We start from the raw sequence: 55,775 nt of genomic DNA, 5'->3' as shown, positions 1-55,775 counted from the left end.
ATAATGCAAAAATATAATGAAGTTACCTATCAATATTTTGTTCGGATGTTCAACAAGTAGGCTACCGGTTTAGGCCATCAAGTGTCTCTTTAAAATTCAATTCTATTTCCTCCTTTTTATTTCAACTATAGTCAGGCCGTGTTATTTTTGGCATTTCAGGAGCCAGATGCCAAAACTGCCAAAAATAAAAATTTGAAAATGCCAAAAATAAGCAATTTTTGGCATATGCCAAAAATAACACGGCCTGCCAAATAGTGTATTTCGTTCATGGTGTTGTGTTAACAGGACCGCGTTACAAGCGAGAAGAGCGTTTGTGAAAGGCAGGTTTCTTAATCTGGGTTCAGCCCACCCATTAGGGGTGAAAGCATGGTGTCCTAAATGGTATGGACACAGCGAGATTGAACGGCTGACTGCATTTGGTTTACGCCATACTTTCCATTTGTCCAAAGGCAATTTTACGACCATTTTTGACCGGCTTGTCGAGCGCTAAATTTGATAAAACCGGTATCAATGAGAAGCTGCCGCAGTACTGATTATTAAAATATAAATTATATTCTGCTCATGGAACTGGAACCCCCAAAATCAACCACGATTTTTGCATTGTGATTGAGTTGAACATTGTGACCCAACAAACTGTCTGGCTCTTTCTGAGCTGCATAGTCTCGTTTTGCCAGACAGTCTTGTTGCGTCAATGTCCTTGAACAAGCTAACTTTCCCAGGACTCTTCCATGCGAGTTGGTAATATTAAAGCCACCTGAAGTGACAAAAGTCCTCCGAAAATATATCGGTAGACTGAAGGAGAAATGATAGTCGGGCTGCTAAATGGAATGTGTTGAGAGACAACACAGGAAACCCCTGGAAAAGGATCGGGAAGAAAATTCTTTCCGCGATGAGATCGATGGCACTGGCGAAGTGATCTCTTTTCATGATGCATGGAAGCCGGTTCAGCCCTCCAAAGATTATGAAGCTCTGAAAACCTTTTGTGGATGACTGGCAACATTCTTTCCATCAACGGCTACTGTTGAAGCCGATATTTCCCAGATTCGCTGGGCGAGAAATGAATTTAGGAGAAACGTAGCTGGCCTGAGTTTGGAAGCACTGTTACAGTGCAAGCGATTTAAGTCTATTCAACAGCTGCAACAATCAGCTGTTGACCGTGTTTGTTAGGCCTTTCTTTCTTTTGTTTTGCTTATTGGCACCGATTACGATGGATACTGCACATTTTGTGGTTTCGCTTGATATTATTAACCTATGAAATCGTTAGATTTTTCTTCTTCTTATTGTTTGTTGGCACTGATTATACGTGAATGTTGCACATTATGTGGTGTCTTTTGACAAACTAGCCCAAATAAAGCGTTTTTGTGACTAATTCGAGGCTGAAACTATCTATTTAGAGGACGATGCCAAAACTGCCAAAAATAAAAATCGAAAAATGCCAAAAATAAGTTATTTTTAGCAGTTTTGGCATATGCCAAAAATAACACGGCCTGACTATAGTGCACTAAAATCCTTTTCGATCAAATAAGCTGTTGGGTTGTGTACAAGAACTTCTAGCGTTGGAGGGCCAGGTCTTTACAAGAACCATATTCGACACTCCTATCCAAAATACACCGTATTTTTCGCGAGTGGTGAATGCTTTCTGACAGATACAAAGATTGTAGCGGCATATCGCGACCCCCAAGCCTCACACAGCAAAGAGAATGCATTTTTAACATTAGTATGCGGCGATTTTACGGGCATGTACGACATAGAGAACGCGCAGACAACAATTGTACGCAACACAGCTGAAAGAAGAATGTTTGACGCACGCGATTTCCAATCGGTAGAATTATCTTCCTCTGAGCGTCGCATTTGTACTACAACTACTGTCTACGCAGATTGCGAGGATGGGACTATTCGATGACGACTGCCGACCATTTCAATGACCGAGCATATCAATATAGAAAATCTTGGCCAATCAGCGACGGTCATTGTTGGCCACGGTTTTGTCGCCAACCATCTTTTGACACCGCACTTTCCCAGCGGTATGCTGGCCAAAGCTTTACATCTTCACGCGTCCCGACGCAGAACGGGTTAGTCTCGAAATGAATGTGTCTTATAGGCCCGCCCCCGCATCAGTCAGTTTGTTGCACACCTCTGATGAACTAAAACATACCAACGGTCTTCGACGGTGATTTCCTGGGAAACTAGCCGGACAAATCTTGTCGTGAATTCAAACCAATTTGTGTTATACGAAGGTCGGCTTATTTACATGATCAAGCCATATTTTCTGCGTATCTCGCTCATCTTATTGGTTATAGTAGGCCTACCCAACATCGTGACTTTGGATGGGTAAACCCATTCCCCTGAAAATCGCGCGAATAATTTCTTTTAGAAAAAATTCAACAAATATTACATACGTATTAACTGTTCGCTCCGGTGACATGGCGACCTAAAATTCTACCCTTGTGACTCATACTTTAGACGGGAGCCTAACGCCGTCGGAGACCGTTGTTTTGCTTTAGTCTACGGGCGTACAACGAGCGGGTGCAGGACTATCAGACACAGGTATTTCGCGTCCGTTCATTTCCGGACCGAGACATATGAGCACATGGCTTTTTGATAATAATCGAAATGTTATTACAAACATATGTTGATTGTTCAGCGAAAGAAAGCAGAAAGTCAATTTGATGTAATTTTTCCAGCGTGTCGCAGGCTCAGCCGTGCTGATGCACTGTGTATAGGCCTAGCCTACCGGTCACAAGAACCGCTTTCGAACCAGACTTTTGATTACGTAATAATTATAGTGCGCGAATATTATTTCACTACGGCTGGTTCGTGACGATTCGTGGGGCGGCGTAAGTCAAACAAATTTTTTCAATTGCGTCGAGGCTGCAAAAGTTAGGGAGTCATTGCACTTGAATTTCCTATTAGGTTTACTTGAAATTTTCCAAGTCAAAAATTTAACAATTATTATTTACGAATTCCGCACTCATCCGGATTCTCATTCGCCTCATTCGCACCACGTTCGTCATTCGCACTGCAATTTCTTTCATTCGCACAAGTGCGTATCATCCCACACGTTGCAAAGCACCAGATTAGTGGTTCGTCAAACCAGATTTACAAATGCTTCGCAACGACAAAAGTTAGGGAGCCGCTGTACCTAAATTTCCTTTTAAGTTTATTTGAATTATTCCCCGTCATTACGTTCGTCATCCGCACTGCGTACTATCCCTCATGTTGAGAAGCACTAATATAGGCTATATATTAATACGTGGGTATCAAACAGTTGGTGCTTGATTGGATGCTTCACCAATCACCATGGTCTTCCTATTGTACTTCGCAACCTTGATGTTTCAGTGTTATAAAATTGAATAAACAAATGAGTGAAGGAAAGAAGTCGTGAATGATGGATCTCCTCATCGGTAGACTGTCGTCCAATCGATCGTACTATTTCAATATTTGAAAACCTGCATCCAGTAGCATAATTGTCAAATGATCGATATTGATTAAACTCCATCAACCGAGTGTAACTGAAGTTTCATCACGTGGGATGCACCTACATTGAGTAATATAATACCACATCCATAAAAATACGCAGAGGCGGGACCTGCGTAATATTTACTGCACGTGTACGTACGTACGTATAATGTAGGCTCTGGCAGGGGTTATCGGATTTGTTCACCGCATAGCAGTGATGAGCATCGGAGCGGAGTCGGATATTACTACAGATATTTTTTCGGAGTGTTGTAACTTTTGCCTCGGATATCTTTGGATAGCTCTCTGTGATTTGTATTGCTGTTCTAATAATGCCTATGGTTTATCATTGTTGTTCTAATACTCTTTTTTTTGTCATTTGCCTTCGGTCTTAGATGCAATACCTTCCAAGGGTTGGAGATGAACTTCATTTGCACTGCTTCAAGTTAACGGTAGGGTTACCATATTTTGGAAATCCGAAAAGAGGACTCTACTTTTCCAGAATTTTCAGACTTGCAAAGCCGGAGGAGAATTGTCAATAAATGGTAAATTTTTCCCACTGCGTGATCGGTTGACTAAAAAAAGGTCAACTTTCCACTCAGCTCCCGAAATACCCGCCGGAGCGTCACTTCGGTGCTGATTTACGGCATCTCGGACGAATTTTGCTATAAATATGATCAAAATTCTCAAAAGGGCATCCTCCGAGGACACTTTCAAAAAAGTAAAAAAAGAGGACAAATCCTCTTAAAAGACGACGTATGGTAACCCTAGTTAACGGTGTTCTCTCTGTATGCTACCCTTGCTAGTTCCTTCCTATGCTTGTCAGTGGAATTCTTGATTCATTTTTCTTTCGTTCTGTTTCAGACATACAACTAGTGATATTCCAGTGCAGAACTATTCTCAGCGGAGCTTTACATTTGGGATTCTTTGACAATGTTATTGAATATAGCCGACCGCTACCGATATGGATCTTTCGGATACTTGTCGAGATTCTTCGGATTATCTCGGATTCTGGGATTGAGCTTTTAGGAGTCGGAGGGAGATTTCCTCAGAGACTAAAGTTGTCGGAGGAATTCGGATTCTTGAAAAGCACTATCCGCTCATCACTGCCGCATAGGTCATTTTACACTATGCGTACTCATATGGGGAGTTTTGCATTCAAACAAAAAAATAAGATGACCCCTTGCTTTTTTTGCTAGAGAAACTATATTTGTAGCGCTCTCTAGCGGTGCATCGTTACACAAACGTTATTGTTGAGTTGACTGTACTGTACACACACACCGCAACCGTCTCAGATGGTACTATGGTTGCATATCCTATGCAATTCATGCGTGAAAGTAGAATGCAGCTGCCTAGGAAGTTTTTCCAACATTCCTTACATATTTTGTGATATAGCTCTGATACTAATGTCGTTTTTCCCGATAATACTTTGGCTAAGCTTCCGTCGATGAAATATTCTAATAAAAACGGTTCTTATTCAGTTCAAGCCTCGGTGCCAAACCAACGTGTATGCAGCTCAGTCATGCAGTGAGTCAGTTTAAGTCATTTATTGGAGTCTTGGTCAATTCAAGACATCACAGGATTGCGATACAATGAAAATATGGGAGGGTGTTGAAATTACTTGGGATAGTCTTCTAATCAGAACCCTACCCTTACATAGAGCATAGAGCAGTGGTTCTTAACCGTTTTCCTGCAGCGCCCCTATTCGAAAATAGCCTAGGTCTGGCGCCCCCATATTTTAGGACGGTAGTAAAAACAAGGGGTAAGAGTTCGAAGTCTGGTCGGTCTTTTCGGGTTGGGACTTATTCAGCATTGGAAATAGGGTTGCATTTAAAACAAAAATCAATTTAAAACAAACATGTTTAAAACAAAAGGCCCTTGTTTAAAACATTTTTTATTGTTTTTATTCTTAGCCATGACGTCACGAATTCGACATTGACAATTGAAAATATAGGATAAATATGGATCTTTCGACGAAAAGGGCTTCCTACCACTGTCATAAACAGACCAAAAATATATTTAACCAGGACTATGCAGCATTTTTACAATCGGCGGCAATCATCATCAGAACACCCATTCCGTACCAATGATCAATATTTACTACATGCTAAAACTGTTGAACCGACGACGATTTCGAGGGTTCCAGCCAACCCCCTCCACATCGTATACGTCGACTATTATGGGTGCAAATCGTCCGTAGGCTTACACTACATATGTTTTTTCGGACGTATCCACACAATTACGGCATAATAAGACGAGGACCATTCGACTAATTAACGCTATAATAATTGTATGTGCTATATTCGGGATCAAATCAAGGTTGTTATAACAATCATCGGGTACGGGCTCATACCATGTGGTTCGAACTCGGTGTGCGCATCCCGAATTCACCACTGCAACTGGCAATACGGGGACGTTATTTGTATTGGTTGTTGTTTTTTCGCTATCTGTGACTAGTAAATCAACTGAGATAGTGGTAGAGATCTTTGCTCACATTGAATTTAGTACTAACTTTAACATGAATGTGTTCCACACAAAAGAATAAGCCATAGGGGGAGATGTGGTACCGATGGATCACTGGGACTGAAAATACTTTAAAAATTCTCTATGATAGCTCCATGATTACACTCCATGAACATGTCTACAATTGCATGCTGGCAAAATCTTTCCTCACGTACAAAAAATTTCGACGTGCGCGAGCTATGGGGTCTCTGACAGATGTTTTCTGTTTTTGGGGGTGTAAACTTAATCTCGATCGACGCATACATTTTTCCTTGTAACCTTCAACACGAACAAACCAGCAATCATTTTTAATGTGAAGAGTAGGGCTTGTATCAGGCTATATAATGGCACCTATTATTTTATTCAATACCTTCCTTGAGTGGAATCTTTTTCGATTCATGTATAAAATTCATAGGGTGGGGACCGATGATACAATAGCCAAATCAAGCAAAATAATCAAGCATACTAATCACGCAACAACTGAAACATGCCTACGTACAGAAACTCTTTATGTAATAATTGCATATGATGTTTTATCGCTATAACGAGGTATTCGGAAGTCACAATGTCGATTTTCGGGCAACAGGTGTGTACACTCAAATTTATAAGTTCGAGCCTAAATTGAAACGTGATTTTATGGCAACATTCGAGTTATCATTTATTCTATTTTTTGACGGTTGCGACCAAACATTCTTCTTTGGCTTGCTGTAGCTTCGATTATAATACTGAGCAACAAAATTTGTCACATCTGATTTTTTGAGAGTATGTCTCATAGGTCCCTGGGTCGTGTGCCATTGGACCCACTGGGTGGGGACCGATGATACGTTCGAGCAACAAATTTTGAACGTCAATAAATATTTTTTTGAAAAGACGGACATTCATGTATGTATATGTGCGCGATAGGAAGAGCTTGTATCAAAGTGTTGAGCCAGCAAAATATCTGCTGTTTTCGGCTGAACATTTTGCGGCCCGCGATCATTTTCCAATTTTTGATCCATCGGTACCACATCTCCCCTATTATAACGCTCATGTGAGGTTGCGAGTCTCACGTCACGGAACAGTATCATCCTACATGGTAAGATGAAGAAATATTCTGAAGATATAATTTTGTAGCTCTAAAATACCGATATATTTTGTTAATCATTTTGACCAAAATGCTTCAAAGTATCATTCTCAAAAGTGGTGCAGTCTCTTTTTTCGATATCAACACGGTGTGCGCTGCGGGATGAGATACTATTATTGTTCGAAAATGTTCGTGGAAAATAATCCGAGCTAGCGTGACAGGAGTATTTTAATGGAGAATTGGCGGTCTAAAATTACGCGCAATTCATTTCACATGAATTATAATAGACCACTGCATTCATGGTAGCACGGAGCGGATCGACAAATTATCCGGTCCTACTCAGATCCTGATTTTTAAAGCTCTGGTCCGACTCCGGTCCGACTCCTAGGCCGGATTCTAGATACGACTGTGATCAGGTCCGAAAAGCTCCGATAATAATTATCTACTCACAGGATGGTATTGCGAATATTAATTGAAACAATGCAAACAGGAAATTAAAAACTCAAAGATCAAGCCCAACCCTTATCTGAAGTAATTATGCCAACTTGAACTTAGCATGTGGTTTATTTCTATGAACGTTTCACTTTAACTATTGATTCGAGGGTGGAAGAGGGTATAAGGCTGTCCTCTACTTAGTAAAAAGTAGCCTACTGATCCGGCTCCGATCCGACTCCGGCCTAATCAGAAAAAGCACTGATCCTGTTCCGAACCGGCTCCGGTCCAAAATGATAAAATCCGGCCGGATAACGACTCCGGCTCCGGTCCATGCTCCGCCCTAATTCATGGAAACATGTTGCAACCATTGTCGGCATATATTTCGCTAACAGCGCGGCGAAAAATTTCAAGATTTGACAGATTTTGTCGAATGCTAATGAGAACTCAGGGATATACAGAACTATTGTGCTACTATGTAATCATATGACCCTACTGCACGCCGTATTCTTCAGCGCACCCCATACCACCCTCTGAGCCCAGCTCCTATCCATATCGTCCCTGAGCGTTTCCGCCCCTTCGAAATCCAAATCTCCACTTGGGGGCGCTGGCGACCAGGTTAAAAAGCAATGGTTCCCTAACTTAATTCGTCACGAACCCCTTGAGACAAATTTATAATTATGAGGAACCCTGCCTAAAATTAGCCTGAACTGAAACTCAATTAACATAGGCTACTATTAACTATTGCAATGCTACTCAACTACTGTAATGTGTCAAATTGTGTTTGTTGTTGAAGAAAGAAAAACAACAGAACACACGAACGAAAGAACAAAAGTTGAATACATCATTGGCATAAAATTGAATGAACATGACATAATACTAAAGTAAAGAAACTAGAAAGAAATGAAGGAAATATATAAATAAAGACGGTATAGGCTGACGAGCAACCCGCTCGCTTACATGATCTTGTGCATTTAAAGAGATACTTGAAAATTAGAAGATTGTTTCTTTTTTTCCTCAAAAAATTCATCAAGGTAACCACGCGACTCTAAATGCTTTCTCACGGACCCCGGGTTGGGAGCCACTGATCTAAATTAAGAGGCATATAGGCCTATACATTGCACACTGAATGAAAAGTAGTTGAAGATAACATGAAAGGACAAACGATGAAAATAAATGTGACATGTGTCGGTAGACGAAGTCATAAATTATGTTAGATCAGCGGCGGGCAACATACGACCCGCCGCGACGGGATTTTGTCCTGCCCGCGGACAGTTTCCCGTCTTACATTATAATGTGGCCCGGGGCTCCAGTCTACCGAGATTCCCTACTACTTGCTTAAACGTCAAATTTTAGTGACATGCATGTTTATTACATACGTGTGTGCGCAGCGTGAGAGAGTATAGAGCTTACGCGTAAGTTCGACGAAGCGAGAAGGCTTGCATTATCGGCATCAGGGCCGTAACAGCACTTCGTCAGCCCCCCCCCCAAAAAAAAACGTTGGTCTTGCCCCCCCCCCCTATGGTGATAAAACGAACTGATATGGTGATAAACCAAGACCTCCATCAGGCTGTACGCTGTTTACCGCTGCTTATCTGCTACATTGGCTGTCCGTTTAGTGAGACAGCTTTTCTCGCCTAAACGCGCGAGAACTCTTTATAATTCATGACTGAATCGGTCAATATGATCGGGAATTGCTTATATATTGCTATCAATTTTTATCCTCTCTCTGCTCACGTAATCTGATTTACCGTGTGTTTGTGTGTGAAAAGGTAGGATCCCTCAATAATAATTAACCATCTCCGGGTGTATACCAGTTGGCAGGAACGAAACAGCACTTCGTCAGCCCCCCCAAACAACTTGAGTCTTGGGCTCCTATAGGGTGATAAACTGACCCCCCATCACAGGGGTGGGCAATTATTTTCCTCCGCCCTCAAAATGAGAAGTAGAAAATACGTTGGCGGGACGAGTGAAAAATTTTAGCTATATTCTCCAGCGTATTTTAAATTTATTTCGAAATTACATTGTTTATAAATGCTGCTCAGTGAATGTGTTGATGTCACTTTCTCATTACCTAGGAAAATATATATTTGCCGTCATGATCCGAAACAATGGTAAACAATACACAATTTTACCTCTCTTTAAACCCCTATCCAAGTTCTTCTATTAAGACTCGAAAACGGTGGTTCTCACTTTTTAGGTACTCCTCACTTTATGATAGTGAAAAATTTCCCGCCCCCCCCCCCCCCCCCATATCATGATATCACAAAATATTAAAAAGTGCAACCAGAATGCTAACAATCCCAACGGATAGTTTGGTGGTACGGAAGGTTATGACTGTTGATGAGAGAGTTCTGAAATATGAAAGTCAGGCAATACATGAGGCAATAACTAAGCCGGGGGTTAATCGCGCAGAGCGAGAAAAATAATTTCAAGAAACTTCGGCTTCGCACCTGCCTTCTCGCTTTCATGCCCCCCAGTTCGAGAAACACTGCACTGAAATGTATATATGCAATGGTACAAAGCTTTTGCCTTCCGAGCAGCCAGCAGCCTAAATAGCATTGGTGTTGAGCGAAGCTTTCAATTTTTCTGAACTTCGCCCTCCCTTGACCGAGTGTTTCGTGTTTTTGTCATAAGACCAGTGATTCCCAACCGCGGCTCCCAGAGCCGCATGCGACTCCAAGGTAACCTTCTTGCGGCTCTGATTGACCTCAAAATATGCCACAAAATATAATATACGACAGTTATTGTTTTTTCTATGAATATTTATAGTCAATTTTGAATACGAATGCTAAAATGATGGATATTAGTTACGTTTACAGCCGTCCAAGATCGCTTCTGAAAACCGGGAAAGAGAAGTCATGAAGACTAGCATCAAACGCATGGATGAATAGTGAATACCCGTCAGACAAGGATATATCTGAGTTCTTTTGGTCAAGGAGCTTTATATATCGTCTCCGTAAAGAATAAAGTTCGACGCAATTTTTCTAACAACATCAAAATAACGGCTCATAATAAAAATTGCAATAAGTCAAATATTACTCAGCGTATAATCCCCCGCACACTTGTGTATTAAGTGCTGGAATATATGAAGAGTTATCACATAAATCCAGAGGTGGTCAAAGTAGTCACCGTCGCTACTCATGTAGAAGTAGAAGTAACGCCGGAATTTCTACTCAAGTAGAAGCAGGAGTGTTGGTTCACAAGTAAGTAAGTAGGCATTCTACGCTTATTTTTGCCTACAAAACTGAAAACTGTCAAGTAGAAGTAGAAATAGTCTAAAATTATAACTACTCAAAAAGTAGTGTGAGTAGGCAAAATCTACTTCAAGTACTTCAAAAATTAGAAGTACTTCGTTACTGACCACCTCTGCATATATCACATAACGACATGGCGAGATAGCGTAGTGGTATAATCCACAGATACAACACCAATGGGTTGTGGGTTCGAGTCCGACCGAGATCGACTTCAGAATTTCTACACAAGTGTTGGAGGTTTATCTGGGCTCCTCGCCATATCATCCGCGTAAGCGGTGTCTTACTAAAAGCCTAGAAGTGGGCCGTGCTTCAAGTCGGCAGATATGGAGTCGAAAATAAGAAATATCGGCCTGATGTAAATGACCATGGTAGTCGACAAACATCATGAATACAACCAACAACAACATAACGACTTAATAGTGTGTTATAATAATGATATGCATTTCGGTTTCTTTCGATGTATATCACTCGCCAATCTTGTCTATCAATCCTAAAAAAAAAACGATATATGTGTGCAAGCTTTTGCATTAGGTGGATGGTGAGATCCAGGGGTAGGCTATCTATCTTTCAATTTTTGTTATAAGGCTCCTACTCGAGTGTTTTTATGCGGCTCCATACGTACTCTGAAGTTTGAAATGCGGCTCCGACATCCAAAAAGGTTGGGAACCACTGCATAAGACCGACTTTAATTACAATCCTTAATATGTGCGTGATAGCCTACTCGAAAAAAAAGGACGGGTTCACCCCTGACTCCATCAGTATTAAAAATATTTAGTGCTCTTAAGACTAAACCTTCTTTGAATTTCAGTTTTCGGCTTTCTATTTTTGGCATGCCCGTTAATCCTTTATGGGTGATGGATATGATGAGTCATATAATAATCGCGAGTACTGATTGACTTGTTTTCCGAATTTGGGATTTAGAAATGTATCACGTAGCAATCTGAAACACATAGGGCCTACCATATAATGAGAAATGTGAAATGGCAAAAAAAGAAGGTTTAAAACTATGCCATGGAAAGAGTGACTTCTTGTGACTTTAATTTCTACTCATACTTTGCCACATTGCCTTGATTTTTGTTTTGGATTATGCATGCGAGGTACGTGGGCAGCGTAATCGTGGCATATTAATGAACAGGCTTCAAAGTAAACAAATTTCCTGTCCAGTTGATATAGCCTATGGCAGTGATTCCCAACCGGGGAGGAATTCCCCCCTTGGGGGGAATTTTGCAATTTTTAGGGAGGAATTCCACTTTAGAATTGTAACGGATTTGCCAAATTGTTCATGTCCGAACTGTCATGTAGTCAACCAGTTATATCCGAATGTATGCTCCTCATGGCTGTTTTTTGTTTGCTGAAAGTATGTTCAAATGCTATTTGAAATCTCTTTTTCACATACAAATTCCCCCCCTTTTTTCTAACTAGTTCAGATGTGCTGCAGTTCGCAAGACAATTTTGTAGGCCAGCGACGGCCTCTCAATCAAATATATCCTAAGCGAGCAAATGTTGTGCCGAATCTATCATAACAAGGCCTCTAGTGAAAGTATTTATCTTATATTTTCAAGTCAACATTTTCAGACAGTGACAAAATATTCCAACGTCATCGATTCAAGTCAAAAAACAGCCACCCGATCGAAAAGAGACATATTAAACTTGGTGCAATGTTGCGGAAACGTAATGGATGTCCTAAACTTCAATGAGCTCCAGCAGGGAATCTGATCACGTGTATGTTATATATCAGGGCTCTAACTAAATCACGAGGCTCCGAGTCACAAGTCAATCTCACTTTCATAGTTTTGACTCGAGTCAAGTCTAGTCATTTTCAATTCACCATTGAGTCAAGTCTGAGTCCAAGTCACCGAGCTGAGCGTTGAGTCCAAGTCACACCCCAGTCAACACTGTTTGGTGATATTGAATTATTTGGATTTATGATATACTAATTTTCCTCACTTGGAGCAGTTTCTTGTCGCATTGTCAATTACCAGGATCAATAGACGAAATTCCAATAGGGTGGTCGCTTTACTGTTCTTCGAAATTACAATGAAATGTCGGTCTTGGCCGTCTTATAGTCTCGAGTCATATGGCTTGGTTCGAGTCATGCACAATGACTCGAGTCCAAGTCGAGTCAATACCCAGATTGTCTCGAGTCGTTTCCGTAATTTGAGAAAATGACTCGAGTCTAGTCAGCCCTCCTATACATGAAAGTGCCAATATTATTGGCCAAATGAATACGCAAACTTGAAAAAAAAATCGCAAGACCACCAAATTTATGCCTACTGACTTTTCACAAGTTATATTAGCGATTGGTGCATGGTAAGCCGAAAACAAAAATGGAAGTGTGGGGGTTTGTTGAGTCAAGCGTTCCAAAATTTGTTTGATTGGGACCAAGACCATTGTTTTTGGAGGTCTACAAAGTGTTATTATAGCACTGCTAGAAACAAACACTCGGTACCGTCCGTCTTATTCTCTCAACAGGTGTTAGCGCGGTAAAAATGACCTTTTTTAATCATCGGGCATATTTATCCTAAGGGGGGAATTTCGGCTTAAATTTCGGCCAAGGGAGGCACGAGATGAAAAAGGTTGGGAACCACTGGCCTATGGTTTTAGTCATTCACAAAGCAAGTTTTATGTTTTGAATTCCAAACAACCTTTCGCGGGCGGCACAGAATAGCTTCGCGGGCCGCACTTTGCCCAGGTATGCCCATCACGTTGTTCGCTTTTGCCACGAAATTATAGCTGTACTGTTTAGTGAGCCTTGCGCAAAGCGCGAAAATTTTCGATAATTCATGATAAAATTGGTCAACAAGATCGGGAATTCCATATATATTGCTATCAATTTCTTGTCCTCTCTGCTCACGTAATCAGATTTACCGGTAGAGCTGCGTGAGGTGTCTTTGAAACTGTAGATCCCGTAAATAATAATTGAACATCTTCGGGCGGGCGTTGGTATGACTTCGGTACATGTTATTTCGTGACCTCCTGTCTGCCCATATCAAAAAATATAGAATCGCCCGAACGTACTAAACTGAAAGATCACACGATTTCGGATGGGTATTTCTTCACTGGCATATAATTTTTTCCTGCGAGATGGTATATTTGTCTTGTGAGGTTCAGATTGCCAAGACAGGAACATTCGGCGCCAGTCATTTATACGCCTATATGGACAATTAAACCCACATGTATTTTGTATCTATAACGAAGTTTTCGTTCAGCATAAGGGCAGTCCTTCACGGCCAAGATTTTCTCGCTGCCGTTCGTTCTGGCACACTTCTTGGAGTCGCATGTTACATGGCCTAAAACTTTATATGTCTCGGTGCGTCGTGACGCGGTAATGGCCAACGTCGATATGCCCATTTCTCTAAATCTTGCCTATGTTTTCTTGGGGGAGGAGTAGGCCTATCCCATAATGAAGATATCTGGCGACTTGAAATCGCGCGTAGCGCGAAAAATTTATGAAAAAGTTGCATCAATTTTGAAAAAGTACCCTATAATTTATGCTAATTCACGAAATACTTTTGGGCCCCCTTCGAGCTCGCCCCCCCCCCAATTGGGGGGGTTTGGGGTGCGGCAGCTACGACCCTGATCGGCATTTATCATGTAGGCTACTCAACCCTAATGAATTGATATAATGGTAAATTTTGGGTACCGGACTTATCGAACCCGCTGGAAATCTTAATTATGGATTGCACCGTGTGTTAATTGATCAGAGAGAAGCAAACATGGCGGAGGCTGAATGATGATGCTATTCTCAAATCCACATTGTTTTCGTCATCATCGGCGAAGATTGGCTTTGAAACGACATTGCTGTCGTTGAAATACTTTCATTAAATGCGATTTATTCCTTGTATATGTGGATATAAACGGGCGAATAATGTAATGATTCAGCAATCCGGCCCGCCAAGTAGGCTACCTAATTTTCCTATATCCGGCCCACCGACTGGATAAGTTGCCCGCCCTTGTGTTAGTGGTCCTGTAGGCTACTCACGATTCTCGGCAGTAATAGCCTACGTTGTTCCGAAGCGTAGGGGGTGTATCTGGATCCCTTCCGGGTTGTAACTAAGTCACGAGCCAATCTCACTTATATAGTTTTGACTCGAGTCAAGTCGAGTCATTCGCAATTCACCACCGAGTCAAGTCCGAGACCAAGTCAGTGAGTAGCCAATGATGAATAGGGTCGAGTCCGAGTCATAGCGTTGTGACTTGATTCCGAGTCCAAGTCATTGTGTTCACTGTTCACTATATGTACAATGTACTCATGGTATGCATATACACAGTAGCACAGATCGTGTGTATGCATATCATGAGTCGGTGTATATGCCGCAAAACACCAAGGACAAAAATATACAACCCCCTGGATATCCGGATACAGATATGCTCCCCGGTTTCGACAGCCAACTGCGGTGCATTTGTGACTTTTCCAAAACCATCTACTTATTTGAGTACAATTCGAAGACTGGGAGAAATTCTTCTTCTACTTGAAGTAGTTTTGAGCAGGTACGAAAGGGACTATGTCCACTTCAACTTTCGTAATTTTATTGACGACTTTGGGGTTTGGGGTGCGGCAGCTACGGTTCTGGATTGAATGACAGTAAGGACGTTCCAACATCACCATACGCCTATCTGTTCATTACATCGCATTTGGTCTTGCGTGCCGTATTGCACATTGTGCGTTTTGAGCAGATGAAAATATTATTGCATATGATGATTATTACGTTTCTCATCAAATATATACGCAAATACATATACCATACGATCAGAAAGCTCACACACGATATTTGACAAGTTTACAAACGGCTAACACACTAATGATGTAATAAGCAGAAAGTTGAACTGAATTTCGATCTATAGCCCCTTACCCATCTTGCACTTTCCCTTGATTTTCTGGCACTTCGGAGTACGGTGGATTCCAGTGTTGGGATGACTCGAGTCATGACTTGACTCGAGTCAGACTCGAATCACCTTTTTCGTATGACTTGACTTGACTCGAGTCACTTTGCTAAAATGACTCGACTTGACTTGACTCGGCGTATCAGAAATGTGGATTGACTCGTGACTCGGAGCAAAATTCACGAGTCAATTTCAAGTCATCAAGTAATCGTAAAAATCACTGTATCTAGCATATGGTCGGATTGTTCGCGAAACGCTGGTGTTAAACGCCGTGAGAGCGACCAATCATTCAATGATCGTGCATTTTACTGAGCCTCCCTTGTTCTCACAAATAAATTTTCCGCAAACGAAGTGATCGAATGCTTACAGCTTACGTTGCCGTAAACTATAGTACCTTAACCAAACCTCTTGTTTTATTGAAATTGAATTCGAATATATAGTTTTTATATTCCTCAACCATTGGCACAGGCTCGAATTGTATAATATCAATTTGTAAATGGGTAACGTATTGCATCTTATCAATTCGATTTTCTATTATCTATTCGCCATCTTGACTGGTAACTATAAACTGGGGCTATGCCACGTATATGTGAGCGATACAGGGCCTTCTTGCGTGTATATTTAACTCTGTATTCGTTCATCGGTTCAGAATTAATGACCACTCAATCTATATTACAGCCAGCTAGCAAAATGCAACGACGTAATCATGCCTCATACTTCGAAAAGGCAACTTGACTTGAATTATGACTTGACTCGTGACTTGACTTGACTTGACTCGACTTGACTCGAGTCACCTCCAAAAATCGGGTGACTTGACTTGACTCGAGTCACTTTCGAAAATCGATTGACTTGACTTGACTCGAGTCAAAATGTGCAATGACTCGAAATGACTCGTGACTCGAAGGTAGTGACTTGATCCCAACACTGGTGGATTCTATGATCGAACTTGTGATGAATTACGGCTGAGTGATTTTGCTTGTGACTTGATAAGCTTGAAACATAGCTGACAGAGATGAGCATGGATTAGGATTAGGTTTTGAAAAAACAGGATTTGTGAAATTTTTTCGGATTTGGATTGGATTTGGATTAGACATTTTTTTCGGAACGGATTAGGATTTGGATTGGATTTACCTATTTTCTGGGAGATTGAAATGTCGTGTGGCGAATGGCGACAAACTTTATCCAGATCAGTTATTAATGTACTTTTGGTTACTAAGTTATCTTGAATCAAGTGAATCGTTGGTTGTGAAAGAAAATTTTCGAATTCCTCCATTGCATAAATAAGTATTTTTTTCTGAATTTCCAGTTGGAATCGGATTAGGATTGGACATGGACTTGAATATGAAAAAGTTATGGATTAGGATTTGGATTTGGATTTGAAGGTTCGGATTTGGATTGGATTAGGACATAGAAATTTCAAATCCGCTCATCTCTGATAGCTGATGGCGCGAGGAGGGTTGGTTCGATTATGTTCACAATAAGAGCAATTCTGTTCACAATAAGAGCAGTCTCATGTTCACAATAAGAGCAGTCATGTTCACAATAAGAGCAGTCTCATGTTCACAATAAGAGCAGTCGTTGTATTATTCACAATAACATCAGTCGCAGCACCACCATATCCCCCGGACACGATGTCCGAGTGGCAACATAGTCCGAACACAACCCAGACATGATGTCCGAACACCCCCAGACACGATGTCCGAGTCTCAACGCAGTTCGAACACACTCCTGACATGATGCCCGAACACCCCCAGACACGATGTCCGAGTGTCAACGCCGTCCGAACACACCCCAGACACGATGTCCGAACGCCCCCGCCCCCCCAGACACACCCCAGACATGATGTCCGAACACCCCCCAGACATCCTCATCCATACACGATGTCCGAACTCACCACGCCCCAGACATGATGTCCGAGTGTCAACGCAGTCCGATCACACCCCAGACACGATGTCCGAACCCCCCAGACACGACTTAACTTGACTCTGTGTCTCAAAATGTAAATTGACTCGTGACTCAAAGCTAATTTTTTTGAGTCAGCTTCGAGTCATCAATCTATCGGTCTCGACTGGGTCGCTGTACCTGTACGCACGTACTTTACGTACGTACATCGTGTTTGGGGGTGTTCGGGCATCGTGTCAGGAGTGTGTTCGGACTGCGTTGACACTTGGACATCGTGTCTGGGGGTGTTCGGACTATGTTGCCACTCGGACATCGTGTCCGGGGGATATGGTGGTGCTGCGACTGATATTATTGTGAATACAACGACTGCTCTTATTGTGAACATGACTGCTCTTATTGTGAACATGAGACTGTTCTTATTGTGAACATGACTGCTCTTATTGTGAACATGAGACTGCTCTTATTGTGAACATGACTGTTCTTATTGTGAACATGACTGCTCTTATTGTGAACATAGGACTGTTCTTATTGTGAACATGACTGCTCTTATTGTGAACATGAGACTGCTCTTATTGTGAACATGGCTGATCTTATTGTATTATCATGTCTGGGGTATCTTCGGACTGCATTGACACTCTGGACATCATGTCTGGGGGTGTTTGGATATCATGACTGAGGTGTGTCCACACTGCGTTGCCAATCGGAAATCATGTTCGGACATCATGTCCCAGCCTGTGTTCAAATATCAAGTCTAGGGTGTGTTCATAAAATCATGTTTGGGGTGTCTTCGGACTGCGTTGACACTCGGACATCATGTCTGGGGCGTGGCGAGTTCGGACATCGTGTCTGGACGATGTCTGGGGGGTATTCGGTCATCATGTCTGGGGTGTGTCTGGGGAAGGGGCGTTAGGACATCGTGTCTGGGGTGTGTTCGGACTGCGTGTACACTCGGACATCGTGTCTGGGGTGTGTTCGGACTGCGTTGACACTCAGACATCATGTCTGGGGCGTGGTGAGTTCGGACATCGTGTATGGAGGATGTCTCGGGGGTGTTCGGACCTCATGTCTGGGGTGTGTCGGGGGGGGGGGGGGGGGGGGGGGGGCGCTCGGACATCGTGTCTGGGATGTGTTCGGACTGCGTTGACATTCGGACATCGTGTCTAGGGGTGTTCGGGCATCATGTCAGGAGTGTGTTCGAACTGCGTTGACACTAGGACATCGTGTCTGGGGGTGTTCGGACATCATGTCTGGGTTGTGTTCGGACTATGTTGCCATTCGGACATCGTGTCAGGGGGATATGGTGGTGCTGCAACTGATGTAATTGTGAATAATACAACGACTGCTCTTATTGTGAACATGAGACTGCTCTTATTGTGAACATGACTGCTCTTATTGTGAACATGAGACTGCTCTTATTGTGAACAGAATTGCTCTTATTGTGAACATAATCGAACCAACCCTGTAGGATGGCGCGGCTGCGGTTGTCAATTTCCATGTATAGCGCGATAGCGGGGCACATTTTAATAATAACAGATGTGGCAGGCCTAGAACTTTATAACCATGTATTTCTACTATTTAATTATCTGTATTTCAATGCGTGAGCAAGTATAAAATTGACTGTTTTCGTAATGGAGTCCAACAGTCCGTTGTGACGCTCACGTTCATGATCCAGCTTGTTGCACAGTTGCTGTCGAATGCATTCATTGATATGAGAAGAATTCGATAGCATTTCGGCATCTTGCTGAGCAAGTCAATCAATCCTTTCTCTGTTTTTTACCGTCAGTCCATCAGTAGGAGGCAGTGGTATACGGTAGTCACAGAACCAGCTTTTTCAAATTTATGTTTCTGTCTGTTTCACTGTCATCAGTGTCATGGTCCTCGAAAATAAGGCTCATTCTTAGAGAACAAATGTTGTCTCCCCGCGGCCAGACTGGAATCACTGGTTGTTTTCGGCAATAAGTTGCGTGTGACAGAAGGGTTTCTTCCATAGAATAATTGAGGATTTGAATGGAAAGTTGCGCGTGACATTTGCCACCAATTCCACTCTGACCCCGCGGTTTCCCTGTCAGCGGTGCTGTGCAGTGACTGTGGAGTCTGTGGATTCGGTCAATGCTAGGCTAAACTACCCGACGCTTACAACATGTTTCAACAGCTGCATGCGATCGAAACCAGGTGGATATATATTTTTGAACGCCGTGTGCAGCTGTTCGGCATGTCATTTTGAATTTTCTCACTTCATCATCACAACTGTTCTTTCATAAATCAGACAAACCGTGTTCTCAGCGAAAGCAAATTCATTGTTCCACAAAGAGTTGAAAACCCTTATTCATAGTTTACTTTCCTTTACTTTGTAGCTATCTGTTCAAGCCAATCACGGTGTTCATAAGATTACCAGTGAACTCGGCACTTGGTGAATTCAGCCGCACAAACTCGGCACTTGGTGAACTCGGCACTTGGTGAATTCGGCCGTGGTAGATCTCGTAGCGGTACCGGTCACTATATGATTGGTTACTGGAATGTTTGCCGGTGAACTTGGCACTTTGAGTGGTTGGCAACGTTGTACGGAGGTCAGGGCATGCGTAGATCACACAGTCACGGGGTGATTAGATTGCGTAACCGCGGGAAATAACGCGACGCTCATCACTTGTTGAACTTGGCCTTTGGAGGAATTGGCACTAGAACATCTTCGCATTAGAAATGCATTTAATATGAATGAACATTTTCAAAAAGGAAATATAAACGTGTCATGGCTCGCGGTAGATCTCGTAATCTTGGGAGCCTTCAACCCTGTTATCGGGACACCCTAGCCCCCCCCCCCAAACCTAATATCCTCACTCACATCCAACTTGAATAGACCCTCTCCAAACTCTAATCTTTGGATACCCTAACCCCATCTTTGACCCTAACCCACCTCCAATCCTGATATCCCCCACCCCAAATCTAATATCCCCCATATCCAACCCTATTATCCCCCTCCCTTAGCCCTTATACCTCTTCCCCTCTTAAGATACCCCAACCCATCTCCATCCCTAATACCCCCTCTCCAACCCTAATACCCCCTCCCGTAATCCTAATATGCCCCCTCCCGAACCTTGATATCCGTCTCTCCAAAGGCAAAAAATAATTTATTTTGACGTGATACTGCGAAACATTTGTTGATGAGGAACACAGGCTTGTCGTGATCATTAAACGAAGAAGCGCCGCTTGATCTTCCACAGCTCCGATCTCACATACAACGCCAAGATCCATCTTCTCAAAACTTACACACACACGCCCGTCACTCACGCCATCAAATCATCAATACCAAGCAGACCACGCGTTGTCGGTATATGAGCGCTGCGTTATTTCCCGCGGCTACGCAATACGTGATCTAATCACGCCGTGACTGCGTGATCTGTGGATGCCCTGACCTCCTTACAAGATTGACGAATCACTTGATAATACTATTATTAGTTTGATAATTCATATTAATAGCTGTTGATACACGTTATTACAAAATTTCCCGAGGGCCGAGTTCACCAAGTGCCGAGTTTGTGCGGCCGAGTTCACCAAGTGCCGAGTTCACCGGCAACCGTTCATAACACCCTTTGAAAGCGCCCTTTTCAGAAGGCAGAGAGTGATATAGTTCTGAGATATACTGATCAACCTTCGGCTTGCGATCCGGCTCCATTCTTGATAACATCAGTTCCTTTTATACGGCACCCCACAAGAATAATGATACAATGAGGCCTGTTCAACAGCTAGCGACTAATCCTTGCTTTCCGGCTGTGAGTCTCTGGTAAGTCCAAACGAATACCGACTGATTCTCAGAACAGACAGTTTCAAGAACCGGAACATGCCAAAGAATGAGTTGTCAACAAAACACAATTGATACGAAAATCGTCAACAAAACACAATTGATACGAAAATCAACATTTTCAATAGAGTGATGCAATGAGCAGAAAAGTAGTTGAATTAATATTTACCAATAATGTACAGACTGTACCCATATAATAATTGCGTTGAAATAAAAAATGTCGCAGACCAGAAAATATGTGGCAGTGGGCCGCATGTTGAGAAGCCCTGGCTTACAGTTTGTACGATATGCTGTCCATATATTCGTATTTCCGAGCCCGGGGAAGGTGATATTCTGTGCTTCCCTATCTCATTTGAAATTACTGTTTTTTACCTTTAACTCCCGCAACGTGAACCTACACAGCGATGCCAATTAATAAATGAACTGTAATCATGAATTTCTGTAATATAGTAGCCTACTACGATTTATTTTTATATTGAATTGTCATTTCAAAATTGAACAGGCTTCAAAACATAGACATTACATTACGGCATTACAGACAAGCATACAATCATTATTAAATTCATCTTTATACAGCAACAACAGGAATAGATAATCTATATGAAATATGAGCGAAATAATTGGTCCAGCTTTGCCGCCACACATGGTGAAGAAAAATTCTGAAACCGAAGGCGACGTTGGAAAAGGCCCTTCTTTGCCAAATGTTACGCCAAAGGATCATTCGAGTAAGGGTGAAAATCAGCAAAATACTTCTGAAGTGCGAACGAACAGAGATATCGGAATCGGTCCTGCATTACCTCCCTGGATGGTTGAGAAGAAAGCGATATGTGACGAAATTGAATCATTCGGGCCATCATTGCCTCCGAAATGCACCCCTGTTGACTATACGGCTTCAAACAGCGTCGATGAGGATATAATCGGCCCACTACCGCCTAAAGATGGCGACAGCGTGACAACACTAGCAGAAGACATTGAGAAACGTTCGAAAAAAATGAAAAACCGCCTTCTCGGTTTGGAAGAGCCTAAAAAGCTCGAGCGAGAGGAATGGATGCTAGAGTTACCTCCCGTGCTCCAAGGCTTCAGCACGGGTCCCCGCAAATTCAGAGCGCACGAAAGAGTTATCGGGGATCGGTCCGTGTGGACCGACACACCCGCCGACAAAGCACGAAAGGCATGTGCCGACAAGCCCCAGGACTCTATGACAGACGAAGACCGAATAGCTGCGGAAGCTCAAGCAAAAAGAGATGTAGAGATTGCCGAAATGTTGGCTTCGAGCAGTAGTCGAAACGATTCTCTTATGTCGATGCATGAGAAGGAGAGAAAGAGAAAAGCGGATGAGGCGGAAGCGGCCGGGGAAGAAAAATTGAGAAGGCCGTTCGACCGCGACATCGACCTACGTGCTAATCAGTTTGACGATGCTGCTAAGAAGCGGTTGTTGAAGCAAAGTCAAGGCCTATCGTCACGTTTCTCGTCTGGAGCAAAGACCGCAAAGTTCTTGTGAATTCGCAAAAAGGTTTCCGGTAAAAATCATGTCGGTGGCCAAGGATATATGTGGTTTTAATGACCGCCAATTGAGCATCAGCCGTCACAGAGCCTCTGAACTCGCACGGCAGTCGCTTGCAATGGTGTATTTCTCAGAGATCGGTGCTTGAATTCTATGACGGGTGCAGAGAACAGTGTTCTGAAAATGTTATGGCTATTTGTTCAATTAGCCGATGGTTCATATGAGCGGATCAAAGTTCCGAATTGTGGTTTGGCTGCAGTTTTACGTTAGAAATCCTTTCCAAAGCAATAACACCCATTTTCCGGGTCCTGGGACCAGCACTGGAATGGATTTTTGCTCATCAGTGGCTGGGGCTTAAGTTGACAGGCGCCGATACCACTCAACCCTGGGCCTGCGAGACCAGTGCTCTGGCCACTCAGCTACTGCAGCTTTCTACGAATTGGCCATTAGCAATCGTTCAGGAAAATGAAATATTGTTCAATATGCCTACATATTGTCTATAAATATATAATAGTTGAATCTGATGATCAGATTCGTCATGGTGGATGCGCTGATTTTATCATATGATTAGGAGTAGACTTCGACTTCGATGGTATATTATGTGTACTTTGTATTTGGCTCGCTTTAATAGGGATGGTAATCATTGCGTTTATGAGCCAAAACTGAAGATTTGTGACCGCCAAGGTAGCCAATAAATTATTTTGAATAATAGTACCGAAACTCATTTAACGCAATTAAACCCTTCGACACAACAAAAATATCAGTTATCACTTGTTAAAGGGGCACTGCACTTTTAAAATGATGTGGTCTCAAATTGAAGATCGAAACAAAAAAAAAATTTGCCGCAGCGATTTTCTTCAGAACGCCATCGTAATGGAGCTGCAATGTGTTGAAATTTCTACAGGACCTTCACGCTCCAGCTGCCGCGGCTGCGCGTTATTTCTTAACCCGTTGACAAAATTTATGGCGCGATATCTTTACCGTCGTTCTTGCTCGACGCAATTAGGCAATCACTTAGCGAACGAATTTTAGATAGTTGTCAGCCGATATTATGAAGGAGTTATGTTTTACACTACAACTATCTAAGGTTCGTTCTCTGCGTGACTGCCTAATCGCGTCAAGTAAGTGCGACGGTGAAGACATCGTGCCATGTAACGGGTTGAGAAATGACGCACAGCCGCGACAGCTGGAGCGTGAAGATCCTGTGGAAATTTCAATAAATCGCAGCTCCATTACGGTGGCGTTCTGAAGAAAATGGCTGCGGCCAAATTTTTTTTTTCGTTTTGCCCTTCAATTTGAGACCACATCATTTTTAGAGTGCCGGGCCCCTTTAAATATCAGTATTAACATCCATTTATTGTCATTTTTATGACATTGAAAAATCGTTTTATATTTGTTGTATAATTGCGATAAGTTGACCAAAATGTTTTTACAGCAAAGCAGATATGGTGCATCCCGAAATCTATTTTTAATCCAATATTTGTAGCACCAATATTATCGACCATCATGGTTTACTTGGATAGCGACGCGCAGCTCGGACATTTGGAGAAGGAGAAAGGAAATATCCATTACAAGAAGAAAGAATTCCAACAAGCTTTAGATTGTTACAACAAAGCGATACAACACGACCCGCGAAACATGGCGTTCTACAGCAACAAGGCCGCTGTGTATTTCGAGCAAGGCGAGTATGAAAAGTGTCGCGACGAATGCGCAAAGGCCGTGGAAACGGGCAGGTGTAATGCCGCCCGGCCGGAGATGATATCGAAGGCGTTTGCTAGAATCGGGAATTCGTATTTGAAGGAGCGGAGTTTCCAAGACGCCAAGCGATACTTTTTGAAAGCTCTTGACGAAAACCACACGTCGGCGATCAACGAGAAATTGAAAATATGCGATCACGAGATTGAGGAGGAAATGCGTCTCGCGTACGTGAATCCCGAACTGTCAATTCACGAAAAAAAATTAGCCGATGATTTTCTCGAAAACGGAGACTTTGAATCTTCGTTGCAACATTACACAGAGGCATCGAAGCGAAACCCCAGCGACGCCAGACTGTACTTGAGCAGGGTCGTTCCTCTTGCTAAACTTGGCCGACAAGAGGAGGCGTTAGTCGATTGCGATAAGTGCCTCGTTGTCGACCCTAATTTACTGGATGGATATCTGTGCAAAGGAGCAACTTTGGAATCTTTACAGCGATTCGACCGTGCGATGGACTCATATAGCAAGGCCCTTGAACATGACCCAAACCATCCTCTCGCGCTGAAAGCGTACTATCGCTGTCTAGAAAGAGACTATAAATACAGGAACTCTCCTGAATATGTCGCAAAGCGAACTTTTCAAGACCCTCAATTTTCTAACATGGCGTCGAGCTTCGACTCCGACGTCTTGCAAGATGAGAATTTGTTCCGGCGGAAGGTTTTGGAATATGCGAGAGGAAATCCTGCTGATAGGAAAAAGCTTTTGGAATACGGATTGCTGCAAATAGACAACTGATGTTCATTGGGTCTCCATATTGGTGTGTAATGAAAGATATTTGTGCTTATAAATGACCTGTTCACTGCTCCCTTCATTAGTTCTTGTAATTAGCAAGGGATAGAATAGGCAACAGCTATTTTCACCAATTCGTAATCAGGATAGTTGTAAAGTAGCAATACTAATTACATAAATTTCGGATTGAGTGACGCTATTTGACCTGGCATAAATAGCATTATATTCTTGTAGTGGAATGTTCATACTGGTTCTAAAACTAGGTTTGGCAACCGCCTGCTTGCAAGTCATATTTGATACACCAGCTGTTGTGATCCAGCATATGAGGGGAGACACAAAGCCGCATGAAAGAGCTGTTTCTTAAACTAGGAATGAGTCAATTTGTGCCGAAATTTCAACAATGGCAATAATCCTAATTATATTTCGGTTTTCAATGTCGTAATTGCGTCATACTATCCATCCACACACTGTTGCTAGATTTTGAATGATACCAATGATATACAGAAGATATCCCCGAATTCAGTGTAAATGGTGAATGCTTATAGCCAATTGGTTTTTGATTTATATAGCTTATGGTCATATATGTTAGAGCTAAGCTCAAGTGGGATATTAGATCGGATTAGGCACCAAAATCGCTAAAATACATGATTGATTATGTTAATAAAACATTCATTTGTAGAATTTTACATGGTCCTGCCCGATTTAAGTACATTTCATAATTATTGCTTTGTATATAGTCCGAATTCCATATTTGAGAAGTGTCTCATTACCCATAATACCGTCCATGCCACGAAACAATGCATTGGGATTGCAACCATTCTAGTTGATATTTTCAATATTTTTTGACATGACAATAACGCCATATGGGGGCGCGAAATTTTTCATTATGATCAAGAAGAGCGTTCCGAATAAAGTTGGAGAGCCACTGCTCTAGATGGAATGATTTACCGTGTTGGTGGAGACGGTGCAAAGCCATTAACATCCCATATCTACAACCCAAAAACAAAAGCACTGAGGAATGTAATGACTATGAATGGCATATCGAAATCTGTTCTAGCTTCACTGAGTAAAATTCAGTACCGGTATTGAAAATGCTAACCCTCAATTTAAGACATGCGATTGAAAAGTGTCTCTGCACTTGAACACTTGTGGGGGATGTTTGGAAAGGTTTTAAATTTCATTTCATGAAACCTTGATGTATAGCCTAGTCACGCTAGCTACTGGTCCGTCTCAAGTCACATTATCACTCTAAAATCCAGCCACTGACAGCAAAAAGCATCCTAGTGCCGGTCCTAGGCCTGGTAAAATAGGCTGCTGATACTGGTAGTTGACTCAAGTTTCGTTCTAGACTCTATCACACGAACCAGTCATCCGCTGTGTCGACCCTTACACGGGAAAAGCCGAATGATAAAGATTCGATGTATTATTTATCCTAGTTAAAAATATTTATGACTGTTGCCAAAAATATGTTAAATACTGCAAGCTTTTCGGTCAAGTCTCATAGTGAACCAGCAGCAGTGTTTCCGACCAACCCAACATTGAAATACTGGAAAAATTGTGTCGCGGTGACCAGCAAATGGGCCTGTGAAAGGACCGCAAATTCAATCATGAAATACGGTAATTAAAAACCAACCCAACAGTACTGTACCACAATGATATGTGCTCAAAGTCCTGTCATACCAACAAATCAAGCAGCTTGTACTGGATAAATAGTAGCGTGTGTGTTGATGTTAGCAGACCGATTTTTGATGAATCGTCATCGCCTGTACCCCGTGCTGGAACACCCCTCTTCATCGCCTGCCTGTATTTTAATAAATCTGTAGACTATTTCTTATTGGGTGTCTGTGCCTAGCTGCCTCTTAACACTTCAATTGTGTTACTATATTTGCAGGCCAATGGGGAAGTTCTATTGATTGACTTCACCTCTTTTCGACTCTTTCTTTTCATTGTATTGCAATACTTGTAGCGTGGTATCTCAAATTGACAGAAATGTTTGCAAAATGATCCTGTTGAATACCGCGGTATATTCATATTGAAATGAACCCGGATATTTTCTGCTGACACTCGTCGGTGGTAATCGTCAGCAACTCGTAGATAATTGGAAAGAACATTGTATATCAACAATCGTATCACAAAATATGACATCATCAGCATGAAATCTCGAATGCGAGAGCGTTCAATGTACTATCTTTAGGCGGTACACGAATTCCTTTTGTTGACAGAGTTTTGGTTGGTGCACACTTCCGTTTGTGCGCCTTAGAGTAGACTTTTATCAAAATACACCAACCCAAATTCTGTCAACAAAAGGAGTTCGTGTACCACCGAAAGATAGTACATTGAACGCTCTCGCACTCGAGATTTCATGCTGGTGACGTCATGTTTTGTGATACGATTGTTGATATACAATGTTCTTTCCAATTCTCTACCAGTTGCTGACGATTACCCCTGACGAGTGTCAGCCGAAAATATTCGGGTTCATTTCAATATGAATATACGATACAATTGTATACTGAAGTTCTGTACCTCCAAGAAGCTCTTCAAAATGATCTGGTAAACCCTTTTATATCGAGTATTGGTTTTAAAACGATTTACGATTACCAGATCCATTAGTGAAACGCTGATGGCATTAAGTCATATTATTTTCCAGATTTATCTAATACATTGCACTTGCAAAACTTAAAATGGCTGCGAGAGGAAAACTACTGGCCGTTATAGGCGACGAAGATACGTGCACCGGATTCCTTCTCGGCGGAATCGGCGAGCTGAGCAAGACGAGACAACCCAACTTCATGGTCGTCGACAAAGACACGCCGAGTTCCGACATCGAGGAGCAGCTGAAAAGCTTTTTGAGCCGGCGAGACATTGCGATCGTGCTCATCAGCCAGTCTATCGCGGAAGTCGTGCGTTACGTTATCGACGCGCACACCGAGACCGTTCCGACTATACTGGAAATTCCCTCCAAGGACTCGCCCTACGATCCTTCTAAGGATTCGATTTTACGTAGGGCGAGAGGAATGTTCAGCGCCGAGGACTTCCGTTGAATGTACCTTTTCACAACTGTACCAAAATCTTTTCATTGTAGGTCATCTCCACTTGTCGTGTCGGCGCCATAACGGTGCTTTGTATATGAGTACGCAGACTGTATTATTGTACACGTGCGTGTGATGTTGTTACTTGTATCTGTATGTGCAATAAATTTTGTGCCAAGAATTACGACGGTACATCACTTATAGTAGCGCTGCTTTGTGGAGTGGAAACTGGTATCTCATTAATATTCATAATTACCAGCGGTTCTATTATTTTCGTCAGATCAAGAAACAATATAGGCCTACAATGCGATGCACAAGAAAGTGATGCAGTGCCTTGAACAGATGAGTGGATTTCAAAGGGACCGAGTATTGTCTAACAATCTAGCAGTCATCTCAGCCTACTGTTTTTACTAGTAATGAAGGATGATGTAGCAGTGTTTGATCTTGAACTTCTGGCTGTCTTTTTTTGTGACGATTGCCTCGCTTTTTTCGTTCTCTCCCTATTATACGTTCTTCACATATTGAGGTTGTACTTGAGTATGGTCGTTCCTTGATCGTAAAACTGTCGACTGTGATATATGCCCCGAAATCGACCCAAATTTAATGGATATCTATCTGTGCAATGGAGGTATGTTGAAAGTTTGTGGCAGTTTGATTGTCAGGAGCGTAACCCCAACCAATCTCGCATGCTGAAAGAGCACTCATGCTGTTAGCAAAGAAACTATTAATGCAATAACTTTCAACATTTCAAGACCCTCGAATATTTAACATGGCACCGCGCTTTGATTGTGATGATGTCTAGGGAGATGTGAATTTATTACGGTAGAAGATCTATGCTATGCTATACTTGTGGCAAAATCCTGCTAGTTGGAAAATCTTTTGGAATACAGGTGAATTTCAATGGGCCTCCATAACTGGTGTGGACAGAAACTGATCCACGCTACCATTCTTGGGGCTTAGCAAGTGATAGAATATTGAGAATGATTTTACTGTCATTTTCTCGAATTGATAATTGGCTATATAAAAGACTGTTTGAATATTTGACCTGTCGCAATATATTCTTGTAGTGCAGTGCTTTTCAGCCTGGGCGATGGTACGCACTTGTGCGGATGAAAAAAATTGCAGTGCGGCTAACAAACATGGTGCGGATGAAAATCGTAAATAATTGTAACTTTTTGTGATGTTGAATAATTCAAAAAACCTAACATGAAATTCAAGTACAGTGGCTCCCTAACTTTCACAATCGTAAAAACTTGTTTGCCTTACGACGTACCACTAATCATAGGCTTTACAATAACTTTGTCTTGCACCGGCAGCAGTGAATCAACATTTGCGCACTATAGTTATTACGTAATCAAAAGTCTGGTTCAAAAACGGGTGCAGTGGCCAGCATACAGTTCATCAGCACATCTGAGCCTTCGACAAGCAAGAACAATGACGTAAAATTGACTTCCTGCTTTCTTTCTGTGAACAATCATTGTGTTTTTTTAATAAAGGTTCGGTAAGCATGAGCCACGAAGATATTTACTCAAGTTAATGCAATGCAAATTCTCCCCCTTCCAGAGTTCCTAAAGTGTGGTTCGGAAAGGGTATAATTTTTGGTCGCCACGGCACCATAGCGATCTGGTAACATGTATGTAATATTGGTTGAATTTTTTGCAATTATATTTCTTCGTGTTTCGTGATTTCCTCTGGATAGTTGTTAAATATCCGTGGCCACTGTTGGAAACTATAGCCAATAAGCCAGACACACTTCAAGTATGGCTTAAAACATGTGAATGTACTGAACTTTGTATTACACAAATTGATGAGATTTTTCTGACTGTTTTCTTAGGAAAACAACGTCGAAGACCGTTAGGGAGTTATAGTGTAGGGGTGTCAAACGAGCGGGTACAGAGACACATTCATTTCGAGGCCAACCACCTCTGTGTCCAGAGGACATGTTTTGGCAAGCAAACTGCTGGGAAAGTGTGGTGCCAAAAAGATTATAGGCGACAAAACCTTGACTAAAAATTATCGTCGCTGGTTGGCCAAAACTTTTCGATGTGGATATGCTAGGTCATAGAAATGGTTGGCAGTCGTCACCGAATAGTCCTGTTCTTGCTATATGAGTAGACACTAGACAGTAGTACAAATGCAAAGCGCAACAGAAAATAAGTCAGCCCTACTTGAATTCGCGTGCGTCAGAAGTGCTTTGTAGAGCTGTGTTGCGTTTAATTGTAGTCCGTGTGTTGTCTCTATCATATATGCCCGTAAAATCTTAGCATACCATTATAATATTAAAAATGCTTTTTTTTATGAGGCTTTGGTCGCGAGATGCCACTTGAATTCAGGTCGGATTTTGGTCGCGGTTTAAAAAGTTTGAAGAGAGCACTGCTTTAATGTTGAAAAATTATTACCTCATGTTGGCTGGAACATTCTAGTTCACAAAATAAAAACATGCTTCAACAAAGTCATTATAAATATTAACAAACTTCACACTTCACGCGACAGGAAAAAAACACTGATTTTCATACCACTGGTTGTTGCTTACTGAGCCGATGGAAACAAAGTCATGCGTTTGCCATTAGCTATTTCGGCTCGTCCGTGAATCGTGTAATACTATTTGTGAATTGGATGTATAAAGGGTAGTGATGAAATTGCCTGTATGGGAAAAAAGGATTCAACCCTCAGAGATTAGATTGATCGCCCTATGAGGGCCAAAACCAACGTTATTGTGGGTTGAATGTGAATTTAAACCGGTTGGATGGGATTCACGATATTAGGGTCCCGTTTTCAACAACGCAACCATAGCCAAGCTGGTCGCAAATATCAGCCACAACTGTCAAATTGACACCATAAAATCAAACGTGTTGCTTTGTGTTGGTTTCGTATGGGACCCAGAGTCATTTAGAAAAGTGCCAAGGGACCGTTTCCTGAATTTTTTGAAAAGTTTGAGAACCACTGCTCTACAAGTTCTTGTACAAAACTCAACAACTTATTTGGCTCAAAAGGATTTTAGTGCACTATAGTTGTCTTTTTAATCAGACCTGATGGCCCAAACCGGTACCGGTAGCCTACATGTTACATATATGAAGAAAGTATCTTCATTTTATTTTGTGTAACAATTTTCAGTTGGTTTGTGCGCATTAATTATTTTTTTGCAAAAAAGTGCGGATTGTACTAAAAAATGTTGAAAAGCGTTGGCGTAGTGGAATGTAATCAACATCGGTAGAGATCCCTAATCGCAATAATCCTCACTGGTAACATGTATAGAAAGTGTGATACATTAACGCCTGCCTCTACCCCTGTTATGGTCGTTGGTGTGCATGGAAATAGATATCGGCATAATCACTTGACAACGATTTGCTATACTGGTTCTGAAACTAGGTTCGGTAACCTCCAGCCTGCAAGTCAGATGAGGTAGGGTTACCATACATGCTCTTTTAAGAGGATTTGTCCTCTTTTTTGAATTTTTTGAAAGTGTCCTCGTAGGACGCCCAAATGTCCTCTTTTTAGAGAATTTGTACTCTTTTTTGACAATGTTGGATAAATGTATTTGGAAATTCAACAGTGATATAGGAAATCAGTACTCAAGTAACGGTCCGCCGGGTCTTTCGGGAGTTGAGCCAGAAACACGACCATTTTTATAGTCAACATAGGTAGAAAATTTTTCAGATTCACCAGTTTTCTAAGACGGAATCACAGCATTCAGAATTTTCCGAGAAATGTCCTCTTTCAGATCTCAAAATATGGTGACCCTAGATTAGGCCAACCAGCCTTTTCCGTGCAAATATTTGATCGTTTGTGTTATGAAGATCTGCACATTGTCATAAAATTGTTAAGAACTGTGAATGAATAATATTGACGCGAATAGACATTTTTCCAGGGTTGTATCCAAGTCGCAAGGTTCCGAGTGACAAGTCAATCTCACTTTTATAGTTTGACTCGAGTCCAGTCAAGTCATTTTCAATTCACCACCAAGTCCAAGTGAGCTAGTAGAGAGTCGAGTCTGAGTCTATATGTTCAGTTTTCAATTCAATCCAGCTTAACCCACTTTTTCAACCATGCTTGTGTGATATAGAATGACTCTCATTCATAATATAGTAATTTTCCTCAGTTTTAACAATTTCTGGCCATATTTTTCAAGTATCAGAACTACACTATTTTTCGGAATTGCAATGAAACGTCTGTCTTGGCCGTCCTAGTCTCGAGTCATATGACTTGATTCTAGTCATGCACAAGTGGAGTCAATACAAAATTTACCGAGTCGAGTCATTTCACGCATTTGAAAAATGACTCAAGTCACCAAAAAATCGCGATTCGAGTCATTACAACCCTGCCTTTTCGGTGATTTCTTCAGAAGGCCAAAATGCTCCTTCAAGTATCCGACAAACAAATTGCTTATTGAATCTGGTGAATGGACTAATTAATAACATTCTAAATTCTATACTGGCCTGGTCAGTGAACGTTTACTTCACATTTCACACTTCACATCTGTATTTGTGTTAGGCATACTAGTTGGAGCAGTGTTGGGATGACTCGAGTCACCTTTTTCATATGACTTGACTTGACTCGAGTCACTTTGCAAAAATGACTTGACTTGACTCGAACTCCAGAAATGTGGATTGACTCGTGACTCGGAGCAAAATTCACGAGTCAATTTCAAGTCATTAGGTGAACGGTGTCGATTAAATCACCCTATCTTATGTATGTTCGGTTCGTCCGCGATACGTCGGGGTAACTTGTGAAAGCAATCAGTCATTCACTGATTGTACGTTTCACCGATCCTCCATTGTTACATCACAAATTAAATTGACCGCTAACGAAACGATCACTGCTTAGTACTTACTTTGTAGTAGCAGTAGTATCGATGTTTTTTAGACAGCTCAGTGCATACATTGCGCAGTGCTCACCTTTACCAACACTCATATGATTTATATCGAACGAATATAGTTTGCGCCCTTATATTCTGACGGATGTGTAGATGGGTAGTGCCTATTGTATCACATCAATTTGTTCAACTTATCCAGGCTTCATATTCGATCCTCTATATTGGCTAATATAATCAGACTGTAGCATGTAGATATTCAGTTACTCATATATTTTATTAGCAGTTCTACGTGTGTGTGAGCGACGCAGCACCTTCTTGCATGCATATTTAACTTTATATTCGTTATTTGATTCAAGATAAATGGCCAATAAATTGGTCCATCACCCAGTTAGCAAAATGTAATGACTTTGCATCATCACTCATACTTCGAAAACTCAATTTGACTTTAATTGTGACTTGACTCGTGACTTGACTCGACTTGACTCGAGTCACCTCCAAAAATCGATTGAATTGACTTGACTCGAGTCAAAATGTGCAATGACTCGTGACTCGAAGGTAGTGACTTGATCCCAACCCTGGTAATTGGCTGTATAAAATTTGGTTGCAGTTGTCTACAGCCTGATCAAAAGAATATCTATTGCAATGGAACGGGAAGTGGATATCAGTAGGAATCATTATGTCAAAAACATCATGTTGAAACCTATTTTGGTATCTTCGAAAGTGTTGCCCGTTTATGACCCCAATATTCCAACTAGTAGCCTACTCCAACATAGTGATTTTCACCCAAGCGTATAACAATAAATGTTACTTTTATTTAGTCAATTCAGACGGTGTAACATTGCCAAACAACACTTTTAACTGCAAGTCTGTATTTGAATGAATGGTCTGAGGTATAGAACTCGAAGGTTACACATTGTGATATTAATTCTATTGCGTAGGCTATAAGTCTGAATTTCCGTCTGGCACACCGTTTGTAGTATTTGATTGCAATAATCTTGCTTGTAGTCTGAATTCTTGTACCTCGTAGACTGCAGTCTAAGCCGTGGTTCGTGGTTCATTATAGGCATATCTATTGCAATGGAGAGGGAAGTGGATATCAACAGCAAGGAATATGGATTGGATGTACTTGCCAAATTGAACAGTTTTAGGGAAGAAAACAAGTATTGCGATTTCATTATCAAGACAGGAGAAAAGAGGTTACCTGTTCATAGATGTGTACTTGCTGCCGGTTCGGAATACTTTGACGGCATGCTAAGCAATGATACCAAGGAAAGCCATGAAGGAATTGTCGAAATCCGTGATGCTGATAGCTGTACCATTTCTAAATGTATTGAATTTATGTACACTGGAAAAGCTTTTGTTTCTGATGAGAAGCGAGTAGGTTTGCTGCATGTTGCTCATAAGCTCAGATTACATCGACTATACAATGGAATTGCTTCATTTCTGGGGAATGAACTTAACAGTGAAACATTTTTCACTACAAGGGAGATTGCAAATCGTTACGATTGCTCCGGGCTCATTGCTGTTTGCGATAAATTTGCGTTAAGGAACTTCAGAGCAATTGCAAAAATGGACGATTTTAAGAAAATTGAAGCAAAATATTTGGATTTCTTGCTGTCTGCTGATGGCTTGAAAGAGAGTGACCGAGTTAAATGCAAGGCTCTTATGGCCTGGGTCAACTATGACTTGACCAGAGCTGCATCACTATTCAGTATGATGAGACATATTGAGTTCACTAATGTGCCGTTATCTTACAGAAAGTTTCTCATGGATCACGATGCTTCAGTCTCAACATCAATTGAATGTCTCAAGCTGGTGATGAAATCCATTATTAATTTAGAAAAGGTCAAGGCATCTGATACATTCCTGGATTCTTGTATCATTGTACTTGATCATTGCTCAATGAAAATGAAACGTCTGGATGTAGAGACCGGTGTAGGGACCGAGTTGCAGGATATGCATGAGCAGATGAGAAGCAAAACCTCTTCAGTTGTGATTCTGGATGAATATCTGTACGCCTTGATGGATGACGGAAGCAATTATCGTATCAAATACAAGGAATGCAATGCGAGATGGGAAGCCGTTGCACAGCGAACTGGACATTGGGGGCTTGCAGTTGTTTTGAATGACTGCATCTATGTTACGGAACATGATCATTATAGCGATCAAATTGAAAGGTACAATCCATCTGAAAACCAATGGAGCTTCATTCCTAATTGCACAAATGCTGTTGCATATACCGCAGTGGCTGTTGCTGATGAATGTCTCTTCCAATTCGGTGGTAAATTGTCAAGCAATTTCATAACACCAGGAGTGCACATGTTCAATCCAGTATCTTCTACTTGGAGCGAAGCTGCTAGTTTGAATCAATATAGATACAATGCCTCTGCTGTAACACACGACAATGTCATCTATGTTTTCGGTGGATCCAGTTTATGTCCTAGTGTTTCAAGTTTGGAAATTTTTCGTCCAAATTCTAATTCAACAGAGCTTGTGTCTTTACAAAAATTCGTTGGTAAAGAATTCATGTGTCACGCTCTAGATGGAATGATTTACCTCATCGGGGGAGACAGTGAACAACCATCGACAATCCGTGTATACAATCCAAAAATGAAAGCACTGACAAATGAGGTGACTATGGATGACATGTCAGTGCGCAAGTATGAGTCTATGCTTGCCTTCGTAAAGTAAATTTGCGCATTGTGAAGGCTTGAAATTGACTAACTCTCAATTTCAGGCCCGTATATTCAATCAGGCATTTGACCGAAACTAACTCCTCAGCCCTTGAACGTATGACGTGGTATGTAAAGGATGTGTAAAAATGCACTTAAATCCAATGCGTCAGAAAGCATTTCTTTTACAACCGTCAAAGCTCAGGGGTTCGAGTACCGGTCTCGTAATCTGCTGGCCTGGGTCAAATCGTATTGGCGACTGCCACCCTAAAACCCAACTACCGATTACCAAAGTCTATTCTAGAGCCAGTATCAAATTTGGTGAAAGCTTGGATTTTTTACCAACTAGGCCAGTGGTTCTCAAACTTTTTTAGACAAGCCCAATTTTATGATAGTGGAAAATAGCGCGTCCCCCCCCCCCCGTATCGTCATATCACAAAATGCAACCAGAATGCTGACAATCTCAACAGATACTCTGATGACATGGAAGTTTATGACAAGGGTGATTTTTTTAACCCTAAAAAACTTACTTTTGACCAAAGTTGACCAAACATATGCAAATTAGGTGTTTTCCCACAAAATGTTAGATTTGTACTACTTATCTTCATTTCTGGTTGGAACCGTCTTCCCTTACGAAGTAGTTTGACCTGGAAAAACTTTTTTGACTCAAAAACTGACAAATTATCAAATGAAAAAAACATTATTTTACCGAAATTGGGCCATATGAAGAATTCCAGTAGTTAAGCCTACTTCATGTAACTGGAGTTGTGTGTGCACTGCTGGTGACACACCGTGTTGCTTCATTCTGACAATGTTGTCTACATCAGTGGTTCTCAACCTTTTGCACCTCGCGGACCGGTAAAATTTCAAAAAATGTCTGGCGGACCGGTGAACTTTCAAAATTGAAATGAAGCAAAATGCAGAGTATGCAACCGTTTTTTGCAATTATAGGGGGCTAGAGATTGAAATGTACAGGGTTTTGATCGTATTTAATTATTATTCATGATGGCATCCATGTGATTTTATGGCAGTGAGTCTGCCGAGTCGAGGTAAAATTGCCTTGTCCAGATAAACGTGCTACCACCGAGAGACCTTTACAGTGCCGCAAGAAAACACATTACAGCAGCTATACCGGCCATCCACAAATCCGGGCCGAAAAAGCACTTCGTCAACCCAACCCAAAAACGCTGGTCTTGGGGCGCCCACAGGGCGATAAGTCAAACTTCCGGGGGCTTCACCCTCAAGACCCTACAGTTGGGTGGATGTTTTCACCTGTACTTGTGAGCACTTTCATTCTACTCAGCGTAAGCAGAGAGTTTACGTAGCTTAATTGCGCCAATAGCGAAAATTTTCGATCATTCACGAGTGAAGCGGTTTTCTCGTGCCTGAATTTTTGGCCCACCTTCCGGAGTCCCATGTTAACCTAAGCTTCATTATGCGTTGGCACGTCGTGGCGTGGTAATGGCTGACGCCGAAATACCTATAAATCATTCCGTATTTCTCAGAGAAGGGCACCTAATATAGCCTAAGCAAGACATTTAGGGATACTAAATCGTGCAAAGCGCGAAAAGAAATTGAAAAATGTTAGAAAACGTTTCAAATATGCTATGATTTATGATTTATGTTCATTTGCGAAATAATTTTGAGCCCTATTCAAGCTCGGCCCCTCTCCAATTGGGCGGTTTGGAGTGCCCCCGTTACGGTCCTGCACAAAATGAATGAATCGAAAACCAATTATCAAACTGTGCTGATTAGCGATGAGTCGGCTCGTATCTGTTCTGTGTACTTGTCACTTGCTTGTCGTCAAATGACACGTCTTGAACTTTAAGTCAAATCGAATATGTTTTCAGCCCTAATGTTTCCTCACAAAGTTATAAATCAGTTTAAAATTTGATGTTTCCATTTATTTTATCAATGAACAAGCCTTTAACATTGCATATTGAAATTGAAGTATAAAATTCTAATGTGCCTGGCGGACCGGCAGGAATGTCGTCGCGGACCGGCACCGGTCCGCGGACCGGCGGTTGAGAACCACTGGTCTACATCACAATTTTTTATCGTGCGCTTCTTGATATAAGAACCATGCAATGCCCACGCAGTCTCGCTTCAGTTAGGATATTGAGGTACGTTGAGCATAACCCATGTCAACCTATTTGCTTCATTTGAATGTTTAGGATTCACAATGAGCAGACAATGGGCCGTCTACAAAGGTTGGCCTATAAAGTAGGCTATAGCCTGTAAAATGTCAAATGATTAGTTCATCGACGGTGCAAAATCTACGATACAAACGAAATGAATGTTGCAAAAAATGTTGACTTGGTAAACTATGTTGACTTTTTGACCTAATGCTAGAATTTTGACAAAATTTTGACTTCTTTTTTGACAAGTAAAAAATACCGCCCTAGTTATGACTAATGACTGTTGATGAGAGAATTCTCAAATATGAAATTCGGATTGTACACAGACCATTAACTATGGATTCAAGGTAAAAAATTTTTCAGTTGACTGTTGCTTCACACCCTCCTTCAGATGCTTTCACCAGAGCATGGTATGGTATGGTAGTATGGTATGGTATGGATCGATAATTTGGTATGGAATATGGAACAATGCAAGTATGGTATGGAATGGAAGTTTTTAATCTATGGTATGGATTGACATATCCATACTCCCATACTTGGGTGTTTTATACATTTTATCGTGATCTGTGCAAGCTTCATGAAGTGTACGTTGATTGCTGTTCACGGAATACGGTCGCTTTATTACGTGTGAACGTGAACTATTGATTACTGTGTAGGAACAAATACACGCTTGTGCAACGGTTCTAGGAGCACTTGGAATGACATGATTTTATGATTTAATAATGATAACAGTAATATTGATCCGATATTCTCTTGAGTCTAGACACGACTTCTCCGAGCCAAGTGTATCGCGTGACGCAATAATTGGTGATGTGGGCTACTCCAACTACCTCATTCCTTGAGTGACGACAGCTTACAAGCAATCATGAAGCAACGTACTAATTGCTCAATGTGATTGATAATTACATTTCTTCTGAAACATTATCCGCACATTTATACTATTTACATACCGAAATATCTTATTGGTCATATCTCAAACGCTCTCGCATTAAGATTATAGATCAGGGAGTCGAGTAGATCTAGTTTGGAATTCTCGCCTCACTAACCCCAACCAAATAGGCTACTGTAGGCTACTAATAATTGCACAGATCGCTGCAGTATTGATCGCCTGCAGCTGGGATATTTTATGGGTGCGCCTATATTATAAATTATTTTGCGAGTATTTACTTCAAACTTGCATGTTCCTCATGCCAATGTACCGGAAATGCGATGATACTCTTATGGAGCAGGGGCATGCAACTCTTTAGTCGGCGGGCCGGATATAGGAAAATTAAGTACCTGGCGGTCCGGATTGCTGAATGGATAAATTATTCGCCCATACATACAAGGAATAAATCGTATTTATTGAATGTATTTTATCGACAGCAATGTCACTTCAAAGCCATTTCTCGCCAATAATGAAAATACAATGTGGATTTAAGAACAGCATAGACATACATGCGCCACCATGTCTGCTTCTCTCTGATAAACTAACCCGCAGTGCAAACCTCGATTAAGATTTCAAGGCGTTTGATAAGCCCCTTTACCCGAAATTTACCAAGATATCAATTCATTAGGGTTGAATACATCGTAGATGCCGATAATGCAAGTCTTCTTGCTTCGACGAACTTACACGTAAGCCCCACTCTCGCACGCTGCGCAGTGCGCACACCTATATAATAACATACAGTCACTAAAATTTGATGTTTAGGGGAATCTCGGCAGTCACTAAAATTTGATGTTTAGGGGAATCTCGGCAGACTGGGGCCGCGGGCCACATTATCATGTAAGACGGGAAACTGTCCGCGAGCCGGACAAAATCTCGTTGCGGGCCGCATCTGACCCGCATACCGTATGTTACCCGTCCCTATTATGGACTGTCCTAGATAACAATCTGCTGACTATCTCATTTTGCTCGCGGGAGCTGCAGAGTAGACGTACACGGCACCTCACCACCATGAACTAAACCTCACCAAAACCGACTATGTAAAACTATCACCAGGAATTAGATTCGCATCATGGCTAGTTTAAGCAAAAATGACATCCGAAATGTCAATAATATAGGTGCTAGAAAAGGTACTATATTTATGATATTCAAGTATTTGAAAGTATGGAATATGTATCAAGTATTGTATGGAACAATGTTGGTATGGTGTGGAAAATTGCAAGTATGGTATGGAGAGAGTAAGGCAAGTATGGAGTATGGAAAATTGTCGTTCCATACCATACCATGCCCTGGCTTTCACGCCCCCTAGTTTGATAACCACTGAACTAGGCTATTATGCGGATCACTGATCTGCTGTGAAAATTCTTACAAAGAAGGTCGATTCAGCCGACTCGGGAGCTAATCAGAGTAAATCCAATTGAACAAATTCGAAATACTGAAGCAATTGAGTCGCCTGTGACAAATGAACTGTACATTCCAATCAACAGTTAACAACACAAATTCAATCGTAAAATAAGGATAAAGCAAGCAACACTATTGTAATAATCTCTGTTATGAGTCTTATGTCGTACCAACAATGTCTAGCAGTGTGTAGCCTACTGCATAATAACAATGTGCGTATTGAGATTATATACCTTGTGCTAAACATGTCTTTTATTGCTTGCCTCTTTTTGATAATTCTGTCGACCGTTTTCCATTAAGTATGTGTGCCTCTTTCTAAGATGTTCATTCATTTTTTATTGCTATATTGACAGGCCAAGTTAGAGATGTTTTGATTGACTTCACCAAGTCATTTCGACCCTTTACCGTTCATTGTATTGCAATACTTAAATGCTAGTAAGATCATACTGATACACCATTATGTATCGATACATCATTATGTATCGATGATTTGTATTTTGTTATTGACATACATCATACAATGCTATTGACTCGCTATGTCTTCCAGATTTTCCTAATACATTACCATCACAAAACTCGAATGGCTGTCAGGGACCGTTATCAGTGACGAAGATATGTGCACTGAATTTTTATATCGTTCAAAGTGTTCCCTGGTTGTGACCCTTATATCCCAATCTGTAAGCCTACTATTGCCATTTTCACCCAAGCGTATAACATTGATTGTTACTTATTGCATTAATTTAGTCGATTCAGACGGTGTGGCATAGCCAGACAACCATTCAACTTCGGCTCTGTATTTGAATAAATGGTCTGTGGTACAGAATTTGAAAGTTACACTTAGTGATATTAATTCTATTGCGTATAAGTCTGAATTTCCGTCTGGTACACCGTTTGAAATATTTGACTGCAATAACCTTGCTTGTAGTCTGAATTCTTGTACCTCGTAGACTGCAGTCTAAGCCGTGGTTCATTATAGGCATATCTATCGCAATGGAGAGGGAAGTGCATATCAACAGCAAGGAATATGGATTGGATGTGTTTGCCAAAATGAACAGTTTCAGGGAAGAAAACAAGTATTGCGATTTCATTATCAAGACAGGAGAAAAGCGAATGCCTGTTCATAGATGTGTACTTGCTGCCGGTTCGGAATACTTTGACTGCATGCTAAGCAATGATACCAAGGAACGCCATGAAGGAATAGTCGAAATCCGAGATGTTGATAGCAGTTCCATTTCTAAGTGTATTGAATTTATGTACACTGGAAAAGCTTTTGTTTCTGACGAGAAGCGAGTCGATTTGCTGCATGTTGCTCATATGCTCAGATTACATCGACTATACAATGGAATTGCTTCATTTCTGGGGAATCAACTTAACAGTGAAACATTTTTCACGACAAGAGAGATTGCGAATCGTTACGATTGCTCCGGACTCATTGCTGTTTGCGACAATTTTGCGTTGAGGAACTTTCGAGCAATTGCAAAAATGGATGATTTTAAGAAAATTGAAGCAAAATATTTGGATTTCTTGCTGTCTGCTGATGGGTTGAAGGAGAGTGACCGAGTTAAATGCAAGGCTCTTATGGCCTGGGTCAACTATGACTTGACCAGAGCCGCATCGCTATTCAATATGATGAGACATATTGAGTTCACTAATGTGCCGTTATCTTACAGAAAGTTTCTCATGGATCACGATGCTACAGTCTCAAAATCAATTGAATGTTTCAAGCTGGTGATGAAATCCATGATTAATTTAGAAAAGGTCAAGGCATCTGATACATCCCTGGATTCTTGTATCATTGTACTTGATCATAGCTCAATGAAAATGAAACGTCTCGATGTGGAGACCGGTGTAGGGACAGAATTGCAGGACATGCATGAGCAGATGAGAAGCAAAGCCTCTTCAGTTGTGATTCTGGACGAATACTTGTACGCCATGATGGATGACGGAAGCAATTATCGTATCAAATACAAGGAATGCAATGCGAGATGGGAAGCGATTGCTCAGCGAAATGGACATTGGGGACTTGCAGTTGTTTTGAATGATTGCATCTATGTTACCGAACATGATCATTGTAGCGAGCGCATTGAACGGTACAGTTCCTCTAAAAACGAGTGGACGTTCATTCCTAATCGCGCAAATGCTGTTGCATATACCGCAGTGGCTGTTGCGGAGGAGTGTCTCTTTGAATTCGGTGGCAGATTTTCTAACAATTTTATAACACCAGGAGTGCACATGTTCAATCCAGAATCTTCTACTTGGTCTGAAGCTGCTAGTTTGAAACAATATAGATACAATGCTACTGCTGTAACACATGACAATGTCATCTATGTTTTCGGTGGATCCGATAAATATTATGATTGTCTTTCAGATTTAGAAATTTTCCGTCCAAATTCAAATACAATAGAGCTTGTGGCTTTACAAAACTTCACTGGCAATCAATTCACGTGCCACTCTCTAGACGGAATGATTTACGTCATCGGGGTAGACAGTGAACAACCACAGACAATCCATGTATACAACCCAAAATTGAAAGCCCTGACGAATGAGGTGACTATGCATGACATGTCAGTGCAGAGATGTGACTCCGTGCTTGCTTTCATAGAGTAAATTTGAGCTTTGAAAAGGCTAGAAATTGACTGAAATTCGGACCATACACAACACAGCAATAACTGTCAATTTGAGGTAAAATTTTTTTCAGTTGATAGCAGCTTTGTGCCCCCTTCATATGCTTTCACTGAACTAGGCTATTATACGGATCACTGATCTGCCTTGAAAGCTTGTGAAGCTACTTCGAGTAAGCCCATTGAACCAAATTCGAAATACTGAAGCAATTTTGTCACCGTGACAAATATACTGCACATACCAATCAACAGTTAACAATACAAATTCAATCATGAAATGAGAAGAAAGCGACCAACACTACTGTAATAATATATGTTAAGAGTCATATGCCATACCCGCAGATTCACGTAATTTGTACTTGATATAGACCTACCAACCTGCATGTTGTAATAGACATCACCTTTTTTCCCATTCGTAACACGCTTCTTCATCAACTGCCAGATTTTTCAAGGAGTGTTCTTGCCTCTTCAGCACGTTCTTCCATTTATTGTAGCCTACTAAAGGCCTAGTTGCAGGTTGAGTTATGTCAATTTATTTCGCCATGTTGTTTGGACTCTTTTTCTTTTTATTGTATCACAATACTTGTAGTAAAGTATCTCAAATTGATCGAAATGCTAACAAAATGATACTGATGCACCCTTTTGTATCTAGCATTCGCTTTTAAAACCCGTTAGGATTCGCTGATTTGTTTTGACATATGTCATATATTGCAGGCTTTAAATTGTAATGTTTTCCAGATTTACCTAATACATTACTGTTGTTGAACTCAAAATGGCCGTCAGAGCGACTGAAAAGTTTTCGGAGTCGGTAAGACATCGGGATTGTGCTCATCAGTTGGTCTATTGCGAAAATTGTGTGCTGTGTCATCGACGGGCATACCGAAGCACTTCTGACATTACTGGAAATTTTGTTGAAGGACTCGCCCTACGATCCATCCGGGGGTTTACGTAAGGCGAGGGGAATGTTCGGCGCTGAAGACTTCCCAGCGTGTTTAATCATAAATTTTGTACCGTACCGGGACATGAACCTTTTACCATAAAAATTCCAGTATAATCGGCTTGGATAGTGATGCATAGCTCGGACATTTGGAAAAGGAGAAAGATGTCTATGGCACGACCCGCGAAACATGGGGTTCTACCCAGAGGTGGTAAAAGTAGTCAAGAAAGCTACTCAAGCACAAGAAGTAGCAAAGCAAAAATCTACTCAAGTACAAGTAGATGTAGTCCGTTTAATAGCACCCTAAAACTACTTAAAGTAGAAGTAGAAGTAGCGACGCAAAAATCTACCCAAGTGAGCAAGTTCATAAGTAGTTTTGAGAAAAAGTCGTAAATACGCTCTCATGGGCTGTCAAAAGCCCTTCAGATGGTACAGAGAGCTGGGTTCGTGCTGCTCAGTACCAAGTTTCCACACATAATTTAGACCGCATTGTGGGATGCTCGGATGCAGATGGTAGTTTTGCTTTGTAGAAGCGGACCCTAACTTTTGTTTACTCCAAAGCTCCATTTCAGATAATGTCATGGAATTGTGCCCTCCGCCATATTATAAGGCCCGCAGTTACGCAAAATGCAATGTGGAGTTGTATCAGAGATGGCATTACCGATTTGCGCGATGCTTGTTACTTGAAACAGCAGTACGGTAGCTCGTAAAATACCATTTACATTTAATTTCACTTCGTAATTTTAAGACTTCTACGTACATGCGCTCCGGACAAAAGAACTCAGATTATTTGGAAGACCTCTCTGTGACGATACCTTGCATAAAGAGAAATACGACTACAATACTCAAAAGGGGGGTTTATATATTTCATGTATTTTGTCCATAAAGTTTCAAAAGTGGTTGATGCTCAACGGTGTAATGCTAAAAAGTCACGTACCACTTTTCCCCTATTTGAACACTTGCTGTGCGGCTAGAAATAGTTTTAAATGTTTTTCTCTGGGGCGATATTGAATGCGATGAAACAAGTCATATGGGCGACAATTCGGAATGAAAGGAACCTGCTACCTAAGTGACCAACACTTTCGTGGAAACGTCCCTGTCACTCAATATCTATTTCGCGCGAAGCACAACAGAAATTCTGAAATTTCCTCAATTTTTTTGACTGGTAAATCATTGTTGTTACGCCACGAAAAGAGTCCCTAATTTTTCTGCTTCATTCTCTCTCTCTTCATGGAAGAATATAATATTTCTGCTTCACAAACTGTAAATAGCGAATAGTGAGTGAGAAAATCACAAAATATTATTAAGTAGAAGTAGAAGTATCGAAAAATTAGTTCTACTTGAGCAAGTGTTAGTACTACAATACTCACTACAAAAGTACTGCAAAAACTGGAAACTGGAAGTTAATTCTGAAGTAACCAAGTATTCCAGCAGGGCCATGTGTCGTATTGCGTTTAAAAGCGTGTGCATTAAACTCAGACTGGATTGTATTTGATGTAGATTTACGGTACTTCGGCAGGTCGTATTATTGTAACATTAAAATGGCCATGGATTGAGGGTTTAGCGCAGCTTATTAATCTCTGGACTCTGTCTAAAATGCTGGCCTTTGAAATCTTTGGTCGTAATGTAGGAGTTGCATGAATTGACTGTTTCATTGGATTGAATATTCTGATATCGCAACTTCAGTGTCTGCAAGACATACACGTATCTTGTATAGTAAAATTTCCATCTCCACTTCTCTGTGGTATCCCGCTCACCGAAATCACGTTACGAATTGTTTGAGCCCGGCCCAGAATCGTTTTGCTATCTCAGTTATGCTTATTCCCGCCATAGTTAAACAAAACCCCAATCACGCAAACTGAGTTTGTGGTTGCAGGGATTAGATCATTGTGCTTCGTGACTTGCGTGGAACTGCGAATGGCAATAATCTACACAGGCTACAGGAACTGTAATTGTCGCACCTAAAACCCCTAAGGGGGGAGCTCTCAGGAGGGGGTGGGATTATTTCGTTAGTCAATTTCATTCCTTCTTTCTTACATTGTTTTAATATGAACGGCAGTAAAAATGTGCATATTTTTAATTGAAATTGGCATAATGGCGCAGGCGATTTTCACGCATTGAGCCGGACTATGAGTCTAGGCTAAGAGGTGGGGCACAGAACATATTCAAACCGGAGAATGGGCTACGGCTTATAAATGGGCGCCATTCATTGTTTGACAAGAGATGTAACCCTTCTTCGGATGAGCAAGTGATAAATAACAGAAAGGATGTAGAACCCGTTATTTTCAGTAGGTTTGGTAACTTCCAGCCCGGAAGTCAGATTAGGCCCATCAGCTGTTGTAATCCAACCACCCATCGTGTTAGCATTGTTTGCTGCACTATCTGAACTGCCAATGATTAATGTTGCTGCGAGTTGGTTTTCATCATCAATTTGAAAAGACTGAATATATTTGGAATTCCAAAATTGAAGTATTCGGGTAACACATTGCAACGCCAACGTTGTTTCGGTGACATTCTGGAAATGTTTTTCCCCCCCTAAATTTTCATTCCGACTATGCCACTGCATGTTTACTTATATTGCTCAACTTAGTAGTGGCTGAAGCTTAATCGCCAAATGTAACTCCAGGTTATGACCACAAAATTCGATGAGGTAGCCTGCTCTGACTCTGAGATATTCATTGAGCGTATAGCCTTGATAATTATTATTAGTAAATTATTCATCAAGTTCGATTAGGAGAGGTGGCCTGGCCTAACACCCCTTAACTACAAGTCTGTATTTCTATTAGGCACACCATTTGGAATATTTTCCTGTATTAGGATTGCTTATCGACTGGATAGTTTGGACTGGACCCTTTATCGACATTGCATTCAGGAACATCTATTGCAATGGAACGGGCAGTGGCTATCAGCAGCAAGGATTACGGGTTGGATGTGCTTGTCAAGTTTAACAGATTCAGAGAGGAAAACAAGTATTGTGATTTCATTATTAAGACTGAAGAAAAGAGCATGCCTGTTCATAGATGTGTAATTGCTGCCGGCTCGGAATACTTTGACGGCATGCTAAGTAATGACACCAAGGAACGCCGTGAAGGAATTGTCGAAATCCAAGATGCTGATAGCAGCACCATTTGTAAATGTATTGAATTTATGTACACTGGAAAAGCTTCTGTTTCTGACGAGGAACGAGGCAATTTGCTACATGTTTCTCATATGCTTAGATTACACAGACTATACAATGGAATTGCTATTTTGCTGGAGAATGAACTTAACTGTGAAACATTCTTCACAACGAGGGTGATTGCGGAACGTTATGATTGCTCAAGACTAGTTGAGGTCTGTGATAATTTTGCATTGAAAAACTTTCGAGCAATCGCAAAATTGGATGATTTCAAGAAAATGGAAGCAAAATATTTGGATTTTCTGTTATCTGCTGATGGGATGATGGAGAGTGACCGAGTTAAATGCAAGGCTCTTATGGTGTGGGTCAACTACGAATCAGAACGAGCTGCGTCATTATTTAGTATGATGAAACATATTGAGTTCACGAAGGTGTCGTTATCTTACAGAAGATTTCTCATAGATCACGAGACTGCCGTTTCAGAATCAAATAAATGTCTCAAGTTAGTGATGAAATCCATTCTTGATGAAGAAAAGGTCGAGGCATCTGATACATCCCTGGATTCCGGTATCATTGTACTTGATCATAACTCCATGAAAATGAAAATTCTGGATGTTAAGGATGGCACATGTACTGAGATGCAAGACATGCATGAGAAGATGAGAAGTAAAATCTCTTCAGTTGTGATTCTGGATGAATACTTGTATGCCTTGGTGGAGGGCGGAAGCAATTATCGTATCAAATACACAGAATGCAATGCAAGATGGGAAGCCGTTGCTCAACGAAATGGACATTGGGGACTTGCTGTTGCTTTGAATGGTTGCATCTATGTTACCGAGTGTAATTATTACAGCAAGCGAATTGAACGGTATGATCCATTTGAAAACCAATGGATCTTCATTCCTAATCGCATAAATGCTATTGCAAATACCGCAGTGGCTGTTACTGAGGAATATCTGTTCGAATTCGGTGGCAAATATGAGAGCAGTACTTCTGCCTTAGACGTGCAAAGATTCGACCCAAAATCTTCAACTTGGGCTAAAGCTGGCAAATTGAAGGAACAAAGATACCTTGCGTCTGCTGTAACACTAGATAATGTCATATATATTTTCGGTGGATTCAGTTCAGCTGCTATCTATACCAAAAATTTCGAAATGTTTCATCCAAATTCCAATACAACAGAGCTAGTGACTTTACCAAACTTCGTTTGCGTGAAATTCGTATCTCACGCTCTAGACGAAATGATTTATCTTGTTGATGGACGCGGGGAAATGTCCCCAAAAATTCACGTATACAACCCAAAAACGAGAGCCCTAACGAATGTGATGACCATGGATGGCATATCAATGCGAACTTGTGAATCTGTTCTAGCTGTCACCAACTAAAATTCAGCATTGAAATGACTACCGTAATTTTCCATGTATAATCCGCAAAATTTTCACAATTTTTTGCCCTAAAATCGGGGGGTGCGTATTATACATGGGAACAACACGCTTGAAAAAGATCTCCCTCGATAAAAAACTTGAAATCACACCTTTCTTCATGTTTGTTTCCAATCGCGCATCACTTTCAGCCATCGTGCCCAGTAGGCCTAATTCGTATTATCAGTGTAACGCGCTACCAATTAGCAAAAGCGTATTGCCAATTAACGAGAGTCGTCTGCACAGCACGCAATCTCCTGCTGAACCCTCGCTAATTCACCGACCGGCCATGTGCGCAAAATATAATCGCTTGCGTAATCAGTCGCACCTCCAACAGGCGTGGTGTGCACGACATAACAGTTGGCTTGAGCAATCGCATCTGACCTCGTGCGCAAGATGTGGCGTTGCCGGCCTCGCAGGCTTTGGCTTCTATCGTATAGAGGCGATACCGTTACTTGTATAATGATTAGCAATCGCATCTGTAATAGGCCTCGTGCGGAAGACGTCGTGTCGCTCCCCCGAACTATTGCGTCGCCAGCCTCGCAGGCTTTGGCTGCTCTACCATTGTTTAGAGACAATGCCGTTAATTGCATAATGATTAGCAATGGTTATGTCATGATTGTTCGACAGTGACATCGCAAAACAGAACATCATCGCGTACTAAAACACAGCTATTCATGTACTGTAAATACAGGGTGCGTACTATACATGGGTACAGGCTTTTTCCCAGAATTTGCATGCCATTTTAAGGATGCGTATTATACATGGGGGCGTACTATACTTGGAAAATTACGGTAGAAACTGAGTGACTCTCATGTGTAAGATGTAAGATCAGCTTTTTTCTATCTCATTGAATGTTAATCTTTCACAACCGTCATAGACGCTTAGCTCAATTGTTTGAGTGCAGGTCAAGCATTTGTTCAAATCGCATCAGTGACATTCATCCTAACCCCCAACCAATTGCGAGTAAGCCCGGTAAAATGAGAAGGTTCGTGGCTGTTTGGGCCAACAGAGTAGAACTTCGACCAACTACAATGTGGGTGACTTGATCTGCTGTGGCAACCTCCACACTGGAAAGCCGAATAACAAACAAGATTCAATATTATTCTTTTAACCCAGTCAACAAGTATATGACTGTTGTCAAATATATTCCACTCCAAGCTTTTCTCCAAGCTCCCATTAAGACCGAGCGGCGGTAGACCGGATGAACCAAAATCAACGCAATTGTGTTGCTGTGACAAGTAAACCGCTTTGTGAATGTTGCACAGCAATCAACAGCTAGTAACACAAATTCGATATGAAATGATTTAGAAAATATTTCAACATTAGCGTATTGGTATACGCCCGGAGTCCTACGGCATACCAACAAATTGGAGCAGCAAGGAATAAAAGTAATCCGTGTTCAATGGAGATCTCCATTTATAGCTTGACGAACAAGTCACTGAATGCGGAAAATGATTCGACAACCATTATTTTCGCCAATTCGTGATCAGGATAGATGAAATTGGCAATATAAAATTTCTTTACCGCTGGACGCTGTTTTATCGTTAACAACGATAGAAACCCCTACTCAAAATAAAATCCTCACCTGTGTCGTGTATGAAAGATGTGACGTATTAAGAGATGCATCTCCCCCTTTCATGTGAGTGCAGATGCTGTGGAAATGAATATAGGCCTAATATTCACTGACACTTATCATGGCATTTCCCATACTGGTTCCAAAATTGGGTCTGACCATCTTCAGACCGCACTTCTGGTAAGTCTCACCAGCTGCTGTGATCCTGCCCAGTTATCTTTTGTTAGTTTTTGTTTTCATTATTCACTGACCTATCTTCATGCATTGTCTTAATATCATTTTATAAAAACACCACAGACGATTATTATTGACATGAGTTGGTGTTTATTTTAAAATAACGAATTTCCTTGAAAGAGAAAAATACCCCTTCAAGTATTTGATCAACACATTGTCACTCCAACTTTGTTTTTGATGTCAATCTGGAAATACTTTCGAACCTCATCCTTGCTACATCGGATTAAGGTTACTTGGTATTGGTCAACGTGCACAATCCCAATCATAGGCCTGCATATTCAATCAAGCATTCGTTCGAATTTACTATCTTCACTCTTCAACGTTTGAAGAGAATTTTCAAAAGTACACTTCAATCCTATGTGTTCATGTTCGAAATTTTAATTCTTGTAACGATTTCTTGATTTGTTATCGACATATGCCATACACTGGGATTATGTTGGGATTAACTTGCAATGTCTTCTAGATTTTATTATTACCTGTACTATATGCCTACTATCACAAAACTGAAATGGTCACCAGTGGCAAACTACTGACAAAAGCATGAGAACCGGAGTTTTTCCACAGTGGAATCGGGTAGCTGAGCAAAATGATGCGACCCAGTTTCATGGTCGTGGACGAGCAGACGCTGAGTTCCGACATTGCGATCGTGCTATCTAGGGCGGAGTCATGTATGAAATCAACGTACACACTGAGACAGTTCCGACCATAATGGATATTCAAGGACTGGCCCTATGATCCATCCAAGGATTCGATATTATGTAGGAACTAGGAAGAGAGAAATTTTTGATGCCGAGGACTTCCGGTGAATGTGCCGAGTACACCTTGGCATCTATTTATAATCATACATGTGTAATGTAGTGCCGCTGGATCGGGCTATCATCAGTGCAAATCCATTATGTTTGGCTAGGGTAGCAACGCTCAACTCTGACATTTGGAGAAGGAAAAAGAAAATATCCATTACAAAAATGAAGAATTCCTACAAGCTACAACAAAGCGATACAAAACGACCCGAGAAACGTGGCGTTTTACGGCAACAAGGTTGCGGTGAATTTCGAACAAGAGGAGTTTCATTAATGTCGCAAGGAATACGCAAAGAATGAGGAAACTGACCAAAGTAATGCCGTGCGGCCGTAGCTGATATCGCAGGCGTTAAGCACGAATCAGCAATTCGTATTTGAAAGATCAAAGTTTTAAAGGTGTCGAGCGATACTTTTTGAAAGCTCTTTACAAAAGCGGCGCATCAGCAGTCAAATTGAAATTGAGGAACCGAAAAGGAAATACGACTTGCTTATGCTACTCCGTAACTGTTGATTTACGAAAAAGTATTCGGCGATGATTTTCTCAAATCCCGAAGAGTCGAATTATCTTTGCAAACTTGCACGTATCCGTCAAAACGAAACCCTAGCGACGCAAGGCTTGTATCAGAGATGGTTAGCAACAAAGTACTTCTGTGTTTGTGGAGTACTTACTCAGTGGTTGTTTTTGGACCATTTCCACTTCCACTTGTGAGTTATTTGAACTTAACTTACTGTTTACACTTCTGATTTTGTAAAGTACCGTAAACCGGGGTAACTTTGGACACTAAGCAGTAAAAGATTTAAATGGTTATTGATGGAAAAGGGTTGCCGCTGGATGTCCAATTCTTTTTCATGAGGCAGCAGTACTACAAGTAGTCTCAATAAAAGATGGATTCATTTCACTACCAGTTAAACTTGACCCAACATTGATAAATTAATGGCGGGGGTCAATTTCATCAAAATTGATGGCCATTAAACTTCTTACAATCAAACATAGATAGCATGTGATTCATAGATTCAAAACTTGGCAGCAGATACCTCTAAGTAGTCTCAATCCATGGCAAAAATCTCAGTGGGCTCACCCTCAGATCACTCCGAGAAAATGTGATGTCCAAAGTTGCCCCTTCAAATTTTATCATAACCTGGTAACTTTGGACAGTGGAAAATGTGATATTTAGAGCTCTGGAAAGTGGCTGCTTCATCTGTGTCAAAGTGTATCGTCAACTATATTCCTTATGACCAGCCTGATGGCTTTATAAAAGGGAATGAGAAGGTCAATAAATTAAGAGTTTGCCAAAATATGAAAAAATGGGTACGCAATGCTGAGATATTGTAATCGGGTGTAAGCTACTTCAAAAACTTATAACATACTCCTAAAGATGTGCCTGCTGAATATGGGATATCGTAAATTATGACAAATATATCTATCAGAGGACACAAAAAAGGGAAAGTGTATCTTTTAAAGAACAGCAATATATTTGAAATCGGCAATAAATCACGGTAACATGCTTAATGTTTGCTGTCGATTGCTGACACTGCCAGTGGGATACCCCTTATCACCATATGTTATTTATAAGTCCCAATTGGTGAAGGCATGGGGGAAAATTGAGATAAGGTAAAATAAGGGGGCATTACCCTTCATAAACCACCTAATTTTTTTTTATGAGGGGGGGGGGGGATTAGGTAAAATCATGCAATAGGCGAGACATATACTATTTTGTTTCAGTTTTAGCCACTGCTCTCATCAACTATTACCAAATAGGCCTCATTTACGAGGTTTCATAAACAATATAGTGTAAAGGTATACAAGAAACTACATTGTCCAAAGTTACCCCACATGCAGGGGTAACTTTGGACACGGATAATTTACGAAAATAAGGTACTTATTTATGACCATGAAGATTTTGGATTAGGTAATTCTAATCTTTGCTCCATGACCCATGAAAAACACAAAACTTGCCGCCCCTACACCCTAGCATTTCCAAGATACAAAGCGGAATTGTTGAAAATTGTCCAAAGTTACCCCGGTTTACGGGTATATTATGTTTTACAATATGGCTGCATCACTTTCATATGAGTGAAATTACCACTATAGATTTAGAAAATTGTGCATATTTCAGACATTGATTTTCTACTTCTTCAAAACCGCAGTTTTTACTTGTAATTGATTACTTCTGCTTCAGTACCAGCATTCATCACTCTGACCACCGCCGGCTGCAATAAGTAGGGTCGTTCCTCTCGTTGAATTTGGCCGACAAGAGGCTGTAGTCCACTGTGATAATTGTAATCCCGCCGACCGCAATTTACTGTCCGGTTATCTGTGCATATGAGCAACGTTGGTGTCTTTAGTGCGATTTTATTGTGCAATGGATCTATGTAGTGAAGCGCTGGAGCTTGACGCAAACCATCCTCGCGCACTGAAAGCGCACTATTGATTGCTGTCTGGAAATTGGTGTCGAGCCAAATTTATCCGTGCTTATAAGAGCGCTCCATTGATTGCTTGATGACAGGAGGCTACCTTTCTCTGGATCAGCGAGTGATAGAATATGGAAAATGATCCGTCAACCCATGTTTTCACCAATTCACAATCATGATAGTTGTAAGAGGCAATATAAAATATACTTTGAACATATTGATGCGATTTCACCGGTCATAATATATTCTTGATCCCAAAGAAATCTGCTGTATTGGCATATAGGTTATGGAAAAACGTGACTTATTGAGAGATGCACCTGTCGGAATTATGGGGTTGAGAGTGCAGTGGAAAGGAATATGCGTCTAATCACTCTGTACCGGTATTTCATACTAGTTCTAAAAGTAGCTTTGGCAATCTCCAGCGTGCAAGTCATATTAGGCCCACCAGCTGTTGCGATCCAGGCTGCAACACAATTTTTTGCTCGCTGTTCGCTGCAGAGGATGCACACATCGTCATAATATCGTATTCTGAAAGTACTGCAAACCACTGATATTGACATGTGTTGGTTTTTGAGATGAATTATATTTATATAATATTGAATTTCTTTGAAAGGCAAATATGCACCTTCAAGTATTCGATTACCGTAACACATTATGACGCCAACATTATTTTGGACATTATTCTGGCAATGCTTTTTCGCCATTTTAAGTTTTCATTCTGGCTAAGCCAATGCATGTTTACTTGATATTGCTAAACTCGTAACTGGTCATTTTAACAGGTTACTAACCCCTGTTCTAAGCCATCATGTTAAAGCCTATTTTCCTATCTCCAAAGGTACCTCGGGGCTTGCCCGACATATGAGCATGCGACACAATGGAAAATGACAGTTGAGCATACGTCACTTAAGCATATGACTTTATAACCCCAAAACTAATCCTAACCCAAGACATAACCCTGAAATTAACCACTAAATATATCCTAACCCCAAGCCTAAATTCAACCCTAACCCGTAGTTTAACCCACATGCTCATGTGTCGCATGCCCAATTTTCGCACGCTATTATGTCACATGTTCATTTCGTATGTCCACGGACAAGCTCAGGGTCATATCCACAATATTTCATGCGGTAGCCTACTCTGACTCTGCGATATTCAACTCAGCGCATCGTCCCGATTGTCATTCAATAATTAGGTCGATTAAGACGCGTGTTTTAACTGCAAGTCCGTATTTGTATCAGATATCAGAGTAATTCGCTGTATTAAGATTGTTTGTCAACACTCCAAGACCCATAATATCATAGGAACATCCATTCCAATGGAACGGGAACTGGATATCAGCAGAAGGGATCATGGATTGGATGTACTTGCGAAATTTAATATGTTCAGGGAAGAAAACAAGTATTGCGATTTCATTATTAAGACTGGAGAAAAGAACATGCCTGTTCATAGATGTGTAATTGCTGCTAGTTCAGAATACTTTGACGGCATGCTGAGTAATGATACCAAGGAACGTCGTGAAGGAACTGTAGAAATCCAAGATGCTGATAGCAGTTCCATTAGCAAATGTATTGATTTTATGTACACTGGTAAAGCTGTCGTTGCTGACAAGAAACGAGGTAATCTGCTGCACGTTGCTCATATGCTTAGACTGCATCGGCTATACAATGGAATTGCTAAGTTGCTGGGGAATGAACTGAACTGTGAAACATTCTTCGCAACAAGAGAGATTGCAAATCGTTATGACTGCTCCAGACTGGTTGAGGTTTGCGATAGTTTTGCGTTGAAGAACTTTCGAGCAATCACAAAGATGGACGATTTCAAGAAAGTTGAAGCAAAATATTTGAATTTCCTGCTGTCTTCTGACGGGTTAAGAGAAAGTGACCAAGGAAAATGCCATGCCCTTATGGTCTGGGTCAACTACGATTCAACACGAGCTGTTTCACTATTCAGAATGATGAAACACATTGAGTTTACGAATGTGCCGATATCTTACAGAAGGTTTCTCATGGATCACGAGGCTACAATCTCAGAATCGATGAAATGTCTCAAGTTAGTGATGAAGTCCATTCTCGATGAAGAAAAGGTCGAGGCATCCAAAGCATCCTTGGATTCTGGAATCATTGTACTTGATCATAACTCCATGAAAATGCAGCGTCTGGATGTTGTTGGAATATGGACAGAGATGCAGGACATGCATGAGGAGATGAGAAGTAAAACCTCTTCAGTTGTGATTCTGGATGAATATTTGTATGCTTTGGTGGATGGGGGAAGCAACTATCGCATCAAATACAAGAAATACAATGCAAGATGGGAAGCCGTGGCACAACGACGTGGACGCTGGGGACTTGCAGTTGCTTTGAATGATAGCATTTATGTTACGCAACATAATCTTTATAGC

General features: G+C 41.2%; 5 protein-coding genes and 1 pseudogene across 5 annotated transcripts; all 6 read left to right on the top strand.

Annotated features, from left to right (window-relative positions):
* Positions 1–21,451: 21,451 nt before the first annotated feature.
* On the top strand, positions 21,452–24,235 carry LOC145456478 (GPALPP motifs-containing protein 1-like). Its single transcript, XM_080334593.1, has one exon. It carries the CDS (start codon positions 21,900–21,902, stop codon positions 22,791–22,793), a length of 894 nt encoding a protein of 297 aa, XP_080190719.1. The 5' UTR covers positions 21,452–21,899; the 3' UTR covers positions 22,794–24,235.
* A 67-nt stretch (positions 24,236–24,302) lies between these two features.
* On the top strand, positions 24,303–25,339 carry LOC145456476 (stress-induced-phosphoprotein 1 pseudogene; annotated as a pseudogene).
* Positions 25,340–27,960: 2,621 nt separating this feature from the next.
* LOC145456487 (V-type proton ATPase subunit F-like) lies at positions 27,961–28,490 on the top strand. The gene has a single exon (XM_080334603.1). The coding sequence runs from the start codon at positions 27,962–27,964 to the stop codon at positions 28,319–28,321; it is 360 nt and encodes a 119-aa protein (XP_080190729.1). The 5' UTR covers position 27,961; the 3' UTR covers positions 28,322–28,490.
* A 2,834-nt stretch (positions 28,491–31,324) lies between these two features.
* LOC145456468 (kelch-like protein 24a) lies at positions 31,325–36,721 on the top strand. Its single transcript, XM_080334584.1, has one exon. It carries the CDS (start codon positions 34,200–34,202, stop codon positions 35,811–35,813), a length of 1,614 nt encoding a protein of 537 aa, XP_080190710.1. The 5' UTR covers positions 31,325–34,199; the 3' UTR covers positions 35,814–36,721.
* A 1,859-nt stretch (positions 36,722–38,580) lies between these two features.
* On the top strand, positions 38,581–42,892 carry LOC145456467 (kelch-like protein 24a). The gene has a single exon (XM_080334582.1). The coding sequence runs from the start codon at positions 41,249–41,251 to the stop codon at positions 42,863–42,865; it is 1,617 nt and encodes a 538-aa protein (XP_080190708.1). The 5' UTR covers positions 38,581–41,248; the 3' UTR covers positions 42,866–42,892.
* Positions 42,893–42,901: 9 nt separating this feature from the next.
* Positions 42,902–48,467, top strand: LOC145456466 (kelch-like protein 24). The gene is made up of 2 exons (XM_080334581.1): positions 42,902–47,149; positions 47,210–48,467. The coding sequence occupies exons 1-2, from the start codon at positions 46,703–46,705 to the stop codon at positions 48,317–48,319; spliced, it is 1,557 nt and encodes a 518-aa protein (XP_080190707.1). The 5' UTR covers positions 42,902–46,702; the 3' UTR covers positions 48,320–48,467.
* Positions 48,468–55,775: the final 7,308 nt, after the last annotated feature.

Source organism: Botryllus schlosseri, chromosome 14 (genome assembly GCF_051294905.1).
Source record: "Botryllus schlosseri isolate E-star chromosome 14, Bs_hap1, whole genome shotgun sequence".
Taxonomy (NCBI): Eukaryota; Metazoa; Chordata; class Ascidiacea; order Stolidobranchia; family Styelidae; genus Botryllus; species Botryllus schlosseri.
Note: the sequence above shows the minus strand (reverse complement) of the source record. Positions and strands in the feature narration are given on the sequence as shown.

What these genes read in the sequence shown, in the direction of transcription:
- LOC145456467 (XM_080334582.1), top strand. Translation starts at nt 41,249, where the DNA reads ATGGAGAGGGAAGTGCATATCAACAGCAAGGAATATGGATTGGATGTG.
- LOC145456487 (XM_080334603.1), top strand. Translation starts at nt 27,962, where the DNA reads ATGGCTGCGAGAGGAAAACTACTGGCCGTTATAGGCGACGAAGATACG.
- LOC145456466 (XM_080334581.1), top strand. Translation starts at nt 46,703, where the DNA reads ATGGAACGGGCAGTGGCTATCAGCAGCAAGGATTACGGGTTGGATGTG. An exon ending in ATTGCTCAAGACTAGTTGAG is followed by an intron (nt 47,150 to 47,209) that starts GTCTGTGATAAT and finishes GATGATTTCAAG; the next exon opens with AAAATGGAAGCAAAATATTT.
- LOC145456478 (XM_080334593.1), top strand. Translation starts at nt 21,900, where the DNA reads ATGAGCGAAATAATTGGTCCAGCTTTGCCGCCACACATGGTGAAGAAA.
- LOC145456468 (XM_080334584.1), top strand. Translation starts at nt 34,200, where the DNA reads ATGGAGAGGGAAGTGGATATCAACAGCAAGGAATATGGATTGGATGTA.